The 72,089-nt window shown below is 39.0% G+C and overlaps 2 long non-coding RNA genes across 3 annotated transcripts; both read right to left on the reverse strand.

Annotated features, from left to right (window-relative positions):
* Positions 1-36,648: 36,648 nt before the first annotated feature.
* Positions 36,649-39,524, reverse strand: LOC121882933. The gene is made up of 3 exons (XR_006092187.1): positions 39,244-39,524; positions 38,468-38,620; positions 36,649-37,007 (listed from the first exon to the last, which is right to left on the reverse strand). It is a non-coding gene; the product is annotated as an uncharacterized LOC121882933 (long non-coding RNA).
* A 12,930-nt stretch (positions 39,525-52,454) lies between these two features.
* On the reverse strand, positions 52,455-58,638 carry LOC121882665. Of its 2 annotated transcripts, none has more exons than XR_006092142.1 (3): positions 55,066-56,414; positions 54,443-54,839; positions 52,455-53,965 (listed from the first exon to the last, which is right to left on the reverse strand). It is a non-coding gene; the product is annotated as an uncharacterized LOC121882665 (long non-coding RNA). The 2 variants fall into 2 exon arrangements; XR_006092141.1 differs by lacking the exon at positions 55,066-56,414 and adding an exon at positions 56,491-58,638 and having other exon boundaries at positions 52,456-53,965.
* Between the last annotated feature and the right edge of the window lie 13,451 nt (positions 58,639-72,089).

The raw sequence follows: 72,089 nt of genomic DNA on the forward strand, positions 1-72,089 counted from the left end.
ATGCATCGTTGTTCTGTGCTGATGGGGAGCCTTTGAATGTACCAGGTCCCTTTTATATTTTTTCACCCCTGCCCCTGAGATAGCCTGAGTCCACCACTGGATATAAGAGTATGTTGCATTACTACTGTATGAAAACTGCCAACTGTGAGCTGTGGCATCATTGTATGCTTAACAAGGTATTTAAAAGGTAGGTTTTTGACCTCTTGTAGTGCTATGGATCAGGTTGTTTTTCATAAGTCCCATTTTATTTGTCTCATACAAATGCACAAGGATGCACCTGAGTGTGCACATTCTACACTGATTTTATGTGCCAAAAAATGCTGAAATGTGTTACAACAAAAGCAGGGAAGGAGACTGCAAGCAGTAAACATGAATTTAAACCATGAAGAAGAAAAATCAGCTTTGCAAATGTTTTATGACGAAGGAAATTAATTTGACATGTTAACACTGAATGTAAACATGACCTTTGTTTACAAGAAAACTCCACAACGCCCCTTAATATAGCAATTTCAGTGTTCATTGTTTGCATTTATGTTTGAAAATGTAATATAAAATATTGCTTATGTAAGTAAATATGTCCTCATTTCATATGGTGAAATGTTATTAAAAATGTGCAGTAAAAAAATGAAAATGAACAGGTCTTGTGGAACTCTGGCACACCCTATAGGGCACCCCACTTTGGAAACCAGTGCCTTGAGAATAATTTATTTGCCACAACTTTGATCATTCCTTAACCTTTGCCATGAACTTTAAGTTGGCTAAACTTGAAAAAAGTACTGCTGGTAAGTGTTTCTCCTCTTGATGGAAGATTCAGATCAGCTACACACTCATATGGGTTATTTTGCAATAACATGCTGGTATGACTGTTGTTGATTTTAGTAGCTTCTTTAAGTCATTTCTCAGTATGTGAAGGTTCCAGCACATCACAAAAAATGCTAGAAATGCACAGATGGCAGCCTGCAGCAGACAACCAAAATTTACCTGAAGGGAAAAAAAAACTTGCAAACACACCACAGCAGCACTTCTCTTTACCCAAGTAAACTGACCTCAAATGATGAACCTGCAAAATGAAGATATTCATGCATGAAGCTTGAGTGTAGTGTTACCTTTTTCCCCTCCTAATTTGCTTGCATATACTCATTTCAGTATGTGGAGCACTTGCAAACCAGTGGGGGATTTTCCTCTTTCTTAAGAAATAATCATTAAAGCATTCTGTTCATTTTGATGCCGTGGCACAACTCAGTTATTGACAGAGTGAAAAGGGAAATTAGGTCACAGAAATGTGGAGCACGAGGCGTTCTCAGGACACACAAAGAAGGTCTTTAGCTTTATAGGTTTATCTTCCAGCCTGTTTGAAGTCAGTGATATCAGGTCATTGGCATTCAAGCACTGATGAGCAACAGAGATGGTTGCTTTATGTCTGAGGGTGACTGACGGTTTCGATTAAAGTAAATTTTGTGAGTTAACTTTAAGAGGTGGATATTGATTGATCTTGTTTTTTGAAAGTCTTCATGCGTGTGATTGAAACTGCTCAATCGCTCCTGGCTTCCTGGCCCGTATGTGAGTCATTGTAAGCTCCCTGTGGAGAAATGCGGTGGTTTGAAATCTAGATCAAGAAGACTCGGCTGAATAAAAATAACACCAAAATACATTTAGCATTGAACAGTTTCCAGGCTTTTCACTAGCAATTGATTGTGGTTTAAAAGAATGGACAGACCATTCGAGTTCTTGGTGAGCACAAAGACATGTCTGTAAAGATTACTCTTTCTGTCTGGAGAATTTTCATTTCAGGCACTATCCCCATAAGTCAAAACTGTCAGTGGTACACACACACGGACTTAAAAACAACACATTGTCACTAAAGAACACATACAGTAGGAACTCATTTTACTGTAGCTTTGTGTTTAATACTCCATTACTGCAGGTCTTGGTCATTCGGTTGCATGCATCTTTTTAACTTCTCCCTCCATTCCTCATAAAACTCTAGAAACTTTAGCAGGGTTTCCACCAGTGTATTGCAAGGCCGGCAGCCCACCATGTCTGAGTTGACCCCCCCACCAGACTTAAGCATTGGGGATTTTTTTTATTTTTTAAATGTATTTTAAGATGTTTTCTAAACTAAAATGTGTTATACAAGTACAATGTCAGCCTTAGGACACTCTGACTCTATATACTTTGGTAACGCAAGCGGACATTTGCTAACTCCTAAAGCTACATTACTGTTCTATTCCAGTTACATAAAGCAGCCTTCCTGAACTTGAAAATATACATTTGGACAACTGTGTTGCCTTACAACAATAGTGAGATAACTGCAAGCTAAACACACAACACATTAAATGTTTGCCCGTGTCATCTACAGCATCCTCAAGTACAATTAAACCCACCTGGGTGGTCATGGAAGAGCCCGCTCTGTCATCCATCTTAATTTTCAGGACTTGGTGGGGGATGAATGCAACCATCTGTCCTCTGACTGGTCAGATTCAGCTGTAAAAACGTGGTCAAAATTCGTACATGTAACTTGTAGTTTGTAGCTTGTAACTTCAGTGTCTCCCAAACTTTGTGAGACATCACTGTTGAAAATATTCCTGCACAAATTTTAATTACACATACACAAAATATTTCTACAGCTACAAAAAAATTTTTTTTTACACATGTGCAAAATTATTCTATCACTGCAAAACTTTATTACACATTCACAAACCATTTCGCAAGCTCAAAATATAAATGAGCCTTATTGGATTCCATACTCGTCATCCTCCCCTTGTGTGTTGCAAAGCAGTGAGTGTGTCTGAGCGGAGAGGTGGAGCTGCATTATGAGAAGATAATGTGAGGAGATTGAGCAATCCAGCGATCATGACACCGCCTCTGGCTGTACTTCTTGATTACCAGCCGTTCGTTGGTTCTGTAACCTCAGCGGGGCCCTTCACCATGGTAACTCCTCATCACTCGTCTCCCACTGCAGCCCATTACAGAGACGCTGCCGCAAGCGCTGGTCCAGGATCAGCTCACCTAAGCCTTAGCACTTCAAAACTCACACACTGCCTGTTATTACAGCTGATCTGGGGTCAGAGCCTAGAGACATTGGCAATTGAATGTGTGCCACTGTGCCTGAAGGTCTGATTCTGGTTTCAGTATAATCAATTACGCCTCCCGGTTTGATGATGTTGTTGGCTCACTTATGCAGACTGATCATCTCAGATCATGTAAACAACAGCTAACAAATGCTAATAAGGCTGACCTGACTCGTTGTATTGAACCTCTATGGTGGAATGTACCATTCTGCATCCATAGATGCTACAAACACTCAGCTACTGTGTCATTTGACAGATAAGTGCAACCGAGGGCTTCGACTGGAAAATCAATGTGGAATGTGTAGAGATCATTAATGAAAATGAACTCAATTAAAATGATAGAGAAATATTTACATTTAGATCAAAGCAGGCATGTTCCAAATGGACTGCAAGGCACCACCTTATTTGATATCAGAGGAGATGACTGATCAAATCACCTCTGTGTGTTTTGTGGCACTGTACAGTGTGCAGCACTACTTAAAAAAATATGTATTTGTCCGGGGTAGTTACACTGAGAACAGTGCTCTACTTCACACTTAAGTTTCGGACACATCATTATTTAAAATAGTGAAATTTAAGTAAATTTGTGTTTTAATTTGTTTCTTTTTTTTTTGTACATCTTTGGTGTACATATTTGACATGCATGCACTTAGCTGGGCAAGTGCTGCTCAGTTGCAGACAAATGTTTATAAGTAAATCTTATGTTTAGTCTGTGATATTTAGAGTGACAACTTCTGGAAATAAAATCCCAGTGTTGATAACCAGTAAAGTCTGCTCCAAAACAGCTGCTAAAAAAAAACAAAAAAAAAAACAGTGTGACTTTTCTCACTTGCTGTGTAAATAAAATCAATCAAGTTGTTCTCAAAGTCTCAGGAGGTGTCAGGGGTACAGTGATTTTCACTCTTTGCTGTTCTTTTGTGGCTTTTTATGTCTTTTTCATCGATCCTCTAAACAAACTTGGCATCTAAGTTATGTTTAATTTATATATCCTCTAGCCTTACAGGTGCTATAATATCTGCTGCAAATGGGTTTTTGTTTTTTTTTTGTTTTTTGTTACTAATAGATTATTAATGAGGCTACTGCATTTACAAGCACATCACACAGAGACTTCCTTCTTTTAAGATTGCTCTTATGAAGTCATCAACCTAGCAGTATGGAGGAAATGTCTTGAGCTTGCTGAGGTTTTAAACATATGCAACCGACTACATGTGTGAACATGCATCAGTGGTGATTGGTTTCATGTGAGAATCAGTAATTGCACATCGCTCTTTGAGGTTATGTTCTGGGGTGGCAGCACTAAAGGGGTTTGTCAGGCAGGATTCTAAAGCTGACAGAAAGAAAAAAAAAAAGAAGAAGTTGGCTCTGCTGTTCTGCCGTTGGGATGAGCCAGGACAGCCTGGAGGCATAAGCAGAGAGGAGGATGAGGACTGAACACGTCTGTATCCCAGACAACACCTCTTATCGTCTCTACGGTCAACTGATGGAGCTGAGGAGACCATTCAGCCCCTGCCACATCCCCACAACGCAACACAAATCACTTTAGGTGCCGTTTTGTGCCTGCAGCCATCACAATCGTGCTTCCTGTCCAAAGAGATGCAGCCTCAGCCTGCCACCAGACAGCAGAGGCAGGGACCCTGCGCCGTCTGTGAGAACTACCCCAAATTGATTTTTGCAAATGCTCCAAAGTAATCCATACATTGTTCTGATTGTGTAGTGATCTGTGAAATTGTTAATATTGGAATGTCAGGAAGGCACATATCAAAATGTGCACATTCACTTAATCTGTAAATTAATTTTAATCTGGTCTTTAGTTGTGGTACTCATTGTCAAATAATCTATTATCTATCTTGTTAATTTACTCTATTATTTTGTCTGCAATCAGATTGCAATGGTCAATTTTATCACAAGGATCATTTAAGTTTTGTATTTGATAAGGGACTGTATTAAAAGTATTAGTAAGACAGGGTCTGTAGTGGTTTAATGTTGTCTCTCCAGAGACCACACATCATTTGTTTCTATCCTACAGTAGCTCCCACCTTCACTTTACTCAGAGTCTTAACACAAAGCTGAACTACAGTTAAGTGAAATGTGTAAACAACAATATAAATGTGTCATATACAGTGAAAGCTATTGGTTAAAAAGTACAGAATGGCTGAAAACAGGGAGTATAATTTTGTTATGTTTGCCCTAATTTTGGCAAATAAAGCTGATTCCACTTTCACTGCATGATTTAATGGCTATGTGAAAATTATTGTTCCATTCGCATATTATCGTTTAAAACTGGACTTCACCATCTTAAAATCTTTGTGCTTTTTTTTTTTAGCTATTAATGGCAAAACAAATTGTACCAAATCAATAGTTTTATATTACTCTGTTGCAATGTTTTTCTTTGTCAAGAAGAGGTTCCAAAGAAAATATTAATTATCCCGGAGTGGGCCTTGCTTTTTAAAAAACTAAAACATAATGTTCAGGCACCTTCACTCACCCTGATAATTTTCATACAGTCTGTAATAGTTAATGAATTCATAATGTTCCTTTTCTAGTTATTTATACCTTTTTAGTCCATCATTAAAGCAAATATTTCCCTTCTAATTCTTTAATAGACAAAAGCAAATACAATATTTGAAGATTTTTCAGTCAGAATGTGTTATGTACCCATAAATTAAAAAAAACATTCTGTGATTTTTTTTTTTTTTTTTTAGGGTTGAAAGAATAATAAAATGACTGAAAGAATGGCTGAGTCCTCACTTTGTTAGATGGCTGGCAGCTTAAGGGAGGCTAATTATAGCTTCTATTATAGCAAACCCTTCAGGAAATATTGCAAAAGAGAATTATTGCTGTTCTGTGTGAGAATACAGAGGAAAATACAGGACGTGATGCCAGAATGTATTGCGAGAACTGAACATTTCATTACTGCCCCATAATGAATGTTATTAATTTTCACCCTTGCTGAATTTAGCCCTTTAAAATTATTTAAAACTGTTATGAATCTGGGATTCGATAAGGTGTTGAAATGCATTTATGCTTGTGATGAATTCAAATTAGTTACAATTAGACCCTTCGGTGCAGTATGGCACAGTTTTTATTCAGCTGAGTGTTTTGCTGAGGTTGCCCCGTCTGTCTCTCAGGGAGCCTGCCGTTCCTGCTCAAGTAAACTGGTGTGCCCTCACAAGCATATTCCCATTTTCTGCTTCAGTGAACTGGTGGTCCCCAATAATCCTAACACCATCATTTAGTCAGGCAGGCTGTGGAGAGTTTTCTTTTTTTTTTTTTTTTTTTTTTTCTCTATTTTCTCCATCCCACAGTGCAGGTTTGGATTCCCTGAGCCGAGCAGAGGAGAATTAATGTGTATAGTTTGTTGGCATCCTTTTTTATGCACCTTGAAAGAGAGTAGAGTAGAATCGCCTCAAGAAAAGGTGTTTTAAATTCACACGCTCGCTCTCAGAAGTCTAATGCCTTCTTCTGTTCTGATTCCTTCTGATTGTGTTGCATGTTTCTCTCCTGCACCTTACAGAAGGAGTCCAGCACCTTTTTTTTTTTTTTTTTTTTATGGGAGGTGGGGGGACCATTCCCTCTACTCAAAAAGGCTTTCAAATCCAGGAGCCTGGGCGAAGTGCTTTTCCATCATCTCTCCCATGCTCTGTCATGCGGACAGCAGGTTGGAACAGAATGGCCGCTGCGCTTTTATACTGAGAGAAAAGGGAGCGCGAACAGGAGAAAGAATGAGGCCTGGTGATGGAGACAGGGAGAGGGGGGGAGGGACGGACGAGCAAAGTAAAGCCTTGCTGTGATGCTGGCACTCGGTCAGGTGCTTCAAACTCTCTCTCATCTAAAGCAGGGAGATGAAAAAAAAAATGGACAGAACTTATCTATAATAACCAAAACTGGACAGGACTGAAACAGAAAGACATGTAAAATGCTTAGCCAGATACAGCCGAGGCAAGGGAAATAAAAGTTAAGCTTCCTTGCTTGTCCTTTGCACCATGTCCTTTAAGACGGCAGCATTTCCCTCCTCAAAGATAAGGATTTGATTATCCGGGACAAGCTCTTCTTAAGCTTAGCCCTCTTAGTTCCACAGGCGGGGAAGACATCATAGATGAAACAATATGTTGTGGATATGAATCAAATGGGAACATTACACGTTGGAAGAGTGAAATGGTTGTGTTTACAGAGGTCTGTGAAGAACAAAGGCAGCTGAGGCTTACGTTGATGGACGCAAATCCTGAGTCCTGGTAACTACCGGCTTCAGCTTCCATTCTGCGCACGCCTGACAAGAACTTTGATCTCTCGCATTCAGTCACCTGGCTCTTTTCCACTAGCCTGGATAAGTCTAGACAGATAACGCACACACAACTTTGTTCCTTCAATTTCAACTGCTTACGAATGGATTGCTCCTCACATGCTCTCTGTTGCTCTGCCTCCCACGTGAATTTAGAAGATCAGATATGAAAATATTATTTTTTCTCACTAGCCTTTGCTTACCAAGGTTAAGGAGTGCGAAAGAGCATTTATTCATTACCTCATTTTACAACATGAGATTTATCTTGTACATGATGTTTTGATTCTGTTTATGATGTTGGTAAAGTAGAAAAACATAAAGAAATAAAGAAATTACACACACACATAAACAAGTGAATTCATGTTGAGACCAAATCCCTCCTGAAACTGCAGGTTAGACCGGATTCATAAAAGTAAAACAAGCCTACAAACACATACACAGCATGTTTCAAAGCCAACAGCTTGTGTGATGTTCTGTGTATGATTGTGTGTGTGTGTGTGTGTGTGTGTGTGTGGTGACATGCTGGCTGGATGATATCGATTTAGTGTTTCACATCCACCTCTCCTCACCTACTGCGCTTCCTTAATATCATGTCATGTCTGTTGTCAAGAGAGCAGGTTACAAGCAGGCCGGAGCATCAGAGCACGCTGACACAACACTCCACCGCCACCATACATCCTCTTTAAGTGCTACTTTTTAAATGAAAACGCACACTGTGAAAAAAATGCAAGGCACTGAGTCAGTGTAGGCATGTTGTTATAGTTACCGTTACTCTGTCAGGTGCCGTACAGGGCATGGGCCTCCCTGTTATCAGCCCATACCTGTTTATTAATTACTCAAATTTTCTGAAATGGCACCAGAGTTTAACAGTACACATTTTTATTTACCGTAAAGAAAATCTTCATACCCCATTTGTGAGATGTAAGTAACCAAGGAATGCTTTTCTCACCAACTGTTGACTGATAAAAATGATGCTGGTGAAGGTGAACATGCAGGAAGAGGCTGCAATACCAAACACTGATTTCTGATTATATTTTCAGTGTTTTTCACCTGTGGCCAGTCCGCATTACAAACACTTGTGGTGTTTGTAACTGCCATTTAGCATGAACAGTAATTGGGATAAACCGCAGCAGCTGAGAAGCTGATCTAGTTAGCTCCATAGTAACAGCATTTTAAGCACGGACTGCAATATTTAGCATTAATAAGGTTTGGAGAAGGCGGATTTCTTTCAGTAAATACAACACAGTTGCAAACAGAAGGAGCACACAGGTTTTAAAAGGAAGGAAGTTGAGTTTGGGCGTACGTTGCTGGGAAATATTATTTCTGATATTTTTAAATGTCATATCTGGCAACATTTTTGTAAAGACAAAAGAACAGATGCTCATGAAGGATGTGGTTAAATCACTGAAGACACATACTGTAGAGATGCTATTTGTTTATTTACTTACCGAGAAACATTTACAACATTTACATTATGAATTTGCCATATAAATAAAGCTTTATTATTAATTCTATTTTTTTCATACACTTGTCTTACATGTCTAGCCGCTAAAGGGTGGAATGGGTTAAATGAGGAGGAAATAATGGCTTTTTTTTTTTTTTTTTTTTTAAGAAAAGATGGTCTGACTTAAACCACCAGTGAGCGGGTCCTCCCTTCACAAACAGTACCTCAGTGTGTCTCTCTTTTCCTCTCATACAGCTCCTGAGTGCAGCATCTAAATGTGAAATGTCAGAAGTAATTGAGAGACAGAGATTTGAGCTCAAGAGCTGGAATTAGGTGAGGTTAAATTGCCATCAGGCCTGTGTATTAGTTCATACCTGTCATTCTCATGGCCTTTCAAAGAGGAATCTTCCAGGTCACATGCACCCTCAAAGTTTAAAGGGCTAAATTTTCTTTCCATCTCTCTGAGAGGTTCAGACGAAGCCATTATTGAACCCTCTGATCTGAGGCTTGATATGGTGTTCCTGCCTGTATGAGCTGGCCTGAAATATTGCAGGTTGATCTCTGTCCTTTGGAGAACATTAAGCCTTGCTGATCACACAATACATTCTGCTGAGCCGCGGCCAGTCACTGCCTCTAATTCTGGGGTTTGTTTTAAAAGAAAACCTGCTATTACTCAAACAGGAACCCGAGTGAGAAATTTACTCTCCCCTCAGAGTTTTTCCTCCCTCTCCCTCAACACCTGCTGTCAAGGTGCCCTTGTGTAACGCTCTTTCCTCCTAACTGCTTCAGTGGAGCCATCAGTGGAGGGCTGAGGATGTACTGCTGGGTTGGTGCTGAACTTATTGAACAGAGTGTAGCTGAGAAAGTGCAAAACCATAAAAAAAAAATAAAAAAATCACAGTGGAGTGTTTGTCTTGTGGCAGCAGACCCGCATAGCATCTATGACCTGACCTAATATTTAAGAAATCCTTATTAAATCATCAGAAAATGTTTTACTCTTGTAATGATCAAAAGACCAATTAAAAAGGGGGTTTCATCAAACAAATCCAAATGAGCAAGATGTAGAACTAGTGATAAAAATGAAAAGAAGAATTAGAACCAATTCTGCACCTTTTTAATCACTCCTTCTGTTGCGGCATCAGACATCTTTTAGGTTTGTAAGATCCAAGGATTTTTATCTCCCTTTGACTGTCTCTGATGCCAGCTAAAGGGAATGAGGGATTCACCCAATTAATTTACTGAAGCCTGTAATAAAAAGGCTGAAAAGCAAGCTTCCAAGTGGTCGGCCTCGCAATTCAATTAATTAAGTAGAGTGCGTATTCCGCTACACATGAAACACAGTGTAGCTATAAGATGATGTCACGGTGCTAATAGAAAGGGAAGCCGAGACTTTTGTCAGCACTACAGATGCATGTATGGGCGTCTCACAATTTCATGATGCCAGACTTCTGTTAGCTTCGACTTTATATGCAAACAAGCTGATGAAGCAACAATAAGCAGTGTGTGCAGTTCAATTTACTTCCTCGTGTAAATGGTTGTCAACAAAATTCATGTCCCATTGAGATATTAGAGCTTTGTATTACCGTAATATAGGCCTTACCAAACCTTGTAGACCTATGGGAAAATGTATCAGTAGGAATAGAGAAGGAATGTTGATGTTGGTCCACATTCTTACTTCCAGTGGTCCAGAGGAATACTTTCTGTGTTTACCTTTCCTCGAGCAATTGCTCAAGCAATTTAGATGATTTCTGTTCAAGTTTTTTTTTGAGAGGTGATGGAGGCTTCCGCTTCACTCCTAGATTATTCTTGTGGCTATTTTTTGCTGTACTTTCCCAAATCTCTGCAATGGAGGTGGTCATGGAGGATGACGAGTAATTACCCATTTAGCCACCAAACCATTTATGACTTTTGTATGAGCAGAATGAGAACTTTTATTAAGATTTACTAGCTCTGAAACACATTATTTTTATAGTTTTTGATGACTTCCAGGTCATGAAACAGGAAGTAAAACTGATGTTAGGAAAATACCAAACACCAAGAAAAATATTCCAACAGAGTTAATGTTTTTTTATTTTAGAGTACCCCCTCCACTCAAAAATGTGTTTTGCTTTTTGTTCCTTCAGTTGGATGTGTGAGCTTCACTGTGCAGAATGATATATATGCAGATTTTATATTCATCTGCTGAAGGAGGAAAGTTTCTCTGTGCTCACCTGAAATCTCAGTTTAACACGTGCACCTATGAGAAGGATTTGTGACATCACAATCAGTTTGGAGCCAATCAGGTTCAGTATGCAACTTACAGAAATGTGTAAGGGAAAAATTGAAGCCTCCAGTGGACTGCAGGAGACATCTTGACTCCTTTAGTTAAAGTTTTGCACTGAAATATAGTTATTATCATATTAGCATATTTATAAATTCTGGATTTTCAATGAGACAGAAGAAATAGATGTAATTTTAGATAAGATTTTAACTTGGGAATTTAACTTGGTTTGCGGGAAAAACCATATCAGACACAAATTATTATTCAATACAGAACATTTTTGTATATCTGCACAGCTAGAGGGAATCTTTTTCATCATATCATCACATTTTTCATCATATTTCCGAAAACTGTTTGTTCTTGTATAATGCAAAGATAGCTCAGTGATTTCCTCAATATTAGATATTAGACACATGGTGTATTAGTTCACATCCATCTCAGGTTTTTGGGGAATAGTTGTGTCCTGCTCCCTTGTCTGACAGCCAGCACATGTCTTTTGATTACTGAATTTAAATTACACAACTTCAGTTATCTCACCCTTCAACCCACTGCATAATCAACCATCCATCAACTGAAGTACTTGATCCCGGTCAGGGTCCTTAGTGACAGTTTTTACTCAGCATCTTTATCCAGTTCGCCCTGACAGATTTCGATGCGCTCCTTGGCCAGCTGGGCGTTGTAATTCCTCAAGCTTTATTTATGTGTGATATGTTTGTTTTGTTTGCTCTGACAGGTATTGTTGATGATCTGCACACGACACTAAAGATTGCTGCCCATATACAAGATCATTTGGGTGTTTCCTGATGAATTGCCTGGAACACACATCCAACTGCAGTTTTGCCAGTGGGTTAGAACAAAACATGTACTGTATATATGTTTAAAAAAAAAAAAGATGTAGAGTTTCTCATTTGCTTCTTATTCAATATTTACAAAAAAATATGAGGAAAAAACAAAAAAAACTTCCTGAATGAGGACCAATACCATGAAAAGATTCAAATTAGGTTTTTAAAATGTCTAAAGAGAAAAACAGCTGAGGGTATTATTTCCTTCAAGAAAAATTATTCCTTTTGCAGAGAAACCAAGGAATCAACATACAGTTAGCAGTCTATTTGTTCCTTATCACATATGTACTAAAAGCATTGCACTCACAGCAAGCAATACCTTGAGAATGACGTTCAAAGCGTCGGAAATAAAGAGGGAGGTTTTAATATCTCGCAATTGTTTTTCCACATATTGTATTTACTCTTGTTAGACGTAATCCCAAATTCACAGCGCACTGTTTAATAACCAGTTTAATATCACGCCAGAAAAAACTGTCAACTTCAAACAAATGAGCAACGTGTCTTGTGTGAGCGTTATGTCACATTCTACACAGAGGAAAAATGCCTGTGAGCCAGAAGTTCCTCCTTCACACCAAATCAAACAGAACACCTTGTCTGACTGCAAGCTGCAGCTTACACATACAGATTACCCTCACAGCCAGCATCTTTCAAAGTGAATCGACAGAATTGTGAAATAAGGAGTGATAAAGAGGCAAAGTCACATTTTCATTCGCAGTTAGAAGCAACGCCGACGTAAAAAAAACAAGAAATAATCAATTAGTTTTCACTGCTGTGTTTGTCCAATTCAAGCTGCCATCAAAGCAGAGTTCAGTGGATGGAGATGAATTTGTGTGTGTTTGAATAACAACTTTGATTTTTTTTGCATGAATTCAACAGGTTTTGATGCAGCGACTACAGACATTATCTGAGGACAAACATAAACATTTCAAGAGGCCCAGCAGCTTCCTAAAGAGCAAACTTCTCAAAATCTTAAAAGATGATTTCTACGATTTATTAAAGCGGCCCACACTCTCCTGTTGTTTGTCGACACACTAACAGCAAAGTAATGTCCTGTCTACTGTATGCTTTCATGCTGCAAGACACTGTGTGAATAGACTATAAAAAAACAGCCACTTCTTTGAGAACAGGACAGCTAACTGCTCTGCAGCCTCCCACAGCCTGTCACCAACAAAATGCCGTATTGATGTTTGCATATAATATAAAAACTCTCCCAGAACATCATTCTGTCTTTCCTCGCTGTGTTATGTTTAGAAGTTTGTTAAGCAGGCTGGTTATCTTGGTTAACATTAAGAATAACATCATTTGCATAAAACATCATTTGCAGGTCTGTGACAGGACGCACACTCATCACACATCAGGCATGCAAACAAATATGAATATATTATTCACGTATGAACAACCAATACACTATAAACAGCATCCATAACAACCCACTTCTTTTTCCTTGTCAGCTGATTGACACAATTTGGCACAATCGTCAAACCAGCACTTCTTCTAAGTGTCATAACTCAGTCAACTCAAAACACACTGATGTTATAAACACACTAGGGATGTGCAGAGATCCCAGTATTTGTATTTGCATCTATATTTGTTGAGGCAGCAAAATTATTTATGTTTGTATTGGAATAAAAGTGGCATAAAAATCCAGTTTTTATTTTTATTATGCTTTTAACTTTAGAATATTAAAGTGTTAAAATAAGTGTAATCTTATGAAGGAAGTCCCTACACCAGGTCTCGAACTCTAGTCTCCCAGATCATAGATGACTGCGCTGACTACTGAGCTAAAACCAAGTGCATTGCCAACACACAGACAGACCTTTACTTATTTATACACCCATAACACAGAGACAGTTCAGCATGTAACATGTAGGGAAGAACTTCAAAGGTGATTATTAGTTTGAACTTTTCATTTAATGCCTATTTTTTACAACTTCGTGGAAAGGAGAAAGGGAACAACAGGTTATGGAGAGTCCTTTGTAAGCACTTGGCTTGTATCAGTAGCTCAGCTTTATCCCTGGCGAACACCCCCGAGAGTGATGTCCAAATAAGGAAATGTGCGTCATGTAGCACGTGGATGTGACTCCCTTCGTTGAGACCTGCTGACAGACGTAACAGCGGAACAGAGGAGAGAGACTGAGATAGCGATGTTACTGACCTGCACGCTGGTATTTGACATGGTTTTTTTTCTTCTCGAAAACAAATAATTTTTAAAATATTTGTATGAAATAAATGTTTGTTAAAAAAAAACACTATTTGTGCTTTGCCAGATAACGTATTCAGGCACACCCCTAACACTGGGAACTCACTCTTTACACCGGTAGTAGGATCGCCAATATCAATCTAAGATAAACATCCATAAATCCATTCAGAAATCATAGAAAAAATGCACTCCTTACAACTTCAGATCTCAGCTCAAAGTCATTAAATTCAGATAAAACATAACTTTCCATGAGAAGATTTGCCCAAATGAAAATAAGCAGTTTATCCTTGTAAAAATACGGAGGTCTAAATAGTTTTAGCTTTGATATTTCACATATATTTTTCATCAGTCTTTACCAGATATGCTGAGCCATGCAGAATAAAGGTTCACAGGTGTTATTTTTTATCTCAAGATAGATAAAAGTTTTTCCCAGGTGAATATTGCCCAGAATATCACACTGCCTCCGTCCGCTTGCCTTCATTCCACAGTGCATCCTGGTGCCATATCTTGCTCAGGTAAATGACCCACACACTCTACATGATATAAAAGAAAACGTGATTCATCAGACCAGGCCACCCTCTTCTATCGCTCCATGTTCCAGCTCTGACACTCATTGTAGGCGCTTTCGGCTGTGAACAGGGGTCAGCATGGGCGCTCTGACCGGTCTGCAGCTACAAAGCCCCATACGTAACAAGCTGCGATATACTGTGTGTTCTGACACTTGTCTATCACAGCCACAGGGGGAATGTGGGGCTGCATCCAATAACTCTTACCCCAGGCACTACACACGGTTCATATGAGAAGCACGGTGAAAAAGCTCATCACATTCACAGATGGCTACCAAATCCAAGGCAAATGTCAAAAGGACTCACATGACAGCCAGAGCACCTGTGAAAAAGACCACAGAGCTGAGAACACGATGGCTTTACAGATGGTTATATGTGCAGGGAGATGACGGAAAGCCCATCACAAATGTCTCTGTATCATATTATTTTCAGGGACATTAATTCAAAGCAATTTGTGTATCTTGAAGTGACCGCACATAATTCTCTCCCATTTGGTCACAATGTTTACATTTGCTGAAATGAAGTGCATACAGATCCAACACAAACATTTATTCATCTATGAGATTAAATCAGACTTCAAATTGAACCAGAAAAAACTCAGTTCAGGGGAGACGTTAGGACAACCTTGCAAAAAGATAAATAATGAGATTGGATGCACCTCAAATAAAACTTGTTTACATGACACTGCATTTAGATTAACAAACTGTAAAAGAGACATTTTTATGGAAATATAAGCAGTAACACTTGAACTAAGAGACATATTATTCATATTCCTTGCAGGCTACTGTTTTCAGGTCACTTCTAACTAAATATAAATTAGCAAGTATTTTCTCTCCCACTTTCTGATTATTTCACATTTTTCTCCCTCAGACTGATTTGAATGACAAAGCTCTGCGGAGCTTTGAGGCTAAAGGCATGAGAGTCCGCACAAAGCCGCATTCTCTCCCAGCCTATTCCCATCCAATACATATGCTAATACTTCAAGTCACACTTGGTTGAAGAACTTACAGTATGAAACATTTTACTGTTAAATTTATTCAAACTAGCAATTCAAAAATGTATCGGCATGGTACTGTTGTGGGAAATAGAGCAAGTATCCAAGAGAGCCGCCATGTTTGTGAAGCTTCAGTACCCCGAGCCGGGCGGGGATCAAAGATTGTCTTATTCCTGAGAACAAGAAGAAACCTAAAACCAGGTTAGAGCATAATGTATTCTTTTGCAATTAAACATTTTTAGACTCAAGACATGCAATAAAACCAGCCCAGGAGCCCGTGTTCCTTTGTGCATCAAGCAGCTCTGTGCATCAAGCAGCTCTAACTGCTTCCAATAGGATATTATCACTTAAGATAATCTAAAGCAAAGTGTGTGTCTAACCGTGAAAGAGTAAGCGGGTGTGTGTGTGCTTTGAACATAGATGAACAATAAAAATTAAGGACGCTCAGAGGGCGTCAGAAATGATTTATAATTGGAAACATTTACATATCAAAGAGGTTTAAATTTGATCGCTCAAAGCAATTCTGCAAACACCTTTGGCATAATTATGTTGATATGTGGTATTATAGGTTAACAGGGACATCAAATATGATTAGCTCATGGTTGGTAGAAACATTCTGAGTATCAGATGTGAGAAAAGGCTTTGATGAAATAAATCTCTGATTTAATGCAAAGTTATCTCTCCTGATTCCACTCTGTCTGCTTTTCTGCATGTTTAGCATCTGTTTCCCCACCTGGTAAGGAAAAGGCATATTGTCTTCTATTGTGGAGGTGACTCGACCCTGTTTGCTTGTATTACATTTACTTTATAAGGTGTCTGTTACATTGGATGCTCAGACAGTAATCCAATTATCACTTTATATCTTTGTGGGTGTGTTCATGCAACTCTCTCTGTGTGCCCTGTGTTGGTTCAAAGCAACAATGTGCCCTGAGGGTGTAACAATAATCTGGCTCAAACAGAAGAGACCAGACCAACAGCACAAGATGAGGCTGCATCAGTTCAGGCATATGGGACCGGTGAACGCTGACAGATTGGAGTCTTAATTACACAAACATTTCATACAGCAAGAGTTGTTCTGGAAGGAAAAACAACCTTATTGGTGCAATTAATCCTCATGGGACAGAGTGAAGGAGTATTTTATTCATTTATTTACTGATGTGAGGATGTAGCCAGAAAAGAATATTATAAAGCTATAATTCAATATGATAGCCTAAAATCCACTTTTTTGTTGTCACAGTATTCACTATACTTATGGTTCAAAGTTCATTCTTGACCTTTGAAACAGCGGTTGAGAAAACGATTTCACCACAAAGTCCATTTAGCAGGTGGTCTGGATCATACATGATCTTCATCAGCAGATAGATGCTGTCTATATCATATCACATGATGGACTCCCCCAGTGATTTAGCATTTCATCACCATAAAGGAGTTAGAAAAACTCCTTGATTCTATATTTCCCATAATGCATCTTAATAGCGTCTTTCATTAAACCCTCCCTGCCTGGTAAACACCCATGTCTTTCAAACTCCACACCTCCAGTTTGTGAAGCAGGTTTTCTGTAATATATTTGTGTCCAGGCCCAAGCTGATGACATCACTATGTCATCAGGGTTATTTTCTCAGACTTGAAACATCTCCTCCAGAGCCGCTAAATACATTAAACAATTGGTTTTAACAGGCTGAGTAAAAATAAAAATGATAAGTAAACTGATCTTGATGTGGAAAAATTGGTGGACTGCCCCTTTAATATGATTCTCAACTGTAACGTCGTATGTAAGTGCTAAACAGTTTTGCAGCTGTATGCCTTCCAAACGAGCCAGTCTCATATGATCACGTGCAACACGTTTGAATTTCTTTTTCTGTTCTCAATGAAACTGCTGTCATTTGCTGTTTGATCTAATGTGATACTGCAGCTCCTCCCGATGATCTCTTGGGTTAGTTCATCTGCACTTTCACATCTTTTACTGGTATTTTCCCTTGTGCACTTTAGACACATCAGGTTGCAGTTACTGTGCAAGCAATTTGTCATCTTCCTCTTTCAAAATCCGTGATATTAGTAATGTTATGACTGTTTTCTTCCAGTATACAGCCTTTACGGTAATTGTTGCGGTAATGTGCAGGTGCATACAAAATAATATGGAAGATCCAAGGGAGGATCTGAGTGCAGCTGGTATCACATTACATCAAACAGAAAATGACAGCAGCTTTATTAAAGTTCAACTGAAATTAAATTGCATTGCAATCTGCTACAGCATACATATCTGCTCTGTAAATCAAATCATAAACCAAAAGGGAGAATTTTATATTTACATTTTTTGGTTTCATGTTTGTGCCCCCTCATTTTGCATTCATTTGATATATAATGTATTAGCAATATCGATACCGCCAATCAAATTTATCATATATAACAGATTACCAACACATTTAAAACACAAGTTAACGTCACGTTGGCATGATCAAATGTGATTTCAGTCATAATTTCCACTGGGGACGAAAACCCCACAAATATTTTTATTATTATTTTTTAACAGCAAAAATCATGATTAATACAGCCTGCCTACACGGTTCTGTAGTACATTTTGGTGTCTGTGGATGCAGATGTGTTCCACACTTGCACACTTGAAAAACTGCTCACTGAATGAGCAAGCGGCAGTTCATAAAAATGAAACGCCAACAGCAGCAGTTAGATGTAATGTCTTTCTTTCAAGAGGGGATAGAAAAGAAAGAAAGGAAATGTGAGTTGGTTGATTAGAAGGCTATAGATGTTTATAATTAATATACTACAGATCTGTCAGCCCTATTCTTCAAACATATATATATATCCATAATTAAATAATTCAACATGTGGAATTCAGTAAAGTTATGGTTTAAACAATACAGAAAGTAAGACAGCTTTTTCATATATATATTTAGTATTATTCTGGTAGAATTTAACATGATGACAATTTTGTATTGTTACCATGGTCCCTAAATGTATGTAGAAATTTCAGAAATGGGATTCAAATCGCAAGTTTTTTTTCTGGGGGAGGCCCCTAAACCCTTGTTTTATTGTGCCCCCCCTTCTCAAACTTAAGTTACGCTCTTGAGTCAGATCCTTAAAACACAGATTGACTCGTATGTACTAGTGTACAGTGTTGGACTGGCATTACTGTATGTATAACATCTTGAAAAGTTGGGGGTTTATGAAAACATTGTTGGAAGGCCAGCAAAAGACGAGGGCAACTCTTGCTCTATTGACAGATCTACTGTAGCTCTATTTATTTACCAGAACGTGATGTGATGAAAGCGCAAGCAATGGAACAGCATTTTTCTTGGTTAACAGTAATTTCTCATCCAATTATCTCTCATTTCACCCAATTTCCCTTAAATGAGTTCCTTTGTTTCCTGTAAAAGGCTTTAGAAGCAACATTTCTGCATTTAAACTGTGTTTGGCTTGAAACAACTTGAGGTGATGTCACACTGTCTGCACTGTAAAATGTCCCTTTGAATAAATCGAATACAATCCCACAATGGTGGGTTTTATGCAAGTATTTATAGATTCCCACAGGCTCCTTCCCCAGGTTAGTTCTTTCAATATTTCTTTTGTATTTGAGGAGCTTAAGTTCAAAATATCTTGACAAAGTTGAGAGGATGGTTCACAATTCTTGAAGAGTTACTGACAAAAACATAAGAGCTTTTATCATCATTTTTTTCATTGATTCTGAACAATTTGTTTCATAATGAACCAAGACCATCATACAAGGAAATATGGAGCACATGCCCTGCAATGACCTCTTAGTAGTACCTTTAGTCAGTGTGTGCATGTACAATTCAATTCGATTCAAAAACACTTTATTTGTCCATTGTACATTTGTAGGATTCAGTGAGGAGGTGCTGTGTTTGAAATTAGAGTGGTTACCATGGAGAGTCCTGATGGGCCTTTGTTATTCCCCAACTCTGTCACAGAGGCTAGCCAAGGCCAAAAGGAGGGAAAAGGGTTATCTCACTCCTTTTCAACTTTATCTCATCGACCATATTGTGCCTCGAATCCAATCCCCTGCCTTTTAAAGTCCATGGCCTCACTTTTTCTTCCTTTTATGACAGACAGAAAAAGATATTACCCTCTGTTCTCCACCTGGGGGAATTCTGAAGAGGAGTCATCCCATTTTCAGCAGGTGATTCTGCTTCTGCCTTACTTAGAAAATGGCACAATGAATACCAAAACCTGTTGGCAAACAATACATTTAAGACGGAAATGTAAACATAATTACAAATTGGCCTGTGGGCAGCAAAGCCTCATGCACACCAGCATTCACTGACATAAATACAGCTTGTGTTCTTGATTCAGACCCAAATTAATAATTTTATGCACAGAATCTGTGCTGTTAAAGCACACCTGAGGGAGGAAGCTGTCGCTGAATGTCCACCCTGCATTCACATCCGACTAGAGGCAGAAACTTGGAAACTATCACTGCTTTCAAAGGAAGAAGAGGAGGAGAAAATAGTGGAAAGACAGCAAGGCTGTTAATAATTAATTTAGCAGAGTTTTTGTCCTGGGAGGCCAGAGGAAAATATATTGATGTTTGAAAATGCTAATTAAAGAAAGGAGCACACTTTGGTTTGGAAGGCATCCGTCTGCCCAGGCAGTTTGAAATCTCACTGCTGCCTGGGCTAATGGTGCTACTAATGCCTTTGGGGAAACACGGCATGAAACACAGAGGCGGGCGCTAATGAGTCTCACGGACCTCTCCGGCACACAGGATGAATGAGAGCGATGAAGAGAAGATGCTGAAAGGGAAGAAGGAGCCTCACTCAGTGGAGGACGCCTCGTATTCTTTTTAAATTTCATGGCAAATGAGGGAAGAGGGATCTCTCTTGGTGGGTAAAACTGGATTCACATGCACCCCACAGACTCTGCTGGCAGGGAATATTGAGTCACACTGCAAATGGGATCAACACAGAACACACAATGAGCAACACATTTGCACTACTGGTTTCATAACACACAAGAGAGAAAAAGACAGCAGCAGCAATGTGGAAAAAAGACTAAGAGTCTACAGCCATACTAGCTGCTTTGTGAGGCTGTGCTTAAGAGCAGTGGCTGCATCATTTATCAAAATAAGATCACTATCTCCATGCAGGCTTCTATGTGATCTCAGTTTTATGTGACAATTCTGTCTTGATTCTAATTTTGAGAATCATGCAACCTTCAATGCTTATGCCAGCGTGGCAACATGCTCACAATGACAATCATAACATGTTTTAATAGGTAAAATGTTGTTACCATGTACACCCTCTTAGTTTAATGTGTTAGCATGCTAAAATTAAAAGTGGAGGTTGATGGGAATGTCATTAGCTTTGCAGGCATTTAGTCATAAATGACCTGATGATGGTGCTATGAAAAGTTAAGGTATCTAATCAAAACCACGGATGTTGACTTCATGGCAGCGCAAGAAGAAAAGTCAGAAGATCACCAGAGTTAGAAGAAGTAAATATATTTCCCAGAATAAGTGAACACTTTGACCCACTGGTGGCACTAGAGGAAAAGTCAGGAGATTACCAAAGTTATTAGGATTCATCCACCAGGAGCCATGACTTTTTGTGCTAAATTTCATGACAATCCATACAGTAGTTGTTGAGACTTAACAACTACTGTATGGATTGCCAAAAACCCAAAAAATGATCCTCATGGTGGTTCTAGGCAAAGTCGGGCGATAGATCACCAAAGTCGGTAGGATTCATCCTCTGGGGACCATGAAACATCTGCATAAAATTTCATGGCAATCCATCCAACCGCTGTTGTTCAGATGTTTGTCAGTCTGGACTGAAGTGGTAGAGTGACTGAACTGATTACAGTCCCCAGAACCATTTTGCTAGGATGCCTCAGAAATAAACACAATTACATGTAAACAATCAACTGGCTGCCATACGCGCTTTCATGATCTGCCGCACTTCTCATCGGTGTTTGGTCCATTCCACCAAACATTACATTTTCCCCATGACAATAGAACAATAGCTAATAAATGACAGTCATTAAGCATTAATTTCCCAGTTTGTATGATTTCCTGACATTTGCCTCTAGCAAATAAGGTGCAGTGAACAAACAGAAACAAATTAACCAATTCTGTATGGAAACTGAGGGTTTCTTATGTGCCACATACACATTAGATGTAAACAGAATTGCATGTGCTTTCTTCTGCAGCATGAAAAGAATCTATTCCTGTAGGTAGTGTTTACTCAGTGCTCTCTAAGGAGTCTATTCAAAGGAGTTTCACGTGTAGCTTTGTTTGATCTTTTGAAGTGAAGTGGATTTAGTTGCTCCTCCAGATTATATAAAGTATATTACATCACTCTTATCCCAACTCAAATGGTGAGTAAGATGGTAATTGTGAAAGTAGACTTTCACATGTACAGTATTTGTTTTTTGCCCCCCCCACAGACCTACACCCAATCAAAGGCACACTTCAGATTGAGGGTAATGAGATTTACATTGATGATTCGCTTACTTAATGGGCGAATTTATGTTTTATGCATTTCAAGAGCATGTTTTCTGCTGGAATAATCTTTATAGCATGCTGCTTCATTAGATATCCGCCACAGCTTGATAAAACACAAGTGTCTTATATCTCGTACAGTATTCTATTTCTGTCCCATAAGAGATAGCAATCTAAGGACAGAGGAGAGATATCGCCTTTGTAGTGGCAGATCGTCAGAAAGACGAGATCAAATCTTTCTCTTTCTCTCTCCCTCTCTCTCTCTCTCTCTCTCTCTCTCTCAGCTGGAGAGAGATAGGGCTAATGTATCGCGCGTGCAAGGTCTCACCAAGCCCCTTTGCAAAATATGCGAAGCACGTAGTTGATAAAGTTGAAAGCGAGCGTATCAGTGCAGATATCTCATAACCAGGAGATAACTCACATAACTTGTGACAAAGATTAGAGCATGATTAGACACAGATTGTTTTATTGATCTCGGAGCTTCCATCTGATCTGATAAGATCGTTAATTCAAAGCATCCTATTAAACGATGTAACCTTGGTGTTGAACGTGAAAATCCGCACTCATACCTCCTCAGCATGTAACCGTGCACAGCCCATTAAACTGAGGGGCGTTAGTGGTGAAATATACCTGAGTACCTTTTTTCAAGTGCTGTACTTGTACTTCTATTTCCATTCTTTGCTAAATTATGTGTCTATTCCTCCATATTTTAGAGGGAAATGTCTTTTGTACTCTACTGCACTTAAGTACCAGTTATTTAGACCAATTGTTGTCATACAAAACATAAAATTAACTTCTAAAACATGATGCATTGTTCAGTAAAAAAAAAAACAAATCTCCTTCTTAAGGAAATTTAGTTTGTAGTTACATTTTCATACAAAAAGTGACAAATCTGTCAGGGATATTTCAACCTGTTTTAAATGCAAATAAGCTTGTTTCAAGCATTATTCTGTCTTGTTATCTCTTTCCTCAAAATACAGATGCTCATCTCTAGAACATTTTTAAACAAGTTGATTTAAATGAAAAACAAGTTGAAATATTCTTCCTGCACTGCAAAATTTGGCTCTCAGGACTCAATTTTGGCCAGAAATATCTTTAAAAGATGTAAGTTTTTGCCAGTTAAACAGTCCGACAGTATATGAAGTAGTTCCACCTCAAACAACTGCAACAAAAATTCTGCTCACAAATGACTGCATTAGTGATAACATCACTATAATACATATAACAAATACAATAAAACAACAAGTCAAATAGCATAATGACTACTTTTAAAAGATACTCAGTATTAAGTACATTTTGCTGATAGTATTTCTGTACTTTTACTTAAGATTCTGCAGGACTTTTATTTGTAATAAAATATTTTATTGTATTAGGATCTGAATACTATTCCAGAGAGAGAAACCCTGGAGCATACATTGCAACATGATCATACACGTCACAATTACAGCTCGCCTTGAACTGGGGAGGTGAACGGTTAAATGTTCCTGGGTGCTCACCTAACAGTTGACACCAGAGGTCATTAGCATTCACGGCATCTCTCGGCTTCCCCTCGCCATCGGTCCCACTTCATCAGTTAAACAGCAAGCTTCTAACCCTGGCTTTGTTTGGTGGGAGCGTCCATGTCTGATAAGGGCCCCCTTGATATGGCTGACATCATTAATCACCAGCACCGTGGGAGGACACGGTGGGCAGGTTGAGAGCAGCAGTACCACCATCTCTCCCTGCGGATCCTTTTTAACGGTACTGCGCTCCTAATTAATAGAGCTGGCCCTCTCTCTTCGCAGATAGACATCGAAATGCATGCAGGGAGAGGGGTAAATAATGGCTGCCAGATAGGGGAGTTTAGGATTACTGTTTTGTCAGAGACATATACAAAGGAAGAGAGATGGAGTGAATCAGGGATGAGGTTGAGATAAAGACAGAGAAACAGCAAGGAAGAGGAGTAGAGCCGCAGTGGACTGAAAACTGATATTCCCAGGTACTTGAAAGTTGTAACCGCAAATGTCAGCAGCATCAATAACACCACCTTGTTGATGACCATTTTTCGTCTTCACATTAAGCGCCCAGGAGGGCAAAAAAAAACACTTGAAGTAAGGAGAGATGAAGCACGGGGCCAATGCTTTAATTTTACTGCTCATGCACCCTGCTGGAACCAAATTTTAATTGCTTGTTAGAGATGATGGATTTAAAAAAAAAAAAAAAAAGTGGGACAGGATGCATGTACACACAGCTCTGTCAGTCAACCAGCTTCACCTTAAACAGTCACAGTCTGAGCAAGTTAGTTACAGTTTTAGACTCCTGAGGCAAGCTGATTCAAAGAAAAAAAATAGTGTTGAATATGGTTGTTTTCTTCTCTCCGTCGCGGTAGTTATTGTGTTACATTTCTTGGTTTCGCACTGTGATAAAACACAGGAGAGGAGATTAAAAAAAAACCTCACAGACAGAGATGCAAATTGCTTGTCTGTGCAGGTGAGATTATTTAAAAAAGGTGTTATATAACATTCCTCACCACTAAGCAAATACATAAACAACACACCAACTAGTAAATGTGTGTATAAATGTGTTACTGAATGCAGGAAATTATGTTTCCGCCTTTAGCATTTTTGCTCTTGAGAGTTAAGGTGTCCTATCTCCATACTAATGTCCTTGCTATACTCATAAATGCTCCTGTCACTGTTCAAATTAAGGGTACTTGGTCATTACCCGCACCTTAGGGGGAAAAAATAAATATAAAAAAAAGCTTGTTCTAAAATGATGCTCCAGTCAGAACAAAATGAACCTCCTCATTAATTACTTCAAGTTGCCAGGTACATGCAGAGATTCCCATTCCTGAGTAATGTACCTCAGGGAACATGTTCCTGCCTGAGCATTATTGCCAGCAACATAAGAATTTGAATCTAATAAAATATCAGTCCACATCCTTCATACAGTAATACTGAGTCCCTTCAGGCATTTGCAATTGTTAATAGGTGTTGTGCAGATAAGTTTCTGTGGCCAATTGCAGCCTGTTTTTTGGATAAAATGCCCCAATCAAATTATATGTCATCAAGCTAGCTTCATATATGAAAAGGGCTGAGAGTGAGCTGCAGTTTTATAGAGTCTCTGAGAGTGTTACTATTGTGGAGAATGCACCATTGTTCTTTTCATCCAGCGTATTCGGTGCTCTCAGTCCAAGGAACAGAGTGTACCTCAAACATCAAAGGGCAATATTACAACGAAACTGAACAGGTCATAACTATATTCATTTTGATTTGATTTGATGTTTATTTTGCAGGCGTTAAACTAGACTCCAAGCACAGTCTTCTTTCTTTATTGTAAGTTTGAGCCCATGCCCCTTTTTTCATTTTGTGTTGTGGTTTTTATAGTGCCATACTATTGCATTTTAGAACCAGTACCTCATATTTTAGCCTAAAAATCACAGAGAGTCTGAATTATATACCGTACTAATATACAGCTGCATGCCAGTAAGTATTACACTGTCGGGGTTGTAAAGTAAAACCCTGTAGGGCACAGCGTTTGAACAATGCATAGTGATATATATATATAATCCTGTATAAATGATAATATTAAGTGGATATGATACATATTGTTGATGTTGAGTGTATTTTAATATTAACATGAACAGAAAACATCTTTTTAAATCATTTTTTTCCCTTAGTTACACATACTATACTATATGTCTGTGACTTTCAGTCCAGTTGACACATCAGGGTGCATTTACTGTAAATAAGTGACATCACCATGGCCTTCTGACAATACAAAGATGACCAAGGTGACACAAAAATACCAGTGTGGTACCCCAAAACAGCAAAAATAAACCAAGATCAGCAGTAACTTAATATTTTTAAAATAACATCAATCTTTGTCTGGTCATGGTTAGCCTGATAGCATAACACATTATATTTTCTTGTGTGTTTAAAAATCAACTCAACCCCTCGCTGCTGCAATATGCAAGGGACTTCTAAAAAAGTATATAGCCCAACAGTGAAAGATATTCAAATGCATGTGTGAAGGTTTTAATGATAAATATAATTTTCTGTCACTATTCAAAAGATTTTCTATATTTTTCTTATTGTCAACAAATCTCATTTGCAGAGACAAACCAGCAATGAATTGATAAACTGGGAACAGCTTTCCCACACATGCACAGTGGCGTCTGCTGTGCAAGGAACTTCTAAAGAAACAAACCACGGTAACCACTGCCTTTGTGGCTAAGGAACATGTCACTCAGTGCAATGGTGTGACTCACTGATGTATTTTTAATAGTTTTTGGACAACAACAGAGGTCTACAGCACAGAGGAATAAGATACATCAGGCTTTGGATACACACACAATACTTGTGAGTAAGGATGAGTTCATTGTAGGTTTGGTTCTGCACATGAGATTTGTTGACAATAAGAAAAAATATTGAAAATCACCAGCCTTATTATTATTAAAGTCAGTATGGTCTAGTATGGTCCCCATGAGTGCTGGTGGAAATGTACCCTCCAATATTGGCAGCAATGGCGCCTCCCTGGTTGGCGTTACAGCATTTCCACTGTAGTAGCTGTTCACCTCATAAAACCTATATTTGTACAATAATAAAACCATATTTTGTCATTAATTTCAACTACTTTCAGCTAACTTTGTCAAATTAAGGTTGTAAGTGTAAAATTAAGCAAAAAAATGTTTCAGAAATTTATTTTTAAAAATGTGTCAAATTCTATAAAGATAAAGTATTCTTATTTTCACTATGTAATAACTTCAGGTAAGTATGTAAGACAAAATGATCGCATTTTATATTTAGACTTTGTAACCCAACCTTGAATATCTCATTCAGTTTGTTCTCATGGACAAATTGAACAGATTTTTAAAAAAATGCTATTCTAACACCCTCAATTAGCAACTGTGAAAAATTCACCTTCTCTGACCTCGCTCTTAAGAGCAAACTGCACTCTTGGGGGTGGGAAAAAGTGGTAGGACCGGCAAGTAAAGTGGTCAGCTATTGCATGTGTATGCATGTGTGTGTGAGAAAGATATTAAAAGAGACAGTGATGAAATGATACCGTTCTGTTGGTAAGCATACAGAGAGAAAACAGGCAGCGGGATGCTTGACACCTGAAACCCCTGCGCTGGGTCTCACCATGGGAGGGCTCTGCGTCGAGTGTGAGTAATTACGTGTCTGAGTACTTTGCTACCCTGTAGCTTCCAAGAATCCCCTTCATAATGATCTCCACAGACAAAGTCATACACACACATACACACACACCAAAACCACATTCATATTGTTTCAATCAGTCCCTCAGGCATGCTAATTATGGGAATCAAGAATCGATTTTCGTCTGCTGTAACATCCATGTCGGGACGGGGTGAGTTTCTGTGGGTGGCTGTGATAGTCATAATATACACAGTCAAGATATTAGGTCATTAATCTTCGGGGAAAAAAATGTCATCCATGTGTAATCCTGAAAGAACAAACTCATATATATATATCACGCTCTATTTCTGACTCCTTCAGCAAATGAGGACAGGATGTGGTGCCGGTCTGTCTTCACATACTGGACAATCAGATTTGCTGAAACTAACGGAGCTGTGGATCACAGCCTATTTGTTTACAGTACCACACATTCCCGATGAAAGCACGTGTCTCGGTTACACTTAAACGACAGAGGCGAGCAACCTCTCTAATCCATAATGAAGTTTAACCATTGATACATCATAATGAACTTTAATGAGATGCTTTTGAAAAGATGAGTCCAAATCTGCACTTTTGCTTGGATTACACGCATTGGCATGGAGGAAGAAGAGGGAAAAAAAAGATTCTTTTGCCAAGTGAGAGGAAAGCATTATTGATCCATATGCATTGTCTCGTTAATTTCGCCAGAGGTGTGGATTCCTTTTGATCAATATCTAGCGACTGCATCTTTATTCTTCTATGTAACCTATTACTGTCGGTGAAATGCGAGGCCCGCACCACAATTAAAGCTCTGGAGCAAGCAAGGCCAATCAATAGCATAGATGTATGATCTGTAAAGCAGGAAGCAATAACTAGTCAAAGGTACAGGGTGTATTCTTCCAAGGCTAAAGGCTAATCTGGGTGAGTGACTCCACCTTAGTCAATGGCCACCATGGTTCCCCAAAGCCCAGGTTTAATAAGAGGAGAGGGCCTCAAGGCTTTTCTCAATAGGGCTTCAGGCTCCAGGGTCATTTCCATCTATCTGCTGCTGTTATGAAAGTAATGATCTGCTGACTTCTTTGCCTTTTGCATGATGCACTGTAGTACGAGAGAAGTTATACGAACTCCCAGGGTAAAACTGGCTGAGGACAAATACATGGAGGCCTTGAAGGCCAAAATCCAAATCTAGAAACTTAAAATAAACAATCAAATGAAAAATATACTCCAAAAGAAAAAAAAATGGACATTTAAAAAAAATCAGCAAAGAAAGATGATACAATGGAAGTGCTCCAGGCCACCAAGGGGGAGAGCTGGAATTGTTTTGGCTTTGCAGCAGCAAAAAATAGTCAGAAGAAACAAGAGCAAAGAGCAAGATAAACATGAATGTTCGAAAAGGGAAATAATTTCAAGTGTTTCATGTTTAATATCATGTTAGCTATACGTGAAGAACAACTATAAGCATTGTGTTATTAGCTAGCTACTAAACCACTATGGAAAATGATGGTAGTATCTAATTTTTACAGGATATTTTTCAGCATGAAAAAGCCTCACAGTGAGGACAAGTTGAATAAAACTATTTTACAGATAAAAGGGTTAAAAGGCAAAAGCAATACTTGATAAAATGTACACAGCCTTTAACAAAAACCTTCAGCAGAATGATTAATAAAGAAACAACTTTCATGGGGTTACAAGGACTGAGCTAATGCTAGTAATGCTAATTTTTTATGATAATGTGACATAACCAGTTAGGGTTCAACTTCCTGAAATGGAAATACAGAATGCTGGAGGTGGGGGACTACAATAACCTGACTGAGGAGCTCCGGCTACTGTGGACCTATAACAAATATTTGATTTGCATAATTCTCATTTTGTCCAAAACAGCCCTTCAGTAGTAGACTTATGTAAAGATATGACACAAAAATACCCATATATTTGGTCGCGAGAAGTCCTATCCATACCATACATAATCACATCAAGGAAACTGCAATGGCTTCAACCATTTACCAGACAAAGTCTGGCTCTACGATGAGTAGTCAAGTCAGTAAATAATAAGCAGCAGTGCTGGTTTTGAAATGCCCCCATACGTAGCTGTACCAGTTCAGATATTTACAGATAACTAGACTAGTTGGCTAGATTTTAAATAATTGCTGCTAGTAGTTGATGTGTATTGTGATGTTAACTGACTAGCTAGCATTAGTGTGTTAGCATTACTAACATTAAATTCAGTCAGACAAAACAGAGAGTGAGAACTGCCAAGTGCATGGGGAAATGACTTGTTTTTCTATTTTGGGTCTTTTAAGGTTAGCCACGTTTTGCATTGGCTCCAATCTATATATGACCACTTCTGACTGTTCAGGAGTCGCTTTCATATTGGACGTTTTCCTTTTTTAATTAATTTATGTACATGGTCTTCATGTACGGTTTCCATTGGTCCAAAATTGACCACTGAGGGCCTCTACTATCAATGTCATCACTGTTCCTTGCAGTTCAGGTGTGTCTATATGGAAAATATGTCATGATAATGATGATAATGCTGAAAATGATGAAAGAGCTAACTAATGATTTTTAAAAAGCTGATAACATCATTATGATGACATAAGAAAGGTGATTAAGCCACTGGCTTTTTTCATGTTTTTTTTATGGGATGATGTAAATGTTTCCATGTAATCAGCATTTCCAAGTTGAGTTTTGATGACAGGGCTGCAGCTGCAGAGTGAGATGACATTGTTGCATAGCTCAAAGCTTCCTCTCCCAGCTGTATTTTCATATCAGCAGTACAGTGGCTGTTAGCATATTAGGCTGTTCTTTTCTTCCAGTCGCTGCCATGGTTTACACGTAAATGGAATGACTATAAATCACTACTAAATCACACAGCAGAACTAAGATTATGTTTAGAATAATGACATAGCTATAAATCTTCCCTGCTGCTGACTGGACTAGACAAAAACACAAGTTTATTCTGGTTTTGTAATATAATTTCCAATTCAGATTAAGCTGACATTGATGGATTGTATCATCATTCTCTGAAAATGCAAACTGACTTTTTTTGTTGACAGGCTGACAATCTGACACTAGTTTATTGTGTGGGTGGGCTGCTCTGTCAGTAGTTCGGAGGAATAAAAATCAAATCAAATAGATCGTCAAATGTAGAAGTTTTCATTAACTTTGAGAAAAAGTTTGGAGGACAAACCCGGCCGCTTGTCACTTCAACATGTCACCGCACAGTTTTGTGCATCTCATTGGCTGTGTGGCAACAGAGAAATGGGTTACAGATACTGCTGAATTGTGTGTCTAACAGCCTCCTGGTATTCTCTTTCTGAGTGTAGAGGCACTTACAGGAGAACAGTGATGGCCGTTGGTCATTTGTATATGGATTTCACTGCCACGTTTGAGAAGTTGCGGCTCTCAGGTAGTCACTGCAGCATGAAGAGCAATAAATAGCAGAGTTATCTGACTGTTAAAGTCCACTTACCTCCTGAGGGCCCAGTGCTCTATATGTAAATGAGAGTGCCTTGTAACAAGTATGCAGACACACACACATAGATATTCTCCTTCTTTCTTTTTTTACTCAGACACACAGGTTTTGACGTGTGCGCACACACACACACATTTTCCAAGTGATTCTAACCGTGTTCTGCTTTAGATGAAAACAAAATACTCAATGAAGTCCTTTCCTCCAGCAGGTTGAACGCGAGGTGACTGCGTCCTCCACCGTTCAAGTGTGACGCCTCTGTTTTCCTCTTGTTTGCCTTTCTTTTCCTCCACCTCACACTGGCTCAGAAACAGTTGAATTAGACAGTGTTTGCCAAGCTGTTAATATCTTGAAAATCACTGGGTGGTTTGGTGGTACAGAGGCCTTTGTTTCAAGTTCAGTGTGTTTGTTCAAAGCAAGCCTCTTCGGCTTTCAATCACAATGTTCGGACCGGAGATGAAAGCCAGGAACGCTGACTTTGTTTTCGACCCCACCCCTCTGCGGTTTAGGGCTGACCTGAGAAAGTCTGAAGGTAATGCCAGTTAATCACATACATCAGTCAAGCTAAAGAGAAAGGCAGCAATAACCATGCGTGTCCACCCCTCATTCCCATGGCGTCTTCATGACAGAACGGGTCAGACAGGGAGCAGTGAAAAAAAACAAACTTCAAATATGGAGTGGGTATTTAATTAACCATGACAACATAGTTGGGCTTAACGAGCATTTCTTCCCTGACTTAAGTCTGCCAACCATTCTCTGAAGCTCCTTACAGTTGCTCAGGGCAACTAAACATCTTCACCAGTTAGCCACAAAAATGAGTGCGACGCTTGCCAAAGCTTTGTAAATATGCACAGAGGTGAAAACAGCTCTGCCAACATCCTCCTGGTATACTGGGAATGAGGCTTTAATGAATAGAGGCCTTGGTTTCCTGAATGACGACGCACAGCTGCCCAGCATGTGTGGCGTTCTCCTCTCTCTCTCTCAATCCAGGCTGGTACTGACCTCAGAAAAATGCTTTACTCTTATAATAAATAATGATGTCTGGAAAAAAAATAATTATATGTTACAGGCTCAGAACGAAACACATTTAATAACATGAGGAGGTACCTGTGCAAAAACATACCTATGACCAGTCAGCAACACTGTTTCATATCATTGTTTGGTGTTACCGCAACCTGCATCAGCTCTGCTGTTGCTCTACAATGTGAATGCAGCTTCTTATAAGACTTCAAACACACAAAAACCAAAAACATTTACATGTGTATGCTACACCTAAACTGAATAACATTTACTTAACAAAATCATGAAAATCAAATGAAACCTATTCAACAATACACATATTTTCACACCTGTATGAGTAAAACTCTTTATGCTCCACACAATTCTCACACTGACTATTTAACCAGCTGACAACCTCATATTAGACCTCCAACTGCACTGACTGACAGGCAAAGGTAGTGTAGCCTGCACGGTTACCTGCTTATCTTTGATAATACAGAAAGACTAGCTCTCCAGCGTACCTGGCTGATTCCCTGCAGGCTGACAGGTCTAAGGCCATGTTCAGTCCAACATTAGCCCTGTGTGTAAAAGCACAGCCCTCTCATTCATTTGAATGGAAGCTGTCGTTCGATGCAGCAGGGTGCCAATGCAGGAGATGTCCAGCAAAACAACAAAGGGTCAACGGCTAAAAGTTTAACCAGGTTCAACTTTGTTTGCAGTGCACATTCCTGGTGGATGACTTTGTAACATGAACGCCGTGTTCTTTTTAGTTTACCTCGCGATGAAAGATAAAATATTTGCCACTGTGATAACTTTCCACAAACTCCAAACTCTGTGTGTGTGTGTGTGTGTACTTCAAAATGTTGTGCAGTGTTTTGGCGTCTGATAGGCCTTTAATGGTTATTCTAACTGGATTTCCTGGATCGTATTTCATTGCCTGACTGGCACCTTAAACACGCCCCTTTCCTGTCTGAATCATGCTAACTGTGCTAGCTGGGATTACCCATACATTTTATGGGCTTTTACTGACCAGTAACGTTAATCGAAACAGTGTCTGGTACAGATTGGCACAAAGTATACAGTAAATCTACATTATGTCTACCAATATCCATTTAGTATTCTATGAACTGGTCCAAACACTTCATATTCATCATAAATGTACAGTAAAAAGGCCTATTAACCCTTTGCTGGCCACACACAATACACACTGGTCATTACTATAATGTAGCAAGAAATTTAATATTGAATTGTGTCACCATGTAGCAAAAATTCCCACTAAAAGCTTCATTTTTGAGTTTGTCATTGCCATTCCAAAAGCTCAGAACTATTAGGCAGAAAAAATAGAGATATTTGTGACTGAACAGTGAAAGACTGTACAGTCTACAGTCTCTCAAGGGCAGCTATTATGCATTGACAATGCCGTGGCTCACCTAAAAGGCAAAGTATTCAAACTTCAAACAAACTTTTCTATCAAGGATCAACAGCAGGAATTAATTTAGATCATTCAAATATTCTAAAATACTACAAAAATTCTGCCCTCAGCAATACAGAAAGTGACTGTGATTCACTCTTAGATATTATCTAAATTGTCTTAGCTGTTAAATGAGTTTTTCATGTTAAAGCTTCAGTGTTTTAGTTTATTTAGGGAAGCATTCTGGTTGACTTCACTGCAGGCTATCACTTGTGTAGAAGGAAGAAATTCTGCATGTTGAGATTATGAAGTCAGCTATTCTGTTGTGAGGAAACGGTGCAAGAATGGCTTCGTATAAGCGTAATATCCAATATGGCATGCTTTAGTGTGGGTGAGCAATTTTAGAGCAAGCTAACCACCCCTGTCTGTCTATCTCTGTGCTGTACAGCCCTGCATGCAATCGTAGCCCATGCCCAGCTCCATCATAAATGAAAGTGACTTTGAGAGCAAACAAACAAACAGAGCTTAGTGAATCAGTTAGGCAGAAAGAGGCATGTGGCAGGCAGGCAGGTGATGGATGGCGGTGCTTAGGAGCCGTGACTTTTGGGTAAGTGACAATGACACACATAAAGGCCACCATTACCCATTTTAAGATGCGGTTAAAATCCTTATCGACCCGCCCGCCTCACTTGCCAATATGCCAGAGCATCACACCAGCTGGAGTTAGATGGCAGGCGGGGAATGATTTGCATTGACGAGAACCACCCCGTTCCCTCTCTATAACACTCTCACACACACTTTATACATTGACAAGTTTTCTTATGTGAGCAGGGTTTAAACCCAAAATAGAAGAGCATCCGTAGTAGTGACCCATTGATGGATTCCAAATGCTGTACTTTACAATTCGTCACCAATGCACTTCAGAGTGAAGTGTGCTGCAGAGTAAAATTAATACCTGACACCAATTTGGCCGAGGACACTTTCTTCCACGTCTCATAATGCTGCCGGAGACACTCACCTGTGCCAAATAATTGCATGAAATTATAGCTTCCTCCACACTGAATTCTGCACTCACGCCAAGTTCAAACATCACATGATGCATCAAGCAGTGAGCAGTAAGTCACATCTTTCCAACTTTAAAAAGCATATCTGTTCGCATAGCTTGCTTCTGTCAAATGTTTGATGCTGGTGGACGGTTCAACCAGACGTTGACAGACACACTTTTCCTATTTTGTCAGAAGGGCAGCCTGTAAGTGTTTCCCCCTGAAGTAGTGCATGAGTGTCTGAAAACAGGGAAGAGAGTTATAAGGTAGAGAAAAAAAAAATCACCTGCAAAACCATTACTGTCATTTAAAGACAATCTTAAGAAGGGGGAAATAGCTTTAAGATGAATCTGGAAAGTGTTTTCTTGTGCTTTGCTGCTTTCTTGAGTGCAGTTAGCACTACGTTTCTGACCTAAAAATGGTTTCAATAAACGAGCTTGCTGTTTACTCAACCTTCATGCAATTTTTGCTTTTACTCTGGCAGCTACTGGTTTTGATGTGCTGCCTTAGCGAGGGGTGTGTGAACAGTACGAGCAGCTCAACACTCCTTCCTCTTGCTGTCACCCTGATGAACAGTTAGCTCAGTCATTGTGCAATAACCCTGTAAAACTAAAACACCCACCGTACCTACAAATTACATAAATACATTTTAGTTTAAAATATAAAATGTGCAACATGCATACATATTCATTACTGTATATCTGAGCAGGCTGTACATACTATACATAACCACCTACTGTTTGTATATAAAGTAACATCACTTTTTTTACCCATTCAATATTAATTCCAGCACTCTTCACACCTTTGTATCCTGTTTACAGTTTATAGAAACAGTTTCACCTGTATAAAGGCATTGTATGTTATTATCCACTTGTTTCTATCTTTATAGCTATATATGTGTGTGTGTGTGTATATATTTATATATGTGTGTGTGTGTGTGTGTAAGTGTAAACATACTTGGTCAACATAGCTGATTCTGAAAATATGAAACAAACTGGGTCTTCGTTGGAAAACATGCCTGTGAAGGAAGATTTTACTGATAAGTGCGTTGGATGTTTTTTGGGTGGGGGGGGGGGGGGGGGGTGGTGGGGGGTAAGAAAATAACTATGAAACACAACAAGTTAGCATGGTTGGGGTTGAATAACATTTTATCAAATCTGAATCTGCTTATCAAACCTAAATCTTCTCGAATCCCTTATCAGATCAGTTTCTTGTTCAGCTTTTAATATTTCCAAGTAACTAAAGTTAAAATTACTGAAAGTCTAAGTCAAAAAATCCTCAGTTGACTGAGGGGTTAAAAAGACATCAGTTTTGACTGAAAAGGCTAATAAATTTCTGCAACCTGAAGCTACAACCTGAAAACAGCATAAAAAGCAACAAGGTTAACTGGGATATTCCAACTACTAAAATTGACATGATGCTATTAGCTGATCCAGAGGGCACAGGGTAACACAAGAATAACTCTGAGGGACTCTGTAGTAGATAATAAAGACAGACTGCTATAAACTTTAGTTATCTGAGTCTACACAGTGAAGACTAAATCAATTACTGAACTGCTAAATGTCAGAAAACAAAACATCACAATTAGCTCCATATCATGCATGTTAGTTACCATATTGGCCCAAATATAGGAGGATATTTTATTCTGGAAATTACATTTGAAAAAATGGGGGTTGTCTTATACACAAGGACTAAACATATTTAGTCTGCATAATGTCAGGGATCCTTATTGAGTGTGCCAGTGTAACATCAGCTCCTACAGCGTGTTGCATTATGGGTTGTTTGTAGCCTTATTGTTTCTAGGCTAGCAAGTGTCTCCAAGTCTCAGTTGGTCTTTTAGAGTCAGTCAGCCCTAAAAGTGTTTGTTAGCTCAGTTTAACCTGCAGGAGTTTCTGAGGGCTTGTACAACTTGTTTTTTCTGCCACAGAGGAAATACATTAATGACAAGTGAAAGCGGGTCTAAAGTGTCTTTTGACATTTTTACTGCAGAATTATCTGTCAAGCAGTCAAGAATTACTGCTGTCACTGGTGCCGAGGAGCTCAAAAAGACAAAAACAAAAATGTTAACTGCCAAAGAAAACAAAATAAGGAGTGTGTGAGTAACCGGCTGATAGACAAGCTACAAAAATGTGGGATCTTCATTTTGCTTTAATGGTATTATTTCACTTTTACAAGAAGAGGCTTCAAGAATGAGGACTCTCCTCTTCTTTAATAATATTAATATCTCAGGGGAACTTCCCCAGAGTGAATGTGTGTTGTATCCTCAAAAAGTTTTTTTTTCTTCCATAAAACGGGTGTTAGAAAAGGGGAAGTCATCTTATAATCAGGGTCGTCTCATGTTACAGGAATATTTTTGTGTTCCAAGTTCAGTGACAGAGTGACCAGAGACAGTACAACTGTAAAGAAAATATTTGAATCGGTATATTAGTAGACATTTATTTGAATATTCACATATGAGCTACACAGTCACAGCAGATGTCAGTTTAATGCAATCAAAAACAACAGTCCTGCAAAAAAAACTAGCTTTGTGAAGCTTAAAGGGTTGGATTTTGGTTGGGACTGTGTCAGAGAGGTGTTGATTTAAGTCCATGGAAATTGCGGGGGCTGCAGTTTTGCTAATGTAGTATTGGATTGCATTACCTCCCCCCCAAACATTATCACTCCTTCATGAACCCATTGTGTCCTCAAAGTCATGCACAAGCCCCCGTGTGTCCTGCCCCCTATCTGACAGTCCTGCCTGCCCATAGTAAATCGTTTCTGAGTGGGACTGATTCCAAAGGCCCTCGGTCAAGACTGTGCTGCAGATGAAATGGATAAAGACTATGAATAGAGATCACATTTCCTCCAAGCAAGAGCATGACACACAGATACACGGTGCTAGGAGAAAATCCATAAATGCAAATGGTGTTTTGGATGCACTGTGGTGGCTGCAGGACACAAGGAACTTCATATTATAGCTCAACGAGCTCATTGGATCACGAACAGCCGAGTGGGTGCTGCATTGATTTCTGGCAAATGCCTTGATGTTGACTTGCTTATTCCAGGGCTTTTTGGGGGGGTAATGGGGGGGGGTTGTCATGTCTTTTTACTGATGCAAATTTTGATTTTATTCTGTACAACACCAAGCAGGAATTGACATAGTGCAGGGAGGAAGACTGAAATTGACATTATTATTAACATACCTAGGCATTTCAATTTTCTATCTGACTCAGTAAAGGAGAAATAATTTCAACTTAAAATGAGATGACTGACCTTCAGCAGTCTTGTAAGTAAAAATAAGTTAACACACTATTAGCACAAAGAAACCAATTATCTAAGCGTAATGTTAAGCGTGTCTGTCAGATGTATGTGTGATCTAGTGGAAGCACTGGACGCTATAGTTCTTCCATGTTAATTATCCACTAATCATAAATATACATGACCCATTGGCATTTTGAAGCATGAGATTTTCTGAACCTAGCTAAACACATTATATCATCATTCAACACCCTATCTAGCCCCAGACAACTCTAATGTTGGCAAATTGCCTCCATAGTGGACTGCACTGTGGTGAAGATACACTTATGAGTATATTTTTACCCCCAGCAAGAACATGACACACAGCGCTAGGAGAAAATCTATAAATGCAAATAATGTTGTGTTTATCGTGGTAGCTACTGAACAAGAGGATCTTCATATCGAAGTACAATAAGCTAACTGGTTGATGCACAGTCCAGTGGGTTTCACATTGATTTCTGAGAAATATCTGAGTAGATGTTGATGTTCTTGTTCCAGGGCTGTTGTTGGTTGGTTGTTCTGCTTTCCTGACTTTAAGCTAACTTGCTATTATTCCTGCGCCCACACCAAACTGCAGATCAGTATGTAGGTGGATCAGAATACTTGATTCAACTGGCACAGTTTTTTGGAGAACAGTTTCAAAAAAGCATCAGTCAGAGGTAAATAAATAATAGAACAAAATAAATGTCAAACGAGGACACTGGCCAGTTCTCTTTCTTGTCTTGCATTTGTAACATCTGCTAACAGCATCAATATTGAAACTGGATGATAAACCAACAACACCAATCAAATACACAGCACTGAAAGATGACACGGCTTTGGATATACACCATTAAAAAGACAACACCAGGACAAAGATCGTAATTTCAATGAGTGAGCAAAACTGGGGGACTGACAAAAGCAGAATAATTGACGCTAATTTTGTTTTTCTCTCAAATAATGACTTTTAAACAGTGTCATTAAAGTAATTGAAGGGTCTTACCTGCAGTAAGAAGTACACAAATTGGAGCTGAACACTGGCACCAGAACAGCTCCTACCCTGCTGACCAGCTCGTCATCCCCGGGGACAGATCGGCTGCCCGTCCAGCTACCTCGCTGCTCTGTACCATCAAACCAGCCCGCTGCTCAATTCAGTCTGAAATCAGAAGACAGAAAGGTGTTTGTTAGTTAGTGTAGTGTTTTGTTGGGCTACCTTGCTACTTAGTGGATAAATAGCTCACTATCTATATTACCCATATGTTATGAGACAATGTAGCAGTGGTGGAAGAAGCATTCAGATACTTTACTCAAGTAAAAGTACCAATACAGCAATGTAAAAATACTCCATTACAAGTAAAAGTCCTGCATGCAAAATCCTACTTAAATAAAAGTATTAAGTAAATATTAGCAGCAAAATGCACTTAAAATATTAAAGTAAAAATAATGGTTTGGTCCCACTGATATGTTAATATATATGACATCATACTGAAGCATCATTGTGTAAGCAGCATGTTACTGTTGTAGCTGCTGGAGGTGGAGCTAGTGTGAACTACTTTATATACAGTTATATATTCGGATATTGTGAATCACCTCATTAGTTTGTTCTCCTACACAGGTTTATTTAATCTGCATTCAACTACACCCAAACAATTAACACCACACAGGTTGTTTGATTTGGAATCTGTTTATTAACTTCTAACCTTGCAGTGTTTTATATGGAGTGCGCACCACTTTAGGGTTACACAGGCAATTTTCTTATATTAATTATTCGTTTCTTACCATGGTTGTTGGGGGACGTCCTTTCCTGGTGGAGCAAAAGGTGTGCCTGAAAGCTGTGGACTTTTAAATACTGGAGCCGCCTCATCAGGTCGAACCATGTGCTGCCATGTCATAGGGGGGATTTGGGTTTAGTTAGTTTTGCTTTGTATTTATGGTGTCCATATTGTCAACCCTTTTTTATGTTATTTGGTTTGGTCAAGCCACTATATATGTTTCCTTGTGTCATTGTATTAGGTCAGTTTGTTCAGTTAATGTCTTTTTTGGTCGTTGTTATATTGGGTATAGTTATATTTTGTTGACCTCTTTTATAGGTATAGTTATCATATTCTTGGTTTGTAATGGTTTTTGCGTTTTTTAGGTAAATGAAAACCTATTTTACCATCTACAGCTCGTGTTTCCTCATACCTCACTGCTTGGTCCCTAACATTCATCATATTATCTAGTGTATATTATTCTTGTTTCTTCATTATTGCATGATACTTGAGAATATGTAAAATACTTATTCATGCTAGAATGAAAATCTTTAGATGTATCCATAAATCTTATTGTTTATTATATAAACCTGTATAGAGAGCTAATGGGTGGCTCAGTGGCATGCTTAAAAGAGACAGGTTCCACATATATTATATCATCCAAATTCCCTCTTTGATGTTATCCCTGTCTTCACCACATCAATGGAGGATACTCAACCCAGCTGACTCTCCTCTTCATAAATGCCCAATTCTCTGAGGAAAGTGATGAAATAATGACTGCTGATGAATGTATTCTTTTTGTTCTTATGCATCATTTATGCATCTTGTCCCGCTTTAGATGTTGTGGTACCTGTGCTGCATCCTATGCCCATTCATGGAACATTTTTTTGTCTTTTTAAGAACATAGTCTTCTTGGCATGTATACATTGATTAATGCACATTATTTGAACATAAGGCAACACATGGATGAAAAGCAAATTCCTACTGATATAAATATGTAAAGAATATGAAAATATTGCATTCATGGAGACATACTGCTTGCTAATATTTACTCTAGAAAGTGAAATTATTAGTGTGTAAATTTACAGTGACCTTCACCTTCCAATGCAAAAATAATGCAGCAGAGCTGAAACTGGACTCTGAAAAATTGGCACATAACGTCTTTTAATAAATTAAGCATGATTTGGCCCAACACCTTTGGAATATCTTATGCTCAAGCATTAGTTTACTTATCTTTCACTGGATGGATGACAGCTAAGCTACAATCATGGATTATTTATTGCCACAGTCAATCTTCTCCACATGCATGCATAGGACTGGTGTGGATGCAAAACATGATTAGCCTGATAAATACTTTGGACAGGCCACAACTTTTGCATCATTTTGGTCTAACAGATGTCAACTAAAATGTGTCCAAGTAAAACACTTGCATAAAAAATAAGATCGTCTACTGACCTAAAAATATGCAAAAAGGTCCAAATTAAAGTGCCGCCCTTATTATCCAGAGAAAAAGAAGATGCAATATTTATTACTTCCGTGCTTTGACATGTGGAATAAGACCTCACTAACAGAAGCAATTATCAGTGGACTCGACAACCTAAATGAAGTAAACAATTATGCTTCCATTTTCCTCTGAACAAGTACAGAGAGGAATAATAATTTTAAAAACCCAACACTAGTTCAAACAAAAAAAAGAAAATGACAAACATACTCAGTGGAGAAAATGATTAAACGCAGAGCAGGCGCTGGCCCTTCCCCAGTTAGTACATGATTCAGGCAGCACTCGGTGGTGTGTATGTGATGGAATTAGTTTAAAATGCACACAGAAATAATGACTGCTGGAACTGGGCTGATTCAGCAGCTGAACAGGTGTTGTTGGAATTATATCAGATGGAATCAATTCATATTTAGCATCATCCAGCCATACATGCTTTGCATTAGGCGGCATAAAATCTACAGAGGCATTATGGCTAATTATTATCCTGACTGCAGGATAACGTGAAAAATAAATCTCATCACTTGGTCCTGTTAAAACATTACCATCATAATCCAAGCACTTCTAAGCAAATAAGAAAATAATCTGCAGCCATGCTAGCATACTTATAAGTGCTTGAGCTAAATGCTAACATAAGCATGCTAACATGCTCACAATGACAATGCTAACATAATGATGTTCAGCAGGTATAATGTTTACCATGCTCACTGTCTTAGTTTAGCATGTTATCATGCTAACGTTTGCTGATTAGCACTAAATATAAATTACAGCTGAGGCTGATGGGAATGTCATTAGTTTTAAACCAATACATTGGCCAAAATAACATAGCAGAGAAAAGTAGTGTATACACACTGGATTTTAGCTCCCAGAAATGTTTATTTTCCTGAAAAGCAACACTCTAAACTCTACAGGGTCTTAATCAGGCAAAATCAGACATTTTTTGGGAGCTAAAATCCAGTGTGCAGACACTCCGCCTTTTTCGATTAATGAAGGACCTGGCCTAAACAGGATGGGGTGAGCACAGCTACCTCTCTCTAATCAACATTTTGATCTGATGATGGTGTTAGATGAAAGTCAGGGGAACTCCAAGAATATAACAATTCATGCAGGGACATGAATATCAAATTTCATGGCAAACTTTCCAATAGTCAGGGGATCACCAAAGTGATACACCATCTGGGAACCATGAATTTCTATTTAACATTTTGTGCCAATCCATTTAATAATTAGGATATTTCAATCCGATCTACCACCAAAGCGGTAGACCAACAAACAGACTGGAGACTCTGCGGACTCTCCATGTCTGCAACATATGTTCTGTTTGAATTAAAGAGATGCTTGACTTCAACCAACCTCAGTCTATTTGATAATTTTTACCTATCATATTGCCATCCCTGAGGCATGCTGGTTAAAAATAGCAAAAAATGTAAATATCTTTCACGTTCAGTTTGCAGGAGGCACTGCACAATCTAACAATGTCCAAACAGAAAACACTATCAGATGAATCCTGAAGGTAATTTGTCCAGGAATTTAACATTGCTCTTTATAAAGTTGTCTTCACAGGAAAAAGAGCTAAAAAAAAAATTTAAATCAACGCGGCAGTAGTTTGTTATGCTACTAGGCAAGCTTCAAAAACACTGAATCCTACATTTCCCATAATGCAGCCTGGTAGCATATTTTGTTAGCTAGAGTTAGACATTCCCTGCCACATAAAGGTCTACATCTTTAAAACAGTTGACCTCAAGTTTGTTACACAGGCTTTCATTAAAAAAAAAAAAAAAAGTTATCTAAGCCGAGATAACCCTGATGACATCATCGTTGTTATTATTATTATTATTTCTCAGACCTGAATCTCTTCCAGAGCCACAGAAGACTTGTTTTAATTCATTCAGTCTGCTTGAAATTGTGTTCATGTTACCAGATTGTTTGTTGAGGGGGGTTCTTTTGTTTTATTTGTCCTAACCAATAAATAGCAAGTGAAGTATCAATTCCACTATTTTCAGTTGACAAGGAAACTTTAGTAGCAGTTGCTGGTAGTTGTTATCTTAATGTTTGTCACATTGGTTAAAGAAATACATTAATATAAGAGTTATTTAGGTGTGTGGATTGGCATTAACTTGTACAGCAGTGTCGGTATCATCCATGTTGTCCCCATTCTTAATCCTGTCTACTAAGCTCTGACTGTTTTCCCAAACAGCCATCAATGGAGACCAATTTCTGAGACGCATGCAGTGATTAAAAGGTCTGGAAGCAGTCGAACATGAGACATTATACAAACTATTTTACAGGCTGAGCAGCACTTTCCATGATGAGTAAACTGACCTTTATGTGTAAAATCTGCAGAGTAACCACTCACAACACTCATACTGGAGGAGCAAATAATTACATAGCTGTAACTTGGCAATTCACAAAAAATACTAAAACTGTTTGGCTCACACCCTGCTTTGTTTACTTTGCTGACAGTGATATCCTAAGGAAGAAATGGAGAAAATATGATATTTTATTGCTCTAGCACATGTCAGAACCAAAATGATTTTTATTCATGAATTTTAATATGAAAAAAGTGAAGAGTTGTATAAATCCGCAGTGAAGCAAGTGTCAAAATTCTCATCATAATCAACTGTTATGATGGCAAAACCTCGGAAAATAGTCTAAAGAAGTCAAAACTACAGCAACACTTGTATATAGAATAACTTTATTGTTAGGTCGTGCAATAAAGATCTACATACTACAAGTGTTGCTGGAGTTTTGACCTCTTGAAACTTTTTTTTCCCTTCTCCGTGCACCTTGGAAGTAGGTGAAATTGTGGCAGAAACCCTTACTCTGCTTCTACAAAACCTCAGAAAATAAAGCATGTTTTGAAAATAACTGTTATTATACTTTGAAACCAACTCCAACGGGTTTTGGTCAAGCTGGAGGAAGAACAAGATCTTTGCCAGAACCTCAAACCAAACAGAGCCTCCATCACATTCCTTCACACACCAAATCCCAGCCACAACATAGTTGACCTCTTTTCTTTGAGCAAACGTGGCAAACAAACTGATGCTAAGAGGGTATCAGGTGACCTGCAGATACAGGACATCATGTGGGAAACTGTGTGCTGGTGGACATATTTTATACTGTTTCTCTCCTTTGCGGGTTTTTCCCACACAGCTCAGAGCAGGACAACAATACCTGCCAGCTCAATTCATCTCTGCTTGTGATTTATTGGGGTTTCTACAAGGTTAAAAAGTTACGGTCGAGTTACGTCTCGTCTTCCATATTAATTACATAAACAGAATGGTGTGTGAGGCAGAGATGGGCACTGATATTCCCTGAAGTTGCACAGATCGATCAATATCGATCAGCAATACTTTGATGTATGGCAACAGCTCACGCTTGAGACCTTGGGCAGTTTGATGGCATCCAGAAATGGTGCTGTTAAAACGATTCCCCCCAAAATAGATAGGATGGGGATCTAAACACGCAGACATGCACGCACACACACTCACAAACACATTTGCACTCTCATTGTTTTCCTATCTTTCTTACTTTCTCTCATGCAAATACCACTTTGTCGCACAACCACACAAAGACACAGTCCTGTGGATCTTTTTCTCTGGGGTTGGTGTGATGAATATGAAATGAAATCCATATGGTTCTGTCAATAGCATGGCTGCCAACACAGCTCCACAGCCATTATAAGTGGCTACACCTCAGGCAATACACAAGTTAATGAATAGTGCAAGCAACCAAAACGGAACATTACTTCATAGCCTCGTCATAAATGAATAAACATGAGTGAGAGTATTGCAGGAATGAAATGTTTACTCATAAAATTCCTGTTTCACTTAAACACATTTTGGATTTTCACCCTGACACTTTAATTTAACTGGGTGGCTTTTATTTAAATCAAATCAGAAGGGAGGAGGAAGAAGGGAAAAATGGAAGTAGAGAAGGTTGTGGGAGAGCGTCAACATACACATCTATTTCTATATATTCTCACATGACCACACACATACACACACACATACATTCAAGGACAGAGGGGAATTAACAGCAGGCGGAGGCAGGTCTCTTTCCCTGGATGCTTCAGGCTATTTCAGGAGGCTATTTCAGGTCTTCTGTCTTCTTCCTGTGACTCCTCTCTCCTTATATCCATCTGACTGCAGCTGAGGGAGGGCACCGGAGTATTTTTAACGCTGTCTCATCAACACTTTTTTGGTTTTTTTTTTCAGATATACCTCTGTTCACACTTTATCACTTTATGTAAAGCAAGATGGCAAAAAGGGCCCGTTCAACTTTAACATTTAGCTGCAAAAATAACACAAACATTTGACCAGGATACCGGATCAGGTGAGCTTTTTTGGTTTGTTTTTTGCATTGCGCTGACTAGCAGGAAAGTGTAAGACTCTACACAGAATGTATCAAACCTTACGAGTTTATGGGATGAGCAAAGACAAATTTCTGGACCTAAAATTGTATTTCTTTAAACAAATGAAAGGCAGTTTGAGCCGTGTAAGGTAATTCAATTTATTTTGAATGAGTATTTTGTATGAGTGTTTTTCATGAATTTTCAAACATGATATCTTAACATAAATCATGATTTCATGTTATTGCTAATTTTTTTTTATCCAAAAACAAATCACATGAAGCATATCAAATATTTTGTGACATGCTTGAATAGTTTGGTATTCTGAGAAGTAGCAGCCAGACAGGCGGCCTGTTTGGAGGGAAAATCCAAATCTGGAGCCAGAAGCAGGTTCTAAACTAATAGTCTGTGTACACACAAAGACAGAAACAAGCTTGCACATTTTATTTTTATTAGATTCAGTATAAAGCTGTGCATACGCATGGTTATGGTTTATAAATCTCAGTCTTTGTGAAACTGGGCGCATGTGCACAAGTGTGATTTCCACTCTAGCAGTTAGCCATGAATGGATGTAAACACACCTTTCATAACCTGTTTGCATGAGAATGCCTTTGCTTGTTCCACTCCTCTTTATACCTGTCAATGAAAAGAATGGTAAAAAAAAAAAAAAACTAGCACAATTTTACATATTATGTTTCAATGGTCTACAGCAATGCCAAAGGAAATGTTGTTATATCATCATTACACATGGCTGCAGTTATTTATAGTATCACATGTACCTGTAAACCATCATCTGCAGTGATTTCTCAATCTCCATCATAAACTTCACAAATATAATCAATGATGTACAGCAATTATATCGTAACAGACTTTACAAAGTGCTTCACTATAAACCCTTCAATGAAAAGAACATTAACACAGATATAACGCAATAAAATGATGCTGCCAATGTAAATAGAGGGAGGTAAAAATGGATCACACCAAAGTAATTAATCCAATTTAATGTCAGAAATGTGACTTTGTTGGGCTTGTTACATATTGCTGTGTAGACGGTGGTTAACTCTCTCTTTCACCTTATTTTTCTATCGCTCCAGACAACCATGTGTTATCATGAGATCTGGAGTATGTGTGACATGCACACATCCTGTGTGGTTATAAATACCAGTTGATCTGTCGGAAATTGCATATGCATATTTTTTATGCATACACATCGTTTATATATCTGGTGTACTCAAACACACTAAAAATGAAGAAAAAAGTATCATAAATAAACATGATAAAAAAAAAAAATTCTGCATAATCAAGTAGGTTTGACAGGTAATTATTTTTCATAAACATGGACAACAATTGATGAACCGACTCCTTTGGGATCCAATCAGGCTCAGAAATATTCTGCAGGAATATGTCTCATATAGTGCTGACATCTTTGTTTCACAGTCACATCAGACAGCAACAATGTCATGCTGTATGATATACAGAAACAAATGAAATCTCACACCTCTGGCACATTTTGCTTCTCACTTGCTGTAAGATAATTGAATTAAATGACTCGAGTGGATTAATATGATGGATATCTTGCAGGGGAGATGATGAACAACAGTGTCCTTTTACAGATTCATGGTCGAGAAATGATGATTATGTGACTGTGGCTCTGTTGATAGTTGATGTTCGGTTTAGATCAATTTCAGTTCACACCTGACATCAAAATGTTTCTCTGTTGATATCAGATTTATTGTCCTCATTGGGAAGCTGCAACCACTGAAAACTAAAACAAGTACATGTATACACATGGTCGGTGCTAGCAGTGGCAGTTTGGTACCTTGCCTCAGCCTCACAACCTTGTCCCTGTTGGTTGGTGTAGAAAAATAGACTGTATCCAAATATGTCTGGGACATTTTGTTGTGCTATACACAAACTAAAAAAGTTGACTAGGCAGTCTTTCGATGTGATATGGGACACTTTTATTTAGATTTTGTGCTTCTTGCTGCAAAATTTGTTCACAGTTGTTTTCATTCATGAGGTTCTCTTGTGGCAATAATAGCTCCACAAATAAAAGCTTTTGGTTAGCGAAAGTGAAAATAAAATGGGGATAAAATGAGCTGCTGATTACGTGCCAAAGTCTGTCAAAGAAATTTGAAAATTCAATACATGGTTGAACTAGAGGGTGTTTGTACTGCAAGAGGTGTTTTTGACATCAGACACATAGAATTTTTAGCCAAGCTGGCAACGTAGCTCTGGGGATGGCAAAATCAGTTGGTCCACCACTTTACTCCAAACTAAAACATCTTAACAACTGTTGGATTGGTTGCCATGAAATTTTATGCACATCTGTGGTGCCCAGAGAATTTATCTTAACGACTTTAGTGGTGCTCTGACTTTTCCTCTAGCGCCACCATGAGGGTAACGTTTTTGGTTCAGAGTGAAATGTCTTAACAAGTGATATTTTATTGCAGACATTCATGTCCTCTCAGGGGGAGTTTTAATAATAATAATAATCTCCTGACTCTTAGTGCTATCATCAGGTCAGACTTTTCATTTGTCCAATACTTTGGTTAGTGACTAAATACCCTCAACATAAATTACATTCTCATCAGCTTAAGCTGTATTTTGTGTGCTAATTAGCAAATGTTAGCATGCTAGCACACTAAGATGCTAACTATTAGATGCTTACCTAAAGATCTGCATATAAGCACAACAAAAGATAAAAATAATGAGCCCTACTTCATATGCAGACACATACATGCTAAATACAGCCTAAAAATCTGATCCCAAAGCATCATCTGTACATTTTTGGGTATAATCACATCTGGATTCGGTAGTGTCAAATTGTGATCACATTAGTGACGATGGATTTCAATGTTAGGTGTGAACACAGCCTGATGCTTATGAAGATATAGATGTTTTTCACACCGTAGTCACGCTTGGTTCCTTATAGCATCCCTCATTGGTTTATAAGTCCTCTGTCACCGCTCCTCGTGGGCAATATCAGTTCACAAAAAAACAGACGTTCTCTAGCGGTGCCTGGCAGCTGATGGGGGGCCGCAGCTGCTTCATGGAACTGTGCCATTTCTTCACATTTCCCCACGGGCTCGGTGACAAGCTGACCAGAAAAGAGGAAAACAGGACATATTGATCAGTAGCTAAGAGTAGAACAGAGCCACTCAGAGTATCAAACCTGGAGGGGGAGGACAGAAGAATTGGCACTTCTCCCCTGCGAGTGTGAAGGACTCCAGTGGGGTCTTTTGTCTCCAGTCTGACAGGGCCCCTCAGTGCCTCATTACAGTCGGCCCTGCCTGTTCCCAAACAGACATTTTTAGCTCAAGTTTTTCACTGGACACCTCTGTGTTTCCTACAGGTCTTAATCCAAATATACTGTTGACTGTTTGAGGTAGAGATTTAGAGTAAGTAAATGTTAAACACTGAGCCACAACACAAAGCACCTCTTTGTCAGTTGAATCTGCTTTATATTCCTCAGTGCATTAGGAACAAAGGAAACCACACACGCGTTTGAAACATAATCAGCATTTCAGTACTGATTGTAACTGTGGTGGGAAAAACTCATTTCATTTCATTTTCAAAGCGGCGGCTCTACAGCACCTTGCTTCGGTAATTGTTACCCTCGGAGAGCTGCCAAGAAGTTGGATGGTGTGCCAGATTAGCTGTGTGTGGTTTGTCTCTCACTCGGGCCCACCTTGTACCCAGCCTCTCGCACAGGCCTACACTGGCACTGGTTCCTACCATCTGTCAGAAACTGGGGCTTTGAACCACTCCCCCACCTTTTCCATATATAAAAAAAACAAATCATTCCAGCACAGAGAAATGGTATGGTAACAAGTGAAGAGACCAAACAAGACATTTTCAAACTATCATCACTAGAACCAACCGTATGCTCTCGTTTTGTTATGTTGAAAAACCACACAAAGGGCCGCTTCAATGAAAAATACATTTAAAAATTTAACAAAAAACCTATTTCCAGAAACTGTATTCTTATTACTCTATAAGAACACACTTTGAACAGTTTTTATGGGGGTTTTTCTTTGTTAGAAAGAAATTTTACTGACTTTACCTATTTTTTGTGTGCTAATTTGGGTAAACTAAAGGAACAATTTGAAATTTTGGGAAATATGCTTATTCGCTTTCTGGTCAAGAGTTACAACAATACCACTCTCACGTCTGTATGTTAAATGTAAAGCTACCACCAGCAGATGGTTAGCTTCATCTGGCACAAAATCCCGCATAAAACAAAATTTGTCATTCTTACACTTTGTTTTTTGTACAGATTAATCAAACAAGATATAACTTTATTAACTAATTAGTGAGCTTTAGAGGTGCTGGTGGGTATCTTTGGACTGAGTCAAGCTAGTTGTTTTCCCATTTCAGTCTTTGCGCTAAGCTAACCACCTCCTAGTTGTAGCTTCATATTTACCTTACTGACATGAGAGCAGTATCAATCTTCTCATCTACCTCCTGGCTAGACAGCGAATAAGCTTGCTCCCCAAAATGTCTGTATGTATGAATATCAATTCCACATTGAAATTCAGCTATATTATATTAGCTGAAAATTTCAGGATTGATTCATGGCCCAGTGTTAGATTCAAACAATGATAAAAGAACTGCTGTTTTAAAAGAGTGACATAAAGGCATCAGTCATCGGAAGCCTGTCATTTATAATCAGTCTTTGCAGGAGGGTCAAAACATGTGACCTTACTAGCTGCAGTTGGCAGACTACTAGCACGCTTGAGAGGCAACAGACAGTCTGGGCTCAGAGCACTGCAGGGAAGGGCAAACGTGGCAGTAATGTTCCCTGATGCACATGTCCATAGATATTCTCCTTTCAGCCCCTTGTCCCCATCTACCACATTACACCAAAAAGCACCTTTCAAAAGGAGCCACACCTGCTTGTCAAAGCTATGGCTTGAAACCCCCTGATCAATGGTGCAGATGGATGGTCATGGACAACCAGCAAGCCTAGGGAGAGAGAGCGGAGGAGAATAGGGAGAGCAGGGACAGTGATGAGCGAGGGAGAGTGTCACTCTGATGTACATGCTGCAGCTCTGCCCCTCAGAGGAACATGTAACACCTCAGATTTCACACACAGTGACATCAAACAAGGCCCGGCTGATCTGTAAAGGCTTCATTTGTCATTTGCACATACACTTTCAGCCTCTGCGGCTCCTAATTATGCACTTCTAAGAGCAGAGTATCATTTGTAATGTCTACTCTTTCATTCTACTATCTCAAAAGCATACTCTTTTTTCTTCTTCTTCATCTCCTTTGTAGAAGCAAGGGGATGCAAATGACGTGGCTTCTTCCAACCAGAGCCCTTTAAATGACTCACTGTGCAAGTAATTATAAGGCAGATCCATGCAGGAGAAGAGCACTTACTAAAGCTGCGTAAACTTTCTTGATTGATAGGAAAGTATCAAACCACAATTAGCCAATAACTAGCATGGATCACATACAGTAGACCAACATTATGGGTACATAAATAGAAATGACTTCTTTGAACTTCTTGAGCCTTTTCTAATGCTGATAAATGTTGCACACTGTTAATGTCCCATTAAATTGCTTTTGGTGTTATGAATTATAAAAATTAATCAATATTTAGATGGTTATTGTAAGTGTGTACCTATCGATGTGAATGATCTTTACTGTGTTATCCTTGATGTTTTTTTAATCATGTGTGGAAGAGGCAAGCCTTAGATGCATGTGTATTTTCTAAATAATGAAATAAATTTGATCAATCAGTAATTCTTTACTTACACAACAACAAATAGCCCTCAGTAACAAAACATGTGAATAAAAAATGAAAAACTGCCAGTGTGATTTCTGCCTTACCATCATAAACATATCCTATTTAAAATTCTCACTTTCTACAATATCTAAGCAGGAAAGTATATTATGGTTAAGGTTTATTAATTGTGGTTATGGCATAAACTGTAAAATGGTCAAGGTGTGGTAAATGTTTGGCAACTAAAGCTCTAACTTTGTTAGAGGGGACATATGCTTTTGTGATTTTCTGTTATTTATATACTGTTATGATGTTATGCTAAACATGTTCCAAAACTTGATGTTTAGGTATATAAAAATGCTCCCTGCAACTCTAATTTTTCGGACCACAATTTGTGTCAAACATGTATGGATGTATTTAAGAAGTTGATATTTCAAGTAAAGAACGAGAAAAGTAGTGAAATCCTACTACTTTAGCCTCTGCAGCTGGCAGAAGGCTGCACTCACACCGAATCCGGCAATGCGGCACGTTCCCTATCACCTGTCACTACATGGCCCATTTGTGTAATGTCATGTTTTAAACTTTAACCCCCTCAGTCCAGAGGGACTTAAAAGCTGTCTGCCAACTGCCGTTAAACAACAAAAGAGAAGAATTTTAACCCCGACCTGGGCCTTTCCCTCCATTTCCTACCCACAAACTCAAACAAATGGACACAAACCAAAGCTATCGTTATTTTGCAGCGTAGCCAGATACAGACGTCAAAGCTGGGTACATGCCCAATATCAGCTATATTTCAGGCTGACTGTGGAGCAGTATGGGCATATGGCAGGAGCAGCGATGGAGGTGTACTGTCAAACTCAGTGTTTGTCCAAGCCCTCAGGACAGCAAGGCTCAGTAACAACCACAGATCAACACCTCCCAGGTGCAGAACATCTTGGCCCACTGCCTCAGGTTTTCATGGGAGACAAGGTCTTTCCTTTGCTGCAGAACCTCATGAGGCCGTATCCAGGACGAAACCTGTCGAGAGAGCACTGCCTGTACAACTACCAGCTGTAACGTGCTAGGAGGCTTGTGTTTGCCTCTGGCATACTCACCAGCCAGTTCTGTATCTTTCGCTGGGTGATGGGCGTTGAACCAGTGGCAGCAGAGGTGGTTGTTAAGGCTGCTCATGCGGTGGGACGGAGGACATCCCCAACTCCATCAGCGATGACAAAGCTGGTGAGGGATTGTTGCCTGTCCAGCAGCTTGAGAGAGGCTTTCTCCAACTGCAACATGTTTGCAGATTATTTTTCCTCCCCTGCTGGTGCAGTCTCTTGGCAGCACAATGTTATTTGAGGCACCAAGCAACATAATAGAAACCCTGAGGAGCTTGGAGGATCTCTGAATGTTTGTGCATGTTGTCTTTTTTTGGCCTATATGACAATATCTGTTTCACCCTGACACTGAACATGTCATGTCAACCAACGCTTATAATAACGCATGATTTTTATAATTTGCTGCCTGGTGTAACTTTTGAGGTCATAGTAGGTAGTGGAGTGTGTTATATAGACAAATAATTTTAGAATTATCACCTTACTCACGATGTCTGGATTGCATTAGATTGCACAGGTGTTTCTCTCTTTTTTTGGAACTTAAGTGTTAATTTTGGAAAGACATAATAGGCACAGTCATTCAACAACTATAGTAATAATAGCAGCATTCCAAGGGTCATATCATGTAGTGCAAGTACTGTGCATGTGAGTACATAGTTTTGTTGTACATGTAGTGGACAGGTATTTATGTGTATAAAAGTTAACAGCTTTGCTTGAATAACCATTAGTGATTCTGTTACTAATTAAGACAGGTATAGTCAAAGTTCTTGTTCCTTCAGAGTCCACGTCTACTTGATTATCTTTCAGCATACTTTCATATGATGCTATTTCTACCATTGCACTTGCCCATTTATTTATGTATAAGCTTTAACAGATTTCCAGTGTCTTCAAATAATCCCAGAAGCTGTGAAAATGACTGAGAATACACATTTTGTCACATTTAGCATTTGGGATCTCTCCTCAAACAGACACAAGCTGGGAGTCAGAGCAATTATCAAACCAGACCGTTCACTTAGAACTCCTACAACTTTAACCCACAATGTTCTGCGCACTCTCATATAATGTTGATGATAGAGGTCAGACAACTCTATGGTCAGTAGTTTTGATAGGAACAAAAATAGGTGTTTCTAATGAAGTCACTGAGTGTAATAAAAGTATAAACATCCTCTTAAATCAAAATTATGAGTACCTACTGACCAAAGGGTAAGAATAAATGATAACAAAATGTGACACCAGTATATATTCAAGTATATACAAGTTAATAACATATTGCACTCAATTTTATAATGCATTGCACACCAAAATATTAAAAAAGAGAAAGAAAAAAACACCACCTTGTGCATACCTATTGTAGCATTTATATGTTGTACCCAGAATCACAGTTCATCCCCAAACTCGACTTCATACACAAGTTGCTCAATGCGGCACCGTAGCAGTCGTCCCTTTGATGGGGGGACCTCAGTGTTGCCGCCAGGCTCAATCCAAAGTGCTCCTCCTTGTCTGGACAGCTACAAAGTGTGCTCATCACCTGGGCCTCAAATTCAGAGAGCTGTGTGTGTCATCTCTTGGGGCAAGAGGGTCGGCTCCTCCCATGCAGGGGGTTGCTGAGGCTTTGCAGTGCTCTGGTGTAGCAGGGCAGAGGCTCTGCAGGGGCCATGAAGGACCAGGTGTGACTGGGCTTGAGCTCTGCAGGGGCTGTGAAGGACCAGGGTCCTGGGTGTGCAAGGTCCTGGTGTGAGCCTGCAGAAATTCTCCTGAGGCATCAACAGGCGCATCACAAGGCTGATGGCTGGGTTGATGGCTGTGCTGGTGCCTTTGTGGCAGGAGGGCATGTTAGCATCACTCAGTATGGGGCTCGGCTCAGATGCTTAGAGACTGTCCGTATCTAAAAAAACAGTGTCATGCCCCATATTAGAAGATGTTGGTCTACCCTGGACATAGGGCTCAAGGAAGTGAAGCAGTGGCATGAACTTTCATGTCCTGTTGGGCTATGGTGCGAACTGCTTCGTCTCTCCTTCTCAGCAATGCAATCCTTCCTGTATCTGTCTCGGAGATTTCTTCACTTCCTTTTAGCGTCCTCCTCTACATGTGCAATAAACACAAACAAGACAAATTAGCTTAAATTTACATCCCTAATCACAAAGTCAGAGTTTAAAAATCAATTTACTTTTTCCTCATAGGTGGACAAACTACAGAATTTCTAAAGCTAATAAATAATAGGGACACGTGGTATGTAAGTATGATGTCTTTTAAAGTGTTGAGTGAGCACATACTGTATGTAAATCTAAAATGGAGCACATGGGGAAGTCCCCGTTGTTGTTGTGGTCAGCATTTGCTAGCCATGCTGCCAGGATGCCAGCATGCATACTTTCAATAAACAAACAAAATGTGAGGCCTATCATTACCGTGGGTTTTACAGTGGTGCACAAGGCCAAACTGAGTGAATACAAGTGAAATATAATGTTACACAGAGAAGTCTCCACTGTGATCCCCATGCTGCTAGCATTATTCATGCCAGAATCCCAACTTGAAGAATAATACAATGCCAAGCGGCTTTACGGTGATTAACGTCTTTGTACTTCGTCGTGGCAGGGTTGTACAGCTCTGGAAAGGTCATCATGGAGGTGATCAGTCTCTCTTCCATCTTCACAGTTGCTTGGTAAACAGCAGAATGCTACGATGCTAAATGGCAAACAAAGTTCTTCCTGTGGGCACCTTCTGGTCTGATCATTGGCTTACATGATTGGCCAGAGCAGCATGACGTCAGGTTGCATTCCTGGATCAACTTCTTGCCGCAGGGCCACTGCGTTTTTATTGTGGCAAACCTTGTGGTTCCCACTCCTGCAGTCTAAATGCACAACCCCCATTCAAATGAATGGGAGGACCAGTGTTTTTCCCGCAAAGCCTGATTTGGTGTGAATGCAGCAGAGGTCCCCCGAAGGGCAGCTTCCAAGAGCTGACCAATTAGAACAGAGTGGACAGACAGACAGATGAAAACAAACTAAAAGCCATTAAAATAGAAACATTATAAACACAAAGGAAGTAAAACACAAACTTAAAAATAATAAACATGAAATTAAAAACAAATAAAATCAAGTTAAATAAGCAGGCAGCTCAGGTAAAATCAGGAAATACTCTCTGATAAAATTGTTTTAAGAAGAGACTTGAAAGAAGACACTGACTCAGACACCCATACTTCCTCGGGCAGGTCATTGCAGAGTGTCAGGGCCCTGATGGCAAAGGCTCTCTCCACTTTAGTTCTCAGCTTGGACTCTTGAAGAGACAGAAGATCTCTGCCTGGGGATCTCAAACTACACAAAAGCTCTTAAGGGATTAAAAGCTCTAAAATTTGATCTGGAGCCAGGTCTTGAAGAGCTTTAAAGGTAATCAATATTATCTTAAAATCAATCCTAAAAACAAGCAGGGAGCCAATGTAAACAAGCTAAAACAGTGTGATGTGACTGTGCCTCTTAGCTCTGGTTAGAAGCCTGGCAGCTGAAGTCTGTGGTCATTTCAAAGTTTTTTGATTAAGACAAGAGAAAAGGTTGTTGAAATAATCAAGATGTGAGGAGATAACAGCATGTACAACCATTTAATCTTATTTTTGCAATATTTCTGAGGTGATAAAAACATGATTGGACAAGTTTTGTGATATGTTGCTCAAAACATAAACTGCTATCAAACAGCACACAAAGATTACTTGCAACAGGCTTGATATGTTGATGCAGGTAACCAGTAGATGGCAGTGTTTGTTTTGTGATATGCTGGGACTCAATAATAATGATTTCTGTTTTATTAGAATTGAGCTGAAGAAAATTTATCGACACCCAGTTTTTTATATCAATCAGGCAATCCCGTAGAGAACTCAGCATACTGAGGTCAGTGGACTTAACAGGGAGGTATAACTGTGTGTCATCTGCATAACAATGAAATACCTAATGCCTACCCAAAGGGAGCATATATAGTGAGAACAAAATTGGTCCTAGAATTGACCCTTAAGGCACACCATACTTGATATGGGAAAATGACAACATGAAGTTGTTAACAGAGACACAAAACTTCCAATTAGACAAATATGACGAGAACCAGCATTCATTAAAAGGTCGTTAGTGACTTTTAGAAGGGAAATACTGATGGAAACCTGGTTGAAATGTTTGAAGGGTACAATTTTTTTCCACAGCAGCAAATAGCTGCTCTAAAACTTTTTTTTTTTCTAGAATTTTAGAAATAAAAGGCAGGTCTAGAGTATGGCCAAGATTATGAGTTTGGTCAGAGACATGTTATTTAAAGTTAAAATATTCAGTGATATTTAAAAAAAAAATCACTGGCAAGGACATTAGAAAACTTGTCAATGTGAATTTTAAAATCTGACAATTCTGTCATAATTTAAAACACGGCTGGATAAAAATTCAGGGAGCTCCATCAAAAAGGAGCCAGCTGGTTTAAGGGAGTGATACATTTGTCACATCCTGCCAGGACTTTCTGTTTTTGGACTCTTTGTGTTTTTGTTCTCTTGGGTTTTCTGTGTTGCACTTGGATTTGGTTTTCTCTGTGATTCCCATGTGTGTTCCTTAACTCCTCCTGCGTTCATGTGCTTCTCCTCTCACCTGTTCTGCATCACCCTTGTTAGCCCAACCCTGCTCCTAGCGTCCTCCCCAGTTTATCAGCTCCCAGTCTGCCCTTGTGTTGTGTCACCTGTTCCTTGTCTGATTACTTTAGTTCCTGTTTTATTTTGAAATGTTTTCTCCTTGTGTCTTGTTACCTTTACTTCCTGTGTTTTCCCGCCTTTGTTGATTGCCATATGTGTTTCACCTGTGTCTTGTTTCACTCTCCTGTGTTCAGTTGTAATCAGACCCTGTGTATTTAAGTCCTGTTCTCAGTTCAGTTTTTGTTGAGTCGTTTTTGTCGTGGTTATGGTTAGTGTTCCCTGTTCCTGTGTCTCAATATTTCATGTTTATCATTAAATATTATGCATCTGATCCTGCCTGCCTGCCGTCTCCTGCATTTGGGTCCACCTGCTCCACTCACTACATGACAAAACAGCAAAAATGACCCGGTACGGGCTACCAAGTTTAAACATGAGCACTTCAAAGGAAGAAAAATCATTACAAGCTATTAAGTTACATTTGAAATGCTTGCTATGAACAGTAACAAGGCCACCACCATGACAGCAATCCCTAGGTTGGCTAAAACTGTCATATTCTGGAGGGCACAGTTCAGCAAGCTGGCTATGATCACAAGATTGTAGCCAGGATTCTGTTAAAAACATAAAATATAAATCAGCAGAAGAGATAAAATCATTTAAAATAAATGTCTTATTAGAGAGGGATCTTACATTCAGAAGAGCCGTCTTTAACAGTCTGTGCTGAGTTAAAACTGCAGCTAGGGCTTTTAAATTTTTATTAAATTATTAATACTAGTGCAGTGCCCGTTCAAAACCTGTCTGTACAGACCAGGCCGATTGCTTGGCCTCCAGAGGCTACTTCAGTGCATAGAAAAATTAATACAGTTGATGTGATTGAGTAGCCTATGTAGGTTATACTAACATCATGAAAGAAACTAACATTCTATTATACGCAGATGTTATGAATTATAAGTGCTTTAATAGTAAATAAATTATTTTCTCATTTCAAGTAAAATAAGGGCTACATTTATAAATAAAATGTGCATCCTAATATAAAGTGGATCAATCATATTGGGCTCTTAAATCGTTTTTATTTTCTGTGCCTTTAGTTCAGATTTGAGTGGGTATGTTGGCTCCAAAAATCTGTCTATAGTGGCACTTCACAATCACCAAGGTCTTGGATGGTATTAGACAAACTGGTTTTGAACTGCCAATGGAAAGTATTTCCTTCCTTTTACATTCATAACTACAGTCATTGTGTATTGGACTCTGAGCGCTTCCACAAAGTGGGTGACCTTCGCTCAACCATGTACCTCAATGCCTCTTGTGTAGTCACAACGGTTCATTCGCTGCTATTGATCTGCTAAACGTGCTGGTTACGCTATGTTTGCTCCAAATATTTGTGCTTTTGTCTGTAGTGGCGCTTCATAATTGCCACAGTCTCGGAACATATGAGACAAACCGGTTTTGAACTGCTCGTGGAAGTATTTGCTCCATTTTACGTGCATCCAGAGAGGGGACACACATGTCGTTGATTTTAAACATGCAAGTGGGCTAGACAGGGTAAAGTGAAATTTGTATGCTGACAACATACATGAGCCCAGTCAATTCAGGTGAGGACCATCTCTTCTGAAGAATGCAGAGCACTCCTAGAATAGAATAAAACTGTCAACAAAACCAAAGTTTTGACCTCCACATTGAAGCCACTAATGTAGACTGCTAAAACGCCCACCCCCCGACCCAGCATTGGGATGGGGCCAGAAATGTAGATGTTCTTACCACTGACTTTTAAATGTCAAAGTCCAGTAAAATCCTTTTGGATCGTTGCTGACTAGTGTCATCTATGCCAACGTGGACAACAACCTTCTTAACAGAGGAGTTTTCTGTAAACAGGCTAGGGATGACACAAACTAATTTGGAGACTTTAGCAAACGGGCAACAGAGGGATAAGGTCAGCTTTGACTTCACATCCCTTATGATAGAATCACCGACTATCAGCATCGATTGAGGTGGTACTGTAGTCCGTGGTGTGTTGGCACCTGGAGAGCAGTGTGTTGCAGCCCTGCTAGACCTGGCATCCCTGATAACGGAATCAACCCGGCTATCATGTGCCAGTGGATGGGAGTTCCTACCCAGTGCAAAGGACATAGAACCGGGGGGATGCTACCATTGGCTGGTTCAGAGCTGGCAGAGTGTCCGAACCTCCTTCAGCTGGATCAGAATCCCCAGATCCCGATCGGGTCTTTGTGCTAAGCTAAGCTAACCAGCCCCTGGCTGTAGCTTCATATTTAACGGACAGACATGAGAGTGGTATCAAACTTCTCATCTAACTCTCAGCAAGAAAGCAAATACACATTAAATGTCAAGCTATTTCTTTAATTTTAAAAGGCAAATGCTAATTGAAGATTTATGACAGGACCCCCACATGAGAGTCAGGTGGGCTGCATGCCCCTCCACCAACACAATTTCCACACCCTTACACTCTTCCTCACTACAGAAAGGGCACTATTTGGACATAATGGTTATAACACCTTGGAAAACTGTGCTGCACTGTACTGCAAGACTGGAAATGGGGGAAAACAGCTAGCCTGGCTCTGTCCAAAGGTAAAATAAAATGGCTATCTGCACCTCTAAAGGTCACTAATTAGCATTAATTAATGGGGGAGTAATAACTCCCTGTCTCTCTCTCCCCTATCCCCCTCCTTCTTTTTCTCTCAACCCAAACGGTCAAGGCAGATGGCCGCCCACCTAGAGCCCAGCTCTACTCGAGGTTTCTTCCCATTAAAGGGGAGTTTTTCCTTGCCACTGTCGCCAAGTGCTTGCTCATGGGGGAATGTTAGGTCTCTGCAAATTAAAGAGTATGGACTAGACTTGCTCTATGCAAAAAGTGCCCTGAGATAACTTCTGTTGTCATTTGGCGCTATATAAATAAAATTGACTTGATTTGACTGAGTCAAAAGCTACCTTTTTTTTTAAAAATGTTTGGATAAATGCATCTTAAAATCATGGCAAGATTTTGTGTTGTGAAAATGTGAAACTGAATTAATTAGTGCTGGATTGAATGTGTAACAGAAACACATTGGCTGAGCTGCAGCCTAAGTTGTTTTTTTTAGTTGTTCATTTGCCAGATATGAGCAGCAGTCTTTTGTATTTGTTTGTCTATTGACTCTTAGTTGTTTTCTTTGGGATTTGAAGGATATTGACATTCTCTGTTTGTTCATTTGGGCAGAAAGCAACCACAGATCTACGCATTCTCCTTCATTTTTTGCCATCACGTTGTGTATATGTATTTGTGTGTGTGTGCATTGTATGAAAGGGAGAGAAAGGAAAAAAAAGACACAAACTATGCACACACTGCACACTATGTGGTGTGGTATTTGCTCTCTCCTCTTTTAATACCAGCCTATAAAAAGTTAACTGAGAGCCCTCCCTTCTGCTTTCATCAACATATCACTTTGAGCTCCTATTATGCAAATGAAATCACAGCTCTATAAACCATATGTAAATGGAAAACACAAGCATGTCCAGACAAAATTACAATCATAAATTTGATCAACAGTGCTCTAATAATCAGAACAGTAAGTGAAGCTTTCCTGTTCTGTACTGTTTGCTAAGATCTTTTCCATTCATCAGCGTGATGTGCCAGCCGAGACGTGTCAAATTGCCAGGATTTGAGGCTTGATTGTCAGGAAATTTTCTCGCAGCTTCAATAATTGTGTGCTTCATTCCAAACATCTTTTTAGACAGCTCAAAGTACTCTTAAAACACAGTCATGGCAAATAAAATTGCAGACAGCTCGTGTCCTTCAAGTCAACCATGCATGATTGAATTGTTTGGCTATTCCACTTCATCTTTATGCATCTATGCAAAATCGCTGCAAATGTAACTATGATGTATTGATCAGCTGGATGCAAACTCTACCTCAAATCACGTATAAAATATTTATACTTGAAAGTAGTGAGAGTTAAAAAGCCAACACATCAAGTGGGGAATGGACTGAGATGGAGAGGCAGATTTAAAGGCCATGTGGACTTGAATGGATCCCAGCTTCTCATGCCCAACAACATTAATAATAAATATAGCCACAAGCAGCCATTAGTGGGGTCCAAGCCTGTAAAGCGAATGGTTTGACAGTGGGATTATAAAACTGATTCATCATTTTGGATAAGTGCTACGTCTCTGAGATAGGAACTCCAGCAACTGTATCTAACAAATTTCCATTTGAAAAATTGCCAAGTTTGGTAAAGCTACTGAGTGCAACTGAATGTGGTCTTTCTCACTTTAATGCCTTGTCAAAAATTATTAACTTAAACTAAGTATCAATGAATTACATCACTGAATTATGCATCCCCTCTTGTTTGCATGTCTTTGCCGTATTTTCAGTGTGGTAACCATACAGTATATTCAAATTCTGCTTTACTATTCTTACATCTTTACCGCTGATTGGGCAAACTGACAAAAAAGTTAGCATGGTAACATGCTAATATGAAGGATTTTAGCATGTTGGCTTCATATCACATACTAACTTGGTTTTTTTTTTTAGCATACCATCATTAAATTTGTTGGCCACTAGGAGTGTTGATGTATTATCGCCTTATAAAGTTGTATGGCGAACATGTTAGCAAACAGGCTGCACATCCAGCAAACCCTTCTTTTGAAGTCATATATCTGACCAGCTGGTGTCAAATATTCATTCTTCTTTTAGCTCTGTTTTGTCTCTAAAAAACAGACATGAGGGAAATATCTGGCTCTTTAGCTGCAAGCTATGCTAAGTAGCTAGCTGCTAACTTTGCTGAGTTTTTAATAGTGAAAATAGCTGCTGCTGCAGCTGAAAACAACGCTGATGAGAGCAGTGAGACTGAACCAACACAGAAACCAAAACAAGAACTGAAAGACACTTCAACACACTATAAAACAGAGAGGAACTGCAGAGTCAAGTGATAATTATGTATGGATTCACTGCTATGAGCAACCCCTTTCACATTACACAGTCATTTTATTAATCATTGATTTTTAAAAAAAAAAAAAACTATTGTATAAGCAGCTTTAAATATTTTGGTGTAAGTTATAAAACAAATTAAAAGTTTTACAAAAGAATGGCAGTTCAGGCCAAAATTGGTGTTAAAAAGGTTTTAGATGATTAAAGACTTTTCCAGTGTAACATCTTCAAACACTCTCTGAGAGTCTCAGGCCGCATTTAAAAAGGCTCCACCATATTATGGATCTAAAAATGGTAAGCAGTGTTTTGCTGTATTTTCCATTGTGACAAAGACATGCAAAATAATGAGACGTCAGACCATTAACACAATTGTGTGAAAAGCCTTGATGATAAAGCACTGTTTTTTCTGCATTATATGTAATATATACAATCCAGAGAGGCAGAAAGTCAACTCTGAAAAAGAGAATAGCCAGAAAATTATCAACTGGTGTGCAGGCTCTCTTGTTTGGCTCCTGCTGTGTTAATGGGCTCTGGTCCATATCCAGAGTTTGACCTGCCCAGCATGACACTGCTTACTTTAGCTTTCACACAGATTGTGACCCTGTCACCTTTACAGCAGCTTCACAAGTGACTGACCACTGTGTTTGTGTGTGGTCAAAACAAAAGATGAGAGCTTTGTCTTTCTGTCTGTTCTCTATAATGACATGTAGGGCTGCCTGACAGCAGAAGGCTGAAAGGTGCCCAATTTATGTTTTAAAATAACAGTGTATTTGATACATCCTATAGTCAGTACTGTAAAAGAATTGATTTAAAATGTCCTCTTGTGCTGCAGCCACTACGATTGTTAAGGTGGATTTTCTGCACAGTTTAATGGGTCTTTGGGGAGTAAAATCCCTTAAATAGGGCTAAATGACATGAAAGCCATCCCTCAATTTAGGGACCTACATTTCTCAATTAAGGGGGGAATTCAGGGATGATTTTCTGCTGTTTGATAAAATGTTTTACCACCTAAAACTATTAATTAACCACATATTTGATGATGGACCCCTGAATTGACACTGTCATTAAAAAACAAAGGTTGTTTTAACATACAAATTATTTTGTTCCTTAAATAACTCCTTAAATTGATGATTATTTCAAATGAATGTAAATTAAGAATTATAAAAATAATGATAATGATAATGATAATGATAATAATAATGATAATAATGATGATGATGATGATGATTGCATATGCCATGTATTTTAGAACAATCTGGAGAATGTAACCTCAATCAGATATTCAGTAATGTCTTTGTCCCTTTAGCGGTTTAAGAGCTCATTCACTCAAGAAAAGCCATTGGTGGGGTTGAACAGTGGGAAATGATGTTGCCCTTGGGCCACTAGCTGCCTACTGCTGTTAGAATATATAATAAGATTATGCATATAATGTGTTCATAAAGCACTGCAACAATTTATGGATGCATCAAAATCCATTTTGTTTCATAAAATGACAATCCCCACTCTCTACTCTGCTTTCTAAATCGACTTCTTGGCTCCGAACACCAGTGGGCAGGTCTGAACCTTTGAACCTGACACGTTAATAGTCTGGTGTCTGTAACAGGAGTCTGACCTGGTTGTGCAGAGACAGCAGGAGCACTGTCCCTTTACTTCTCTAACACACCGTCACCTTCAAGTAGGTGTTCACACACTTGGCACGGTGGCGAGCAGTCCACGCCCATTTGCTTTCAAGAATCACACATGCACGTAGCACCTTTTTCCAACCTGCTAATTGAAAAAAAAAAAGAAAAAATGCACACAAATTCCAAACGCAGATGGGTTAAACATACACAGATGAGAATTTAAACACAAGGGGGGGGACACACAACTGCCCATCCCCTAACAGACACATACATATACATGCTCTCTTACACACACACACACACACATATCTCAAGGTCTGTCTAGCCTGAAGGCTGATCAAAACCACCATATAAAAGCTGTCTTGATTCCCAGAACATGGGCGCTCTCTCTCTCTCTCTCTCTCTCTCTCCCTCCCTTGAGGCTCCTGAACCATCCTGCCCTGCCATCCTCCACATCTGAGGCAACCCAGAGATGAAACAATAATTACTCACATATTGGGGTTACATGTCACATATCAAACAATATGGATTTGGCTAGTGGGGTGTGATCAGATATTGGCATCGTAATAAAGCCATCTCTCTGCATTACATCGAGTTGCACGGCTCAGAAACGACCCCCAAATCCAATCCCATTATTAGTGGAGTATTGAGGTTTTAAGATTTAATCACATTTACGCAAACTATTGTCCCTTTACATTTCATGCCTTGTATATTTTCTGTATAATTATAAAACCCAGTATGGACTCCTGGCCCTTTTTTTTCTTTAAACCATGGGGATTGTTAAAATTTCACCTCATCTTTTGCAGATATGTCCACTATTTGAAGGAAGTGCATTTCATCATACACTCAGTAATGGAACTAAAAGCACAGCAACCCCGTCAAGGTTATTTGGCTGTCATCTCCATGCAATTTCAGTTACATCAAAGTCTGTGTGGAGAGGACAATTTAGTCCTCTTTTGGAGGACGTGAACATGGCACAAAATCCACTCCATCCTCAATTCACATCAGAGATAAAGACAGTGAATGTAAATATCATGGAATTCTGAGCTGAACATGAAAATCTAATTGGAAATTAGAAATCTATTACTTTTTTTTATCAACCGTTTACTCAGGAGGCAATGAATGTCGAGCCCATTTTGTGTATATTCTCAAGATAAGAGCTGTACTAATAAAAATGTAATTACATTTAAACTACTAGACATATCTCACTATTAGCATACAAGGCTTTGTAGCCTAATGTGTTCACACTATAGAATTAAACTATTTTTTTTCTATATGAAAAATCTAATTTGATATTTCACAGCTGTCATACTGTGAGATAAATGAATGGTGGTGAATGTGAGGCAGTTGATTATAGTTAAAAGATCTCAGAACATCATGAATTACTTCCTTCACTGAATATAACTAGCATCAGTCAGTTGATGTTATATTCGAATTCAAGCTGTAAGGTCTTTTTCACAAGTGGATCCCTGGTTGAGTTATTATTATATGCATCATTATAACATACACAACATGCCCGTGCAACGCAGGCATGCCTAATTGATTTGTTTGTTTGCGAATGCCATGCAAAAATGTTATTAGCAGCAGTTTGACCAGCACAGAGACACACAGGCAAGTGGAGCTGCATAGTCAAATGAGCTCTGATGTTGAGAGTTGATTGAACGGTATAGTAAATAAAAGTGGAAGTTTTTAGGTGATTTAAAGATAGGTTCATGTTTGGCCATTGCTGCAGCTCTGTCATGTCACAAACTCTGAGTTTTGCAGCCAAAATCTTTTTTTTAAAAGAGCTGACAGTTGGTTAAAAGAGAGAGTAGCATTAAATACATAAAATTATACATTGAATGCATTAAATTAAAGCATTAAAACTCTATCATGTGTCAATTTTAAATGATAATTTTGGTCTCAGCTTCATATTAACCAAATAAAATGTGAAAAATCCCTTTTTAAAATCTGGAAAAAATCCACCGGATACAAGATGTGCATGTATGTATATGACATAGCAAAAAAGAGAAAGCAAGTACTCACGCACGCACAAGCCATCCCGAGTCTACTGGTCTTAAATCTGGTGTGTGTCCCTGAAAGTGACTTAAGTCATACCCACACACACACACACACACAAATACACACAATGGACATCCAACAAAATATTTCTCTTCCAGTGTTAAAATTAAACCTACTCCTTTGTCTTGCAAATAAGCACATGTGCAAATGCATTATGCATCACCATACTGCTTCACCAGGTGTACAAGACTAAATGTCCGTTTAGACAGGATTATCTTTACCGAGAGATGTAATTCTTTCAGACTGCACACACCCCTGCCAGCAAAAACCTCAATTTCTTGTACCTCTTGTCTAATGTCCAGTAAAAATAACCTCGGGTGAACGTAGCCCGATCCGAACTGACAGCCTTGAAATTGTTGGCAAAGTTCTGCATGGATTTCTTCTCACTCTGAATGGTTGTGAACCATCTGTTCAGATTGCACATGAAAGCAGCATTCATCCCCAACTGAGATCAGACCAGATCCAAACTTTAGCCGACATATGATCTCGCTTCGAGGATGTTAACACCAGCTGCAGAGATGGCGTCTCATGCATCAGATATTTTCGATGTGATGACAACACCTAAATGATGATAGGCACATCTTTTTTGGGGGTTTGATTTTGGTGAGTTACTAGAGTTATTTTATCCTGTGCAGTTTGGCATTAACACTACAGCTGTCCTGTGTTAACAGTAACTTCAGGTAGACTGAACTTTTTCATAAATCATTGATTTATGAACAGATTTGTTCATAAATCCTTCATGGCCACATTTACAGAAGAACATGAAGATTGAAAAATGTTTCTGTAGTTTCAAATCTAAACTTGACACCTAAAGTTGACCATGTGAGGGTAAATACACTGCTTGTAACTTGTTTTCTCAAATCACTACATATTGTTTGGCACAAAGGAGGCAATATTTTAAAGAAACTAGCATAACTTTGTTGTAGACTCTATATCAATTAATAGCTGATAAATGTACAATGGCATTTTAAAGAGCTTAAATGCACAAGATCCCAAATGATCTGGACAGAGAAGTATCAGGGAAGAGATATTTGCAAATGATCAACTGGTGTGATGATGTTTGTTCCTGGTGGGCGGTGAATTTTCCCGAAAGCCGTGATGTCGCTGACTCCATCTGGATCAGTGCCAGAGTCCAGACACATTCCCACCAAGTTCACAGTGTGATCATGTGTTTGAAAAACTGAAACAATGGTTGTTCCTTTGCCTCATCCAATGCCCTTGATTTCACTTTTAAGATATACTGCAATTACTTTCTTTTTCTTTCTTTCTCTGTCGTTCACCTGCTGTATGATCTCCCTCCATATGGCAGCAATAAAGCTTCTTTTGCTCATGAAGAGATTTCTTTTTTTCCATTTTTTTTCAATAGCACTGAGTATTTCTGCTTATTTTTTCTTTCATCTATTTGTGTACTGTGTCTTATTTACCGGTAATGACTTTTTCAAGGTAATTCCATGATATTACTTTGTGCATGATTCTGAATGTGCTTTTGGTTTATATTGTTTTGAGTATTAACAGTTTTAGGATGTATTTATAAAGAATACTCAATGTTCTTAAGAGTAATCCTATTCAAATCTCTTAAAGCAATAGTTTGACATTTGGGGAAATGCACTTTATTACTGAGAGTCAGATGAGAACTATGTGAAAACATGCAACTCATATCTGTCTGTAAGATAGTAAGCTGGAGCCAGGAGATGATTATTTTAGCTCATCATAAAGATTAGAATTGGAGAAACAGCTAGTTTGGCTTTTTCCAAAGGTTAAAAAAGTTTGCCAACCAGTACATCCAAAGGTCACAAACTCAATATATCTTGTTTGTTTAATCCGTGTCAAAACCGAAGTGTGAAATGATTTATTTCTTGGCCATCACTGCACACAACCAAGAAATAGTTAAAACCACAACTTGTATTGGCACTTAAGTTCTTGTACAGATGAAACAAATTAAATATAATGAGTTAATTAGTGAGATTTAAAGGTCCATGTAGGCAGATTTTGTTACCTCTGAACAAAGCCAGGCTATCTTTCCCCCCATTTCCAGTTTTTATGCTAAGCTAAGCTAACCAGCTGCTGGCTGTAGCTTCATAATTACTGTACAGATATCAAGTTTTTTCTTCTAACTCTAACAAAGTGAAAACGTTTATATCCCACAATGTCAACCTATTGCTTTAAGATGAAGACACGTGGAATTACAGATACACACATGCATATTGTGCCCACTCATCTGAGAAAATGAAATTGTGTCAAAATAGTCTGTTTCCTGTTTTGGCCACAGACAGCTGTATTTGGCAGTGAGTACACTGTATAGACAGGGTATAAAAATAGCAGCACTTTCAGCTGATCTTAATGGTCAGACCTGTAGCCAAAACTGAAAACAGATATCTAAATGCTGTATGTTCCTCTCTCTGTTGTTTACCTCAGCTCCTAACAGCAGCGACCGCACTTCAGAGACTGTGATTAAACAGTGAAGTGTTAATGTTCGACTGCTCTGTTTAGTGTAAGGATGGAGAAATCTTGAGAAGGCAGCAACAAGCGGTGAACAAACCACTGTCGGAAAGACCGAATCTGAATAAGTGCTCTCTAGTGAATGCAATTCCAAACCCGAAAATTTAAATATTTCCACTTTCAAGTTCAAATTCTGTCATTTTCTCTTGTTTTTTCCTCCAAAATAGGCTGTTCTGATGAAGCCTCATCACAAATTCTTGATATAACAATGACATCCCCTCACTCCCCACACCGCCCTCCCAAAAGACTAAATCAAAACCTTGGGATAGATTGATTGGTTTCTCCACGTGAGCCCCCACCATTCCTCCACCCCCTCAATTTGCTTTGTTCTACTGAAGTGCACCTTCATGCTTGCCTTGTAAATTGCAGATTTTACTTAACACAACGCTTAATTGCAGGCACATGCTTGAGTGGTCACGGTGCCCATCAGAGACAAAATGAGTCACAACAGTGCAGCATAGATTATTCTGGAATCAGCAACCATGGTGCCAGGCTCCCACTTTAAGTCCCCTGGTTGCAAACCAGAGCCGAGTCCATCTCGTGGGCACTAGCACCAGATGGCAGAGCCAGTAACAGAGCTGGGGGAAAAAATCGTGGAGAGGAATGAGGAATAGAGAAAGAGGAAATGAGAGAAACGTCAGAGATTGGAAAAGAGTAGATGGAAAGCGCTTGGGTTCGGTCTGATCATTAGATTTCTAAACTCAGACGGCTGTGGATGGATTTGCATAGCCTAGGGTTGGCAGTGGCCCACTTTCCCCTCGCTGTCTTTCTGAAAGACTGCCAGTGCATTCCATTATTTGTGTCAAGGCGGGTTCTGTGATGAAGAAAATAACAGTGCTGGCACGTAGTCAGAGTTTACGGTCCTTCCTCCCCTCCCCTCCCCTCCCCTCCCCTCCTGGTGTTCGCTGTGACTGGCTGATTCCTGAATGCAACCCAGATATCTGCTGAGGAGGGAGGGCCAACACCAAACAGAGAGGCAGAAAACGAGAAATACTGTGGGTAAAAGAGTGTAAGCGAGATAAAGAGAGAAAATGTGTTAAAGAACGATCGCCGCAGGATACACACCTTTTTGCAGACAGAGCTTGAGGCCTGGCTCGCTCTGAAGTCCGAGGAACCCAGCCAGAAACCAGCTCCCACAGTTCAAATGGCTTTGACACATTAACTTCCTATCTAGCTCCTGTGTTAGCAGAATAGCAAGGACACACAGACCTGGGGGATGTGGCTAAAGATGAAAGATGGACTGCAGAAATATGTTGTTACTACTTTTGGTTGTCATCTCTTCAAGTTACAGCCACTGAATGTATTTATTATAAATACATTAGTTTTCATTGTCAGTTCATTGTCTCGTGCTGTATTCATATTACCTACCTATGCACGAGGTACTCACAGGGAACTATGCATGCATGTAATCCAGCATTTTTAGAACTGTAAAGATGCTTATTGTAATCCTATTTTAAATTTTATTTCATTGTTATCAGCCTCACTGTTCACTCTCCTATAGCCATATCAGAACTGTATTCATTTTGCATTACTTTATGTTTAAAATAACATTGAAACAGTGCACTTGAAGAGTACTTATTCACTAAGAATACTTTAAACACAAAGTAACATTAAACTGTCAATTAGTACTATCCTTGTAATTTCACTTTAAATTTATTTCACAAGTACAACACAGCAATAGAGCACTTATACTGTTTTAAATAACTCTTGAAGCATAAACGTGCAAAATTACATAAACTAGTTCTGTAGAATAAAGTACACTTAATGTATACTTTGAAGTACACTAATGGGCTAATTTAGCAAGAACAAGTATTAATCTAGACAGTTTACAAGTTTCTTCCTCATCCATAAAATTCACCAACACTCTCTTATAAATAAATGAGGATATTATCTAAACATATGGAGTGAGCCACAGGATATACTGCTATTTGCATTATTGCATTTTGAATGAGTTACGTTCTTTCTTTCATGTCTCTATAGTCAGTGGTGTATACTTGAGATTTACCAGTCTTTTATAAAGGTTGTACATTGTGTGTACTGCATTTGCATATGACTGACATGTCATGCCTTTGTTCTTATGCCCATAATTTTAATATGTATGATGTCTTCTTATTTACTGCAAATCAAAGCGCCCTCTCAGCAGTGCCTCTGATATGCTGCCTATCACAGTCGCTATATTCCTCACAGGAAGCTCTAGCAGCGTGAAGCTATTGTTATTCATGGACAAGGTGTTTTCACCGTCTATGCATATTTTTAGGGATTTGAATAACTATCCTCCTGTGGTTCAGAATCTGCTGACCTAATGAGCCAACCTGACTGATTGACACAGGAGACCATCAGAGTAGCCATTCATCATCTCCTGCAGTGTATAAACATTGGATGTTTCATCCTCCCAATGTATGCTTCATAATGGATCATTTTAATCCTGTCAAAAAAAGTCCTATACAAACTGCCAACACGTGCCTGACAATGCCTGATCACGGAGCCACGTCCTAAATCCACATGAGAAGAGTGTGGAAGCTGCCAAGAATAAAAAAAAAAAAAAGAAATGATGATTACTTTTTAGGTTCATAAAAGAGCTCATTCTACTATAAAATTGCTGGTGGCAATACAAATTGAAGTGGGAAAAATGTTTTTTTTCTTTCAAAAAGTAACTTCAGTTGACAAGTTTGAGAAGGCGTCTTTAGGAGAACGATGAAAAGCAGCAGCACATGAATGACAATGGTGAGAGTGAAATGCACTGGATACTTTTTTAATCATTTTTGTCACTTGTGTATTCAGAGGAGCACATCAAGCTGTCACTAGAAGAAGACTTCTTGTTGGAAATCACTGCTGTTCTGGCTTTGAGTCTAAGAGGTTGGATAGACCCAAACTTCCTAAATCTCGCATTATCCTGTCAAACCGAAGATTAGTGGATAATGTGCATAAGCCTGGCCTCTTTTCCTTTAACATTTTTGTCAGTGTTACACGAAACAAACCCGGAATGAATGATTGAAAAATGGGTCTCTTAAAGGTGAGAGGGAAAATAGCACCGCAATTATACAAGTCATTAAACAAATTTGACAATTCTGAAGAAGCTTTTTAGGGTTCGAGGGGGAGTTTAAAAAACTGTAAGGTCAACCGAGCCACTTTCAGGTACAAAAACGATTCAAATTGAGGATTCTGCCCTTTGCTCCCCTCAAAGTGCTGTAATTTCACTCATACTTGACCAGAGATAAGAGGCTTTACATTCCGTAGCCAAAGCCAGTATGAGAATAGTAGAAAATATGTTAGATGGCATGTTTTGCTGTTATTTAAAGCACCTATAAGCAATATTTTTCATATTAACGACGGATCACATGACTACTTGTGTGTGTGAAAAGGGTCTCTTATAACGATGAACCCACAGAAAATTATTACCCAATTCTACAGTTCCCCTCAGCTCTACAGGGATTTTTTAGTCTTTCAGCTCATTGTTTTAGGGGTTTTTTCCCCCAACAGTTTGGTTCACTCTCACTGCTCTCATTAGTATCATTTCCAGTGGCAGCAGCAAGGTGTTTTTAGTGAAAAAGCTATGAAAAACCCACTGCACGCTAGCGGCCAGCACCACACAGCATACAAAGTTAGCAACTACTGTACCATTAGCAGCTAAAGAGACCGATATGTCCCTCAGTACTTAGTTAAAGGCAAAACAGAGCTAAACAGGGAGTGATTTTTGGACTTACATTCTCCATGTGACCAGAAACATGAGTCCAAATTAATGCTATGTTATGTTATGCTATATAGTGTTTCTCCATATTTGTTGGATTTGAAAATAAGCAACTGTTTGCTAACACATTGATGATAGTGTGTCAGTGGTGTGTTTACAGCTTGTTTCAGCTATCCCCGATTGACCAAATAAACCTGTAATTGTAGCTTTAAAGAAAGATTGTGTGTGTTCTGTGTACCAACCATCTTGTTAAATCCAAGCAAACATATGCAATACATCTCATTTTAAACAGATGTCTCCGAGGGAAGTTAATGCATATTTTGAGTCCAGCAATCAGTTGTAAAAGGGCCTGACTTGATTGGTGTGCTGCGTTTCTGATTTCCCTTAAATGTTTTGCGCACAGGCAGTGGATTTTAGACATTACATATAACAGTTTTTTGATGAAAAGGGCATTGCCAGCCCTCCTCACGTCGTCCTCCTCATCAGCGTTTCGCCTTGTCATGAACACATGTCATTGACACGATTTTGTAGAGCAATGCTGGCTTTCACTGAGGAGTGTCTGTCATCTGTCAGCAGGAAAACTGTGGTTTAAGGAACCTTTACTACCATTTATACTGCACCATGGTGTGTTTCATGTGTCTAGCAATTTTATGGTGATTGTGGAGAAGATCCCTGAAACATTTGTGCACATCATCAGTAGTCCCCTATCTAAATTCTGAGCGTGAGTTCAGCACAGACTTTCTTCAGAAACTGCTTAGACTGGAAAACATACA

This window comes from Thunnus maccoyii, chromosome 17 (genome assembly GCF_910596095.1).
Source record: "Thunnus maccoyii chromosome 17, fThuMac1.1, whole genome shotgun sequence".
NCBI classification, from domain to species: Eukaryota; Metazoa; Chordata; class Actinopteri; order Scombriformes; family Scombridae; genus Thunnus; species Thunnus maccoyii.